Source organism: Myotis myotis, unplaced genomic scaffold (genome assembly GCF_014108235.1).
Source record: "Myotis myotis isolate mMyoMyo1 unplaced genomic scaffold, mMyoMyo1.p scaffold_m19_p_11, whole genome shotgun sequence".
In the NCBI taxonomy this organism is placed as follows: Eukaryota; Metazoa; Chordata; class Mammalia; order Chiroptera; family Vespertilionidae; genus Myotis; species Myotis myotis.
In genome coordinates this window covers 51093547-51165635 of record NW_023416315.1, presented here as the reverse complement: position 1 = coordinate 51165635, position 72089 = coordinate 51093547, and the positions used below count along the sequence as shown (strand labels likewise).

General features: G+C 43.0%; 2 protein-coding genes across 12 annotated transcripts in view; both read right to left on the bottom strand.

Moving 5' to 3' along the window:
• The window catches only part of TCAF2 (TRPM8 channel associated factor 2), a 16452-nt gene extending 10032 nt beyond the window's left edge, over positions 1-6420 (bottom strand). For 2 of the 7 annotated variants that reach the window (XR_004970933.1, XM_036328460.1), the window contains exons 1-2: positions 6042-6420; positions 2849-3484 (exon numbers count right to left, since the gene is read on the bottom strand). Coding sequence is in view for 6 of the 7 variants with exons in the window: in XM_036328460.1 (XP_036184353.1) it covers positions 2849-3471 (623 nt within the window). In the remaining variant the exon portion in view is untranslated. Of the gene's footprint in view, positions 1-468; positions 1130-2848; positions 3485-6041 lie in introns of those variants that run through there. The other 5 variants (XM_036328456.1, XM_036328459.1, XM_036328458.1 and 2 more) reach the window with 4 other exon arrangements.
• Positions 6421-14211: 7791 nt separating this feature from the next.
• Positions 14212-71406, bottom strand: TCAF1 (TRPM8 channel associated factor 1). Of its 5 annotated transcripts, none has more exons than XM_036328454.1 (9): positions 71273-71406; positions 49205-49836; positions 26124-27118; positions 25754-25851; positions 24532-24745; positions 23986-24225; positions 22608-22945; positions 20687-20937; positions 14212-17218 (listed from the first exon to the last, which is right to left on the bottom strand). In XM_036328454.1, exons 2-9 carry the CDS (start codon positions 49822-49824, stop codon positions 17209-17211), a joined length of 2766 nt encoding a protein of 921 aa, XP_036184347.1. In that variant the 5' UTR covers positions 49825-49836; positions 71273-71406; the 3' UTR covers positions 14212-17208. The 5 variants fall into 5 exon arrangements, with proteins under 5 accessions (XP_036184347.1, XP_036184344.1, XP_036184346.1 ...); XM_036328451.1 differs by lacking the exon at positions 71273-71406 and adding an exon at positions 59952-60124; XM_036328453.1 differs by lacking the exon at positions 71273-71406 and adding an exon at positions 57895-58045.
• Between the last annotated feature and the right edge of the window lie 683 nt (positions 71407-72089).

Here is a 72089-nt window from a genome sequence, read left to right as displayed (position 1 = left end):
TAATTCTTTTTTGGAATTACGTCACTACTAGTAGAATCACTACAAACGTTATCACTTTCTACGTCAGAGTCAGTATTCAAAGTGCCAAAATAAAACTCTTCATCGTTACTTTCAGATTCACAGTACACTTCTTTCGGTAACTTTCTTTTTGCCATTTTGGAGTATTATTTTGAAATATCTTAACAAGTGAGAATGCCTAATTACAGTTAAACGTAATTTGTAAAGCTTTATTTGAAATTCTGCGAAGTATCTCCGAAGCTTGTCGATTTCTTCACTCTCAAAAGGCGAGTGACTCGCCATGGTGTTTTGCATGGCAAGTGTGGAACGACCGCGTTTGTTTATATTGAGTTTCAATATCTCCGATTTTTCGGGGTAATGTTTTAGTTCGTGACAAGGTCGCTTAGACACTTAAGAGCTTTCAGAGAAATTATGATCTGATACATGAATAAATAGAGTTAAGATTCGTACGTTTCTATGCTGTGGTGGCTGAGAGCAGACATACGACAGGAACGGTAAAAAAGCTTTGGTGGCTGAGAGTAGACAAACGACTGCAAAGGGTTAAGAAAACACACACCCAACTTGTAGATACTCTAAATGCCAAACAACAGGAAACTGATTAAATTAGTTATGGTTAACCCTAGACCGCATACCATGTAGTAATTAAGATGATAATTAGATAGTGGAAAAATTTTTAATCAGACTAAAAGATACTGTGCACTAAATAAGCCAGATTTGCAAAACAAACAAACAAAACACCAAACACAGAACAAAGCAAAAACAGAAAACAAAACCAGATACAGAAACAAGATTTAAAGCACATTTATCAACACGTCTTCAGTAATCATCTTAACTATTGGGATTATAGGTGATTTGAACTATCTATAAAATTTTGTCTCATAATAAAAAAATTTAAATCAAATGTTTAAACATAGTTTATTCATTTGAGTAGCACAACATTATTAAAAAAAGTAGCTCTTGTACAGTTTCTCCTTAATTTCTTTTCAGCATGAAAATGAGGACTGTATCTTAGTTTTGGCATCTGACTTTCAAACTAACATGGCAAATGCCATACAGGTTCAGGCATCAGTTTTTGTTTTATTTATAAAAATATGTTTTTATTGATTTGAGAGAGAGAGGAAGGGAGAAACACTGATGTGAGAGAGACATTGATTGGCTTCCTCCTGTACACACCCTGACTGGGACCGAACCTACAACCTGGACAAGTTCCCTAACTGGGAATCGAACAGTGACCTTTCTGTGCATAGGACGATGCTCAACCAACAGCTATAGTTTTACCTGTAGCTTTCTCTACTTATACAGATTCTAGACTTATTTTGGAAAGTAATGCCACTGAGCTATAAGACATAGCTTGTATGATGCTTCTATGTCTCTGGATCTATTTTAGTTCATCAGTTTATGTTGTTCATTATATTCCACACTAGAGGCCCAGTGCATGAATTTGTGCATGGGTGGGGTCCAGCCAGCCCCGCTCCAATGGGGGCCCATCAGGGCCAGGCCAGGCAGGGGGAGGGGACAGTGGAGGTTGGCCAGCCAGCCACCCCCATTGGGGTTGGGGGGTGATCAGGGCCGGGGCCAGCTGCCCGCCCCCCCCCCCCCCCCCCCCCACTCCTGCAGTGCGTGTCATAGCGACGGGTCATTCCGGTCACTTGGGGTTTTATATTTATACTAGAGGCCTGGTGCATGGAATTCATGCACTCAGGAAAGGGGGGGGGGCGGTCCCTCAGCCTGGCCTGTGCCCTCTTGCAGTCCAAGAGCCTTGGGGGATGTCCAACTGCTGGCGGGGAGTGGGCCTAAGCCGTCAGTCAGACATCCTTAGCACTGCCGCGGAGGCAGGAGAGGCTCCTGCCACCTCAGCTGTGCTCGCCAGCTGTGAGCCCAGCTTCTGGCTGAGCAGTGCTCCCCCTGTGGGGGTGCACTGACCACCAGGAGGCAACTCCTGTGTTGAGCATCTGCTCCCTGGTAATCAGTGCGTTTCAGAGTGACTGGTCGTTCTGCAGTTCAGTTGACTTGCCTATTAGCCTTTTAATATATAGGATAAATAAAGATATATAGATAGATATATAGATATAGATATGAGTGAGATCATGTGATATTTCCAACCTCAGGGGGGAGGAGTGGGGGGAGCTGGGGGGAAGAGATCAACCAAAGGACTTGTATGCATGCATATAAGCATAACCCATAGACACAGTCAGTGGGGGCAGAGGGTGAGGGCATGTGCCGGGGTGTGGGGTGTGGGGGGTGGACAAGTGAGGAGAAGTCAATGGGGGAAAAATAATGCATATGTAATACTTTAAACAATAAAGAATTTAAAAAAGACACTATCTTCTCCCATTATATCTTATTAAGAAATGTATTGCCAATAAAATTTTAGTATTTTTTTTTAAAAGACTTAGCTTATAGACTTGGCTTCCATTTTTAACTGTTATCCCAGCATCTTCTGAAAAGCACCTCCTGAAATTTCACCTAATGATAGAAAACCTTCAATATGGAGAGCCATCATTAATGAAATTGCTAACCTGAGGGTTAACACTCATGTGCTTATAAAAATGTCTAACTGCTACCATCCAGCTGAGTAGGTGACTGATGGGCCCTGGTTCTGCTGGGCAGGGTAGGATCCTGCTTCCTTCCTTGACCCAACAGCTTGCTGACCCTGTGAAAATTACTTCCCCTCTCAAAGTTGCCATTTGCTCATTGGTTTCTGGGCTTATTAAATAGTGATCATGATCTTTAGGGAATAATGGAGACACTGTGGCAAAGGGAATGGAAAGTTAATCCTCATTTCGATAGGGTCATTGGGAAAGACTCCCTGAAGGGACATATTACTCACCTGACCTGGAGTGGGATCTTGGGCACCTTCTTAGAGACTTTGAATGGGCCTCTGTCCCCATAGGTGTCAGTGAAGTACACTCCAGCCACACTGGTCACCAGGTTCCCAGGGAACCTGGATAGCACCTTGTCACAACCGTGCTGACTGGCCCAGTACCAGGCCTGGCCCCCAATGAGCAAGCCCCCACCACGTTTCACAAACTGGACCAGCTCTGTAGTCAGGGTTTCATTGTAGGCATTGATGCAGTAAACCCCTGAGAGGTCTCCCAGTTCTGGCTGAACCTGTGCCTCAATCCCAGAACCCCGCAGGATGGTAACTAGTGGTTCCAGGGAGGTGTGCACTCCCACGGGAGCCCCAGGAGAGGGACGGAGCCAGTTCACTGCATTGAGAAGAAATGGAGCTAAGCCGGCATCCAGCAGGTAGCCCTCATGGGACACCACCACCAGACGGCCTCGGCCATAGGAGGACGCAGCAATGAGGACCTGGCCCTTCTTATTCACCAACACTGGGAAGGCAGCCTCTCCAATGAGAAGCAGTTCGCACGGGATGGGACCTTCAGGGACATCCCAGCTCGTCACTCCATTTAGAAGGGCCTCGAAAGCCACCATGGGAGTTGTTGCCATGATCACTCAGCTGCTGCAGAGAAAAGCAAAGACAGTGTGATCAGAACAGGTGAAGCAGTGAGTGAACACAAGAAGGAATGAATACATTCGGACAAGAACCATTTCTTGGGTCCCCACTATGTGCCAGCACTGGTGGTGCAGCAAGGAACAAATCAGACAAGGTCCCCACTTTTCTGAACCTAGTATTTTATAAGGGGAAGGACCATAAATAGGTCGACCAACAGATCAATAAAATGCAGCAATTAATAAGTGTTATGATGAAAATAAAACATAGTGATGTGTTGAATGACTGGAAAAGTGCTTTAGACTCGGTGACAGGAAGGCATTTATGAGAAAGTGACATTGAAGCTGAAACCCGACATGTTAGTTGAGGCCTGACAGGGGGCTGCCGGAGAAGAGCAGTCCCACAAAGAGAAGTGACAGGGAGGCCGCAGAGAAACGGGTGGGGAGGAGCAGGACCTGAGTGGAGTGGGGAGGCCTGATCCTGTGGGGCCTGGTAGATCAATGCAACTGGTGACTTGTATTTCATTTCCCTGGGGAAAAACGTTAGGTGACCTTTCAGAAACTGCATTTGTTCTGATAGCTTCTTTGACTAAACGAGTTAGAAATGCCTCCCAATTTATCCTGTCTAACTAGGGAGTTCACCACCTCCATTTGGGTAGCATTCTGTAATTTCTGGAGCTCTTTTAAAATTCGCTGCTCCTAAAAGTAAGCTCATTATCCCCCTCAGAGCAGGTCCTCTAAATAAATGAATGAAGCCTCAGTTTCCCCATTTGTAGAAAAAAATCATACATCTCTTAGAGGATTGTTTTTGAAGATTAAGAGAATGCATGTAACAACGCCTTTTCCTGGGCTGGGTCCACTGAGAAAATGTTTTTGTCCCTTCGCTTCGCTTTGGATCTTCCCTGAGTGACAAGGATCCTGTAGTAGATGCGTAGGTGCTGGTGCCATGTCCCCTCCGCCCACTTCTAATTTCAGTGGCTGCTTGAGATGCATCCTAGAGTCCTCAAAGGGTCCTCGGAGGAACTGAGTTCTGGCTGCCCACAGTGGAAGACACTCAGCGACATGCCTCATCCTTCACTGCCTTTCCCACCTTCCTTGTCTCCTCCTCCCCATGTCCTCACTCTGGGTTCTGAGCTCACTTCCCAAATAAACTACCTGTACTCAAGTTCTTCTGCCAAGCTTTGCTCTGGGGAAGCATCTAAACTAAGACAGATACCAAAGCTCTCTGCTGCATTTGCCGCCTTCCTCCCTTCTGTTTCCACCTCATTCCTTCATGTCATTCCCTTTAGTTTACATTCATATATATCTAGACGGGACCAAGTTCGTTTCTTCCCAGGATGTATTCTTACCTACATCTTTCTCAAGCCTCCTACAGACATCTCTCCCTAATAAGAGCCCTCCACTTTCATCCACTGTCCATATGGCAGAAGTTGAGTGCCTCACTCTGGGTTTTCAGGTCTCCAGGGCCTGGACTTTCCATTTTTTTCTGCACTTCCCTTTCCTGCTATGCTGGTTCTCCACAAGATCTCTAGTTGGCTTGACTTGTACTTCCTGTAAAATTCCAGGGTGGTTTGTTGTTGTTGCTGTTAGTTCTCACCTAAGGATATTTTTTTCCATTAATTTTTAGGAAGGGAGGGAGGGAAGGAGGGAGGAAGGGAGAGGGAGAGGGAGAAGGAGAGAGAGAAACATCAATGTGAGACACATTGACAGGGTACCTCCTGCACATGCCCCTGCAACCGAGTTATGTGCCCTTGACTGGGAATCCAACCCTTCTGTGTGGGCGGAGGCTCTAACCATTGAACACACAGGCCAGGGTTTTTTTGTTTTGTTTTTTTAATCTACCATCTCTTTCTCAGTATTGCTCCTAGGACAATAAATTCACAAAGACAGACATCTCCTGCCTGGTGTGTGTGGGTGCGCGATCCCAGCTTTTGGGTTCAGGAGTGGGAAAGGCAGGAAAGAGTTCTGGTACCTGAGGCCAATATCCTGTTCATTACCTCTGAGATGACAAGTGAAGTCTTTCATTAATCTGGACAGCCTCGTTTTACAGGAAAAACACACAAAACACAGGAGATGAGTAATATACCCTTGGGACGCTGACCCCCAACTCTATAGACCAAAGTGCGCACGCAGATACACCCATCTTTGTCAAATTCTTGACTCACAAGTTCAAAGGGGCGAGAGAAAAGTGTTTTGAGACAAATAGTGAATACCATACGACCGGCGAAACAAAACGAAATAAAAACCTGGCGGGAAGAAGAGACACACCCTGATAAAAGGAAAGTTCCGCGCAAGCGCCTGCCACCCGGGGGCCGCAGTGTGTAGGGTGCTTGGGCACCCAGCCGGAGCTCCGATTGAAAACTCAGGCGCGAAGGCGGAGAGATAAACCAAAGAACTTATGTACTTATATGCGCAGCCCACAGACACGGGCAGTAGGGTAGTGAAAACCTGGAGTGGGTGGGTAGGGGCAGAGAGGAGAAGGGGAAAAGGGAGGGGGATGGGAGATATCTGTAGTACTATCAACAATAAAAAATATATTTAAAAAAAGAAAAAGGAAGAAAACTCACGCTTGAGTCTTCCGGGTCGCGACGCTGGCTCCGGTGCAGGGACTAATGCAGGCGGTCTTGGCTGGTGGCCGGTGGGGCGGGACTAGGTGAGACTGGCGGGACACGCCCTGGAGCCAACCTCCCTCCGTCACACCCCGGCCGCTACACGTGGGGCGACCCAGCGGCAGGGGGGCGTCTGCAGAGTGAGTGGGGGGTCCCTCCGGAAGATGGGGCCCCGACCGAAAGGGGCTCTCCCACATCCCCTGAGTGGTCCCGGAGTGCGAGAGGGCACTCTGCAAAGTTGCAACGCAAGTGTGCAATAAACCAGATTCTGGGCCGACAGTGCCCCAGCAACAACTTAAGTCACTGCAGAAGGTGGAATCGCCTGGCCCTGAGGAATCCGGCTCTGTCCTCTCTGGCCCGCCTTCTCTGGTTCCGGGGTGTGTCACCCGTGAAGTCACCACTGCTGGGCAGCTCCTGCGTTGAGGGTCTGCCCCCTGGTGGTCAGCACCTGCCATGCAACCTGTGCTGGGGCCATTCGCAGAGATCCAGGGAATTCAGCAGAGAGAACTGGGCCTGGGATTATACACAGAAATCATGCCTAGTGATATTGCTGCTGGGAAGGAACTGTGCCAGTTACATCACCACACACATAAGTCCCTGCTTGGCTGCAGAAATTACCGCTAAAGCTAGCGAGTAGCTGCTGCTTGTATTTCACCTAAGGGGTGGGAAGGTGAAAATCAATGTGGGAGAGTAGTACTAGGAGATTTGCGCGAATCTGATTTTACACAGCTTTGCATAACAGATACACCATTTTTAATTCAGTGAAGCTTTATTTTGCTTTGATTTTAGGAAGAGAGAGAGGATACAGGAAGGGTAAGTGTTATGACTGGAGGATGATTATGGAGAAGGGGATTTTAGACCCCTTATTTTCTAAAACTCCCATTGGGGCTACCTTTGGTTTACAGGTAAATTATCACTCTGTTTTTAAAGTTATCAGATGTACCTATTTTTTAAGAAAAGGTTTATGACTGTATCTTCATAAACATCATTTAAAAGCAACAGCAGTTACTCCCACAAACATGTAGTGGACTCTTCAGTCATATTCTCTTCTGTCTGGGGGCTTGTCAAGACCAGTCTCTTCAGCACACCTGTCGGTCATGCTCTTTACAAAACAGATAGCCCCTCCTCCAGGATATTGCTGTCCCGTTCCCTCTCCTTTTTGTGTTTTCATTTTTGTGATTTCTTTCCTAGACTAAAATATAGATTGGTTAAACTCCCTTCCTTGCATCCCTGTGCAGAAGACACCATTTCTTCCCCATGGTTCACCCACTCCTTTGTCAAGAATGAGGCTCAAACCTCAGCTATGCAGCCTCTGCTTCTACCACTTTATTCCTTCCAAGGTCACCAAGGGACTCCTTTCCACACTCCATCCTTACCGCTTGCCTCCAATGCACACTTTGCAGTGGTGACTGATTCACTGTCAGTCTTTTCTCTTAAATTGACATAATGCTATATCATTACTATACTTCTCTTTGGAACTGTACCAAACCATACTTTCAGTATTTTAAAATAGTTATTTTTTCTTTGAGAGTTGGAGCAACCAGGAATGAAGTGCTGATTCTTATTTTAATACATCTTGAACTGCTTCTTGTTATGGACCAAACTGTGTTCATCTCTTCCCCCAAATTTATATTTTGAAGTCCCAGTCCTCAGTACCTTGGCCTGGCCTCGGAATGTAACTGTATTTGGAGAGAAGATCTTTAAAGATGTGATTAAATTAAAATGAGGCCAATGAGGTGGGGCTCTAATCCAATATGGCTGATGTCCCAATAATAAGATGAACACTGCAGTTAGTGTTCATTCTAAAGTTCAAATCTGGTTATGAAAGTTCCTGCATACTTCTGGCTTCCCCCCTGCCTTGGGCTATTGACCTAGATATCCAGCTTCCACATGGATTGACCTTTGCTCAGTTCTTCAGCCTGATTTAACACTGTGGTTTCTCTTTTCTCCCAGGACTCTACCCGCTCCTAAAGTGAAATTTCCTTCTCCTAGAAAATGACTTTTTTCTTATCTTAGCTCAGTCACCACTTCCCTAGAAAAGACTTTCCTAACCTGCAAACTATACCAAAGCCTCTTCCTGACTACACAAATACCTCTCTTCTTAGTTCTCATCTAGCATGTAATTTTATATTTAGTTGTATAGTCCTCTGGTTACTGTTGGCCTCTCTTATAGGATCTCATGCTATGAGTATAGAGTTTGCCTCCGTTTGCCCACCATTAGGTCCTTGTTGCCTGGTTTAATTTCTGGCATGTTGGAGACTCTAGTTTCTTAACAAATATATAAATGTATATTGAATAAATGAATAAGTATATAGTGAATGTTCAAGAAATTTCTATTCTATTAGTGAGTAATTAACTGAGTATTAGAAGGACTAATGGGAACCTGTTTACCATAGGACCAAATGCAATCAGGTTTCAGAAAGAAAGAGCAAGGAGAAACCCACACAAGGGAGACAGTTTGGATAAAACCTATCAGGATTTTGAATACTCAGGATGGAAGCCCAATGTGAGGTGAGGTTAGTTGAGTTCTTAGGTCTCATATCAGGAAACAGTTGACCTTCAGGAAGCCAAATGAGAGAGGATACAGGGGGAGTGGGTCAGAAGTGTGACATGTCGAACGCTGAGCTCAGGATCTCTTCTGTGTGTTTGTGCTCTTAGCTTTTAACCAGTCTCTCATGGAATAGAACCATGACTTCTTGGTTCATAGGTTGATGCTCAACTGCTGAGCTATGCTGCCTGGGCCCACTCTTGTAAAGACTCCTGAGCATATTTTGGTGTTGATCTAATAGAAGAAAGAGCTTTGAGCAAAGGTGATTTTTCCAGGGCCAGAGAGCAAAAGCAAGCCCACCATCAACAAGGTACTTGCCCTTTGGGATCAGGAGTTGGCCAAAAAATGGAAACAAAACAACATAGGATTCAGAATAAAGGCCTGTTTAACACCTGGAAATAAAAGATGGTGACTAGCATGGGTTCTGACTAAAGGGTCGTTGCTCATGTGGAGGTGCAGATCCCAGACCTTTCATCCCACTGGAGGGAAAATAGAAACTACCCCATGAAAGTCAGCCTGTTCTCATTGAGCACATATTCTGGGAGGCATTTCAGGAGATGGCGATGATCCTATGGTCAATAAGTCTAGAGGAGAGCAGGCATGAAAAACAGCCATATCAGATCAATTTCTATAGATGCCAAAATTGGTTGCAAATTAAGTACGAGGGAACAGAAAGGGAGAAGCAATTGTTTCTAATTCAGCTTTCAGAGGAGAACTTACAGAGAAGGCAGCACTAAAACTTCGCTTTGGAAAAATCTATATGACCTTTGTGGGCAGAGAGAGCATTGCAGTATAAGACTGCATCACAGGCACAGTGTGGAGATTTGAAAGTGAAAGGCTTGATTTGAGAAAGACCAATTGTTCATGGTGATTGACACTTGTTAACAGGACTCACGTAGTGCTAGCTCTGAAGAGACCCTGGGCCAGGTGTTGAGGTTGTATGAAGGATTCTGGATTGTGGTCTACAGTCTGGAGAAAGGTGCTTAAGAGATGCCAGGTAGAAAACACTGAGGCCACCTCCTCAACTCTGTTCCCTATTCCACCCTTATTGTCCTTTCTAACCAAACCCCAACTCTGTTCAGATAACCCATCTCTTCCTTACAGCATGCAGGGGAAAGTGAAGCCATTTCCAGTTCCAAGGCTAGATATGAATGGGCTTAAGCCAGGCATGCTAATGCATATCCTTTGCACTGCAATGCCTGCTCTTTCTGGGTTATAATCAATAAATATACATAAGCAATATGATACTTAATTGTCCAGGATATGCAAGAGGCATACACAAATCAGAATTGTTATTGTAAATCAGTCCATTTTTTTTGTCAATTAGAAGAAAATTCCTTCAGGAATTCTCACTAAGCCAAATGCAAGGATTACTTCATAGATATGCTTTCCAATATGGGCCAACATGAAGAATTACTGGCTGCCTTCTTCAATTATTTTTAGTTATATGTTAAAGTTATGTGACCCATATATTCTTTCCTCAAAGGCCCCCAAGAATCTGGAAAGGATTAACCAGACTCTAATTTAGGAATAGAGATGGATGAGTCCATCTGTATGCATTTACTGGCATGAGTCACTGGGGAGGTTGACTAAGTCACTATTTAAGATGATCCAGAACAGGTGTCTACAACTGTTTTAAGAATAAGTACTGTGGTGGCCATGAAAATGGCCTGCTCAGGTCTCCAACTTTGGGGATTGACAGTCCCAGCTGGTGGCTCTGGAATCCTGGACACCAAGGCCAAGGATGATAACCTTTATTCAAATTGTAGCATGGTCCATCTCTAAGGGCAAGTGATTAAGTGTGGCGGGGGTACTAAGGTAGGCCCATTCCAGGGAGACATGGGACTCTTCTGATGGCTGACTTTGGTTCGAGGACTCCCCCTTGGCCTTGACCAAACTTTCTGAGTCCTGCACTGCAGTGTAAGCATTTCCTTCCTTTGCTCTCTCCCATATCACATATCACAGTCTGATGGCTCTCCTAGCATATTTGATCTCATCTTGGCTTCTTACTCCCGGAGGACCGGACTAACACAAGTACTGCTAAAACTATATCTCCCAAATTAAAACACTCAACTGTATTTATTAAAATAGTCTTGTAGTAAGAATAGAGAGCAAAGACATTAATTTGAGAATATTTATGAAAGACTTAGCCACTACATTTCCATTCTCTAATATGTGTATGATAACCTTTATTCAAATTATAGCATGGTCCATCTCTAAGGGCAAGCTCCTGTCTGCCTATTTAAAGCAATGAAGCTGAAGTTTGCTGCTTCTCTTGACAGGTGGGCAGCCCTAATTCAGAGTTATAAAAATTTTCATTCTCCTTTGGTGTATTTGTGAAATTAACCTGGGCCTATATTTTCTTTTGGGGTCATAAGTATGTGAAACATATATTCTAGGAGCCAATAATATTCCAATCACAGAGGATGTCCCAGAAGCTATCACTGCCACTCCAGAGATAGCCATGCTGAAACTCTCTTCCTCCAGTAAGGAATAAGGGAGTGGTTTTCTTATATTCCTAAACTCCTCCCATCACCAGGTTAAACTGAAGTTTAGTTTTGCACTGAAAATTTCAGTTGTCTGAAAGCCAGTGACTTAACCCAAGGCTGAGAGTGGATGTTTTTCCTCTGGCTCTGAAATATCAGACTCACTGGGTAGGCACACAACAGCTCCAGTTTCCTATAATTGCACCTACATCAGTGTGGTTTATATGTCTTCACATATAATCCTATAAGGGTTGCAGGTATCAAGATGCTAAAATGTTAGTGTGTGGGGATTGTGAGTCATGGAAGATCAAATATCTCTATGACAAAATTCCTACAGAGAAAGAATGTGTGAAAAGTTCCTAATTTTACAGCCTAAACATTATTTTTTCCCCCTGAAAATGTAAACAAGTCTTTCCAAATTCATTTATTCTAAAGGCCCTGTGACATTAAGGTCTTCCTTTCAAGGCTTTGGGGAGGGAGGAGAGTAGGGAGGATATGAAAGGAGAAGCCAAGAATAACTGAGTCTAAGTTTCCCACTACTTTACACATCAAAATGTAAGACTAAAACTTTCATTGCTATTCAAATTTATTCAGTTGTTTCCAGATCAATTTTCTCCATATGAATTTGGTTCCAAATTCCACTTGTTACTAGATCCATCAGGCCATTGACAGGGGCCCAGAACTTAGTATATAAAAAATATAGAGTCATGTCTCCATTCAATATCTTTGGCAGAGGCCATAGTAACCATTGAGATGAGCCCCTCTTTCTCCTTAGTCATAGAGAAATTTCACAGAGAAGCTGCAGAATATACTGTGAAGTGTGACTTGACTTGGTAGTTTGAGGACAGATACTCAACAGTTGTGTTTCTTTGAGGTCAACAGCTCCTATCATGATGTTAAGGTCAGAAATCTGTGATCAAGACTTACATCTGAGAAAGTAGCTATATGTCAAGTATAATTTTACCTTTCTTTGTCTGCATGGCTTGTTCCATCATTTCTTTCAAGAATTTGCTCAAATGTCACATTTATCAGAGAGGCTTTCTTGGACCTCACTACATAAAACAGGAAACATATCCATTTTGCAGTCTCCTATCCCACCCTTACTTAGTTTTATATTCCTTCAGTACTTACCATACCTGATATGTTTATTTGTTCATGTTTATGTTCAAACTGGAACCTAAGCACTATGAGGGACCAGACTAACACAAGTTATGAGGGCAGGAGCTCTATTATGTTTATCTCGTATGCCAAGACCCTATAACAGTAACTGGAATTATTGTTGGTGTTTAATAAATGTTTATTCAGTGAATTTTTAAGTGACCACACAGATAGCAAAAACAAAAGGAGAAACTATGTGAAAAACAAAACAAAAAATAGCTGGAGTTGCTTCTCCCATCTCTGTTTATCTTGATGGAGGGAGAGGAAGGAGTTTAAGGTCTTTTTCCAGATTTTAGCTCCTGTTTAAAGCACAGACACTTCACAGAAAACAGGAATAGGCATAGATATAGGCTGATTTATATACTTAGGTCTTGGACTACAGGTTGTGTTGAAGGGGGAGCGTCTTCTCTCAATATCTGTGGGGCCTCTGGACTTGTTTTTATATTGAACATTTGATCATTTTGCCTTCCCCACTCCTACCCTTTCAGCATAATTTTGGCAATCTGTGAAAATGAGTTTTATGTCAAAATTTAGGTAGTTTATGTGCAGAAATTTTTAGTACATATGTATACATATTTTTAAAATAATTATATGGGTTCCTATATAATACAGATGAACAACAGTAACTTTTTAATGGCCCTCAGGTGCACATATTTGTATTAACATAACACTTGGCTCCTGTTACCAGTTGTCAATGCATGGCTCATTTTAATTTACTCATTCATTTATTCTATTTATTCCTCATGTATAATAAACAACTATGAAATCCACCATCTGACATGAGACTAGGACATTGGTAATAACTCAAACTGCCCAAGCTTTCCTATGAACGAAATGCTTCTTGTTTATAGCATTTAAATGCACAAGAATCCAAATGCATAAGTAGCATTTCTATAGCTCTCTTGAATTAGATATGGAATTGTTTGTGTGTACATGTAGTTAGATTTATGAAAAGTTGAGGCTCACCTTCACCCTTCTCTACCACACTTGGAAGACTGACTCCAATGAGTCAGTCAAAGAAAGAAATCGGTTTCAAGGTGGAAGTCAAATAGGGTCCAAAAGCTTTAAAGGAGTAAAGCACATAGGCATGAAGTGAAAGAAGGATGTCAACAAAAATAGTCAACATCTAAAGTCATATCTGGTTAGCTACTGTTAAATACATATATTAGGTGAGGTTGTGACCCCTGGTAGGGACATTGCTTTAAAGATGAAATATATCAGAGATTAATCTTACGAGGAATTCTAATAAATGCAATTGTTGAAGATTGGCTGTAGGGTTAATACTCATTAGAGAGCTCTAGTTGGCCTTGGGAGTTAGACAATAAACTAATGGAGAAGAAACAGCCAAGGAATAGCAGGACACAAGAAACTTGGGAGCCTGAAGATTTCCACTAGATAGTTGACTGTTTCTCCCAAATACAGAGGAAAAATAGCTGAAAATAGATTACGTTCAGGCAAAGAACAAACCAAGGAGACTGACGGATAGAAATCTCTGACACCAGTTGATCTCATATGAGATTAAAACTTAATAAAACTGTCCAATGAATCAGAGTGCAGGATAGCCTACAGCTCCATATGGTATTGAAATGGTATTGGAATAGGGACAAATATTATGTGCCTTCTTGGGAAAGGACACTAGTTGGCAATCTTCACACAATACTCTATTGTGCATTCATTCACTCAACAAATACTGAAAACCTGCTAGACAGTAAACTTAATCACCAGACTCACAGTGATACAGGGGCAGGTTTTGTTTTCATAGAACACCTGCAGAAACAAGGTGAAGTATGTTAGAACAGTTGAAGGATATTAAGTGTGGCTACAACTAGATAGTAATGGGGAGCTTTGATGAGCCAGGACACATGAAAGAATCAACACACCTGAGGGCCTTATAAGCCATGTTAAGGGTTTTGGTTGGACTATAGCTTAGTCGATATGAAGCCACTGAAGGATTTTTATTTGACTTTATTAACAAATTTTCAAAGTAATACATGCACAAGGTAAAAAATTAAATGGTACAGAGGACTTGAAATGAAAAACACAGTACCCCACTCCACCCTTTTTAACCCTAGTCCCGTTCCCTAGAGGCAATGCATTTAACAATTTCTATTTTTAGATATTCTAACTTCCTAACATTAAATAATGTTTGAACAATAATTTCTTGGTTTATTAACTTTAGACAATCTTTAATAATACACCATTACAAAAGATAAGGATTTAACTTACACTATCCTCACTTTTCCTTTGCTTATCTTTTCCCAAATTTTTGATAGTTATCATTTTAATGCTTCTATTGAATTTATAGCTTTGAACAACATACCAATCCTCCAGCTCTTGTTCCATTAACTGTAGATTCTTTTTCCATCCCCACTTTAAATATATGAGTAGCCCTACTCTTTCTTCCATCTCTTTTCCCACAGCCAATTTTCAACCTTTTTCTGCTCTCTTTAACTTGTCAGGGTTAATTTCAATTTCATTTCTGAATAAAAAATTAAGTCTTTCATGTTTTGCCTATAGGCTGATCAGAACACTAAGTACCAATAAATAGCATTTATATTATTTTGGCTATATAAATACTGTTTACTGAGAGCCACATAGAAGCTAGGACATTTTCTTCCATACACATCCAATGTCATGCCTGTGCCATTTGAAAGGAAATAGACTTACCGCCAATGTCAAATCGAGTCTCTTCTTATATTCCATGAGTATTTTTATTGTTGTTGTTTTAGAAATGGGCTTAAATTTCTTGATATATTTTTGTTTTGTTTTCTTTTTGGTTGACTAAAGAATGTATGTACTCAATACTCTCAAACATTGTAACTTCTCGGTGATACTATCCTTGGCACAAAATGAATATTCTTCCCAGAGAGCCTGAGACTGTGTACTCTCATCTGAACTGGGTTTGTGTGCTGGATAACTAACTGTCACTCTAGAGTGAGACATCCTGTTGGATAACAGTCACTCTAAATCAGGACTGGGGAACATCCAGCCCTTGGCCCAAGAAATCATTTGGTCTTGCCCTGCCAAGGCATTAGGGATGAGTTAATTAAATGTTTGACCAAATATAACAAGCTAATTTTTAGGTTGATAATTTTGTATGGCCTAAAAATGATGTTATAAATATCCAAATGGCCCTTGGCAGAAAAATGGTTCTCTACCCCTACTCCAGAGTGAGACATCCTGTTGGATAACTGTCACTCTAGAGCAGCTGTGGGCAAACTACGGCCCGCGGGCCGGATGCGGCCCGTTTGAAATGAATAAAACTATTGAAAAAAAAAGACCGTACCCTTTTATGTAATGATGTTTACTTTGAATTTATATTAGTTCACACAAACACTCCATCCATGCTTTTGTTCCGGCCCTCCGGTCCAGTTTAAGAACCCATTGTGGCCCTCGAGTCAAAAAGTTTGCCCACCCCTGCTCTAGAGTGATACATCCTGCCTGGGTGAGGTCCACTGTTTCCTAGATTCTGTTTCTTCCTCTTTCTTGGTTCTCATCCTCATTTTGCTGGAGAACTTCCTCAAGATATTTCTTCAGTAAGGGTGCAGTGAAGGTAGACTTGCTGAAAACTTGCATGTCAGAAAATATATTTTGACTTGACTCAACAGCTTGGCTTGCTATGGAATTCTGGGTACATAATTTTTCATAAGGTGTGTGAAGACATTGTTCCATTGGCTTCTAGTTTTTAGTGTTGCTGACGAAAAATCTGCTGCCCAGTCTGTTTCTCATTCCTGTTTGGCTAAGCTAATTATGATGACCCAATTTTATTTTCCCTCTGGGCAGTTTTAATGTCTTCCCTCTATCCTTAATATTCCAAAATTTCACATAATTGTGTCTCAATGTAGGTTTTATTGGAGCCCCCTGAATCTGGAGACTTAGTTCTTTCTGTTCTTCAATTATTTTTTTTCTTTGCCTATATTTTCTGTTTTCTTTTTAAAAAACACTAATGGTTAGATATTGTCTAGATCTTTCCTTTCTTTATAGTTTCTGCTGTTTATTTTTGATCTATATCTAGGGAGATTCCATCAACTTTATTTCAAGCTTGTCTATGGGGTATTTTTTGACAATATTTCACTTGTAAAGGGCTCTCCTTATTCTCAGTTTTTCCTTTCTCTGTAGCATCCTGTTTTCATCTTACAAATATACCTCAGATCTTTCTGAAGATATAACTAGATTTTAAAGTTACTTTTTCCATTTTGACTTTGTTTCCTCCAGAATTGGGTGCAGTTTTCCAATCTCCTAATTCTAATTGGTAATTTTTTCTTACATACGTCTCCCTTGGCCCTCCCTCCCACTCCCCCGCCTCCCCCCCCTCCTCCCCAATGCTCAATGTCTGGTAATTCCTAGCTGACCAGTTGTATTTAAGCATTAATATAACTGTTGACTTTTATAGGAGTTGATATGGGTTTCCTCTGTCATTGTATGGTTTGGTCTGTTTTTCCAGTAAGCTTCTTCTATGACTACAAACGCTTGGTTACTTGAGTATGGGGCGTTTCAACTGTCAGTAAAGAATTAGCTGATAGGCTAAGGGATCACTTATTTACATAAAAAGAAATTTCATTCTGAAGCACCAACTCCTACCTCTCTCAGGTAATTTATTCAATTTCTTTATATAAACAACAACAACAACAATAATAGCAACAACAGAGTTCTCACTGGTACCAATAGTTGACTGCCTGAATTCTATGCACAAGGAATAGGGTAGAATGCGATGGGGTTCAATTTTACAACTGGTATAATTCTTTAGTAGATAGACTTTTTAGGTGCCCAAGCCTCTCTGTGGTTATGTTATTCAGATCAGCTTATATTCTCTCTGAAAGGTACCTTCACTCTTTCATTCTTTTTTCATACTTCATCCACTTTCTGTCCAGAAATGTGTTGAGGTCTTCTTCATTCATAACCAAATGCCTTCCAGTTTTCTTTTACTTCAATTTCAATGGGGCCTGTAGAGGGAGGAGAGATAAATTTGTATGTTCAGTTCATCATCTTAAATTCAAAGTAGCCCTGGAAGCTTTTAAGTAAGGAGGTGGTATGGATAGTTTTACATTTTTAAGACATCCCCAGGGCTGTACTGATAAAAATGGATTAAAGAGGGCAAGAATAGATATAAGTATTATTCTAAATAACTCAGGATCTAATTTCCTTTCTGAGAACATGCAATATCTGGGACTTTGGGGAGTCAGGCACTTCATCAAAATAACCCATTATTCAAAATCCAATAAGCTAGTAGATGCTTTCATGGTGCCCTAGAGGGAAGGACTGAAACCTGAATAACCTGAAACCTAAAAAGAGTTGGATGACACTAAAGGGATCATCCTAGCTCTGTCTATTGGGAAACACTTCAGGAGCCTACCTCAGATTCTTCTTTTGAACTGGAATTTGGGATAAACAAAGGTATTTTTTGTTCTGATAAAATTAGATGAGGAGCAAGTACAAGCAGCCAAAGTGCTGGCAAGTAGAGACATAAAGATATCTCTCTTTGCTGGTTGGTTTCTTCATTTACTCATTTATTTTGTTATTCAAAGCACTGTAGTTACTAACACCCACTGTAATCAGAATGCCCAGGTTCAAATCCCAGCTCTATCACTTGTTGGCAGTGTAGCCTTAGGCACTTCAATTGCCCTCCATAAAATTCAGTTTGCTCATTCCTAAAAAAGGAGCAGTAAATTTCCATCTTATAAGATCACTGTGAGGATTTAATGAAACTATATATATAAAGGAACCAGTCCAATCACTGGCATGTACTTGACATCCCACTAATTGATAGCAATTATTATTATTTTTTTTTGTAATCCTCACCTGAGGATATTTCTTCCATTGACTTTTTTTAGAGAGCGAGTGGAAGGGAAGGAGACACAGAGAGGGAGAGAGAGGGAAAGAGAGAGAGAGAGAGAGAGAGAGAGAGAGAGAGAGAGAGAGAGAGAGAGAGAGAGAGAGAGAGAGAGAGAGAGAGAGAGAGAGAGAGAGAGAGAGAGAGGAGAGAGAGAGAGAGAGAGAGAGAGAGAGAGAGAGAGAGAGAGAGAAACATTGATATGAGAGAGACACATCGATTGATTGTCTCCTGTGTGTGTCCCAACTGGGGCCAGGAATCGAGCCTGCAACTGAAGTACGTGCCCTTGACCAGGAATTGAATATTTGACCCATTGGTCTGCAGACCAATGCTCTAACCACTGAACAACTGGCCAGGGGTTGATAGCAATTATTTTAAAGGTTGAATGGCCCTAACTGGTTTGGCTCAGTGGATAGAGCATCGGCTTGTGGACTCAAGGGTCCCAGGTTCGATTCCGGTCAAGGGCATGTACCTTGGTTGCAGGCACATCCCCAGTAGGGAGTGTGCAAGAGGCAGCTGATCGATGTTTCTCTCTCATCAATGTTCCTAGCTCTCTATCCCTCTCCCTTCCTCTCTGTAAAAAAATCAATAAAATATATATTTTAAAGGTTGAATGGACATTCAACATCTATGTTTAAAGCACCCAGATGAAAGATATTCATGAAATAAGGGAAAATACTTCTATGATTGAGAAATGACATAATAAAAAATCCAGCCTTAGCCGGTTTGGCTCAGTGGATAGGGCGTCGGCCTGTGGACTGAAGGGTCCCTGGTTCAATTCCAGTCAAGGGCACAAGCCTGAGTTGCAGCTCGATCCCCAGCAGGGGGCGTGCAGGAGGCAGCCGATCAATGATTCTCTCTCATCATTGATGTTTTTCTCTCTCTCTCCCTCCCCCTTCCCCTCTGAAATCAATAAAAATACATTTTAAAAAATCCAAAGAGAAACATCTAGGTCAAATCTTATTATTTATGCACCCACCCAGTTTTCAGTAAAGCAAACAAAATGGTGTATTACAATAACTAAATAAAAAGAAGTGAGCTAAAAGAAAGCTGGCTGGATGTATACAACATTAATCCTACATCCTTGACTCTAGTTGAAGCTAATAAGAAATGGGAGTTTCTGAATATGATTAGAAGAACATTTAAGAAAATCTTTTAATCAAGTGAAATTCAGTTGGTTATATCTAGTTCTTTTATTCCAAAGTAAATATTTCTATATTGTGTGAACTTTATCTGCCCAACTAGTAAGTAACTCTTGACAATGATAGAAATCTGTGTCACTATGGAAATATAAACACCAACACTGAGCCAGTTGCCCATTGTTTGCTAAAGACAAGCATCCTACTGGAATTTTCCTGAGTTTTCAAGTGACTTGAAAACTCTTTATTTAATCAGAGATGGAATTCTACCTGAACAATGGAACTGAGAGCCCAAAACCCTAAGTAGCTTGTAAAACCCTGTGAATTTAGAGCCCTTCCTTTAGATCATAAAGCAACTACCAGACTCCTTTTAGAGGTTGGTGTAGGAAGTGTAGGAGGGCATAGGATTAATTACACTGCTTTTGTAAAAGCCATCTAAAAGTGAAGTCTAGTTCTCCAATGATAGTGAGTTAATTTGATAATAATAATGGCAGTTGACATCTTCTTTGTACCTACTAACGGCCAGCTAACTGTTCTAATCACTTTCAGAGGCACTAAAATTTAATCCTCACAATAATCCTATGAAATCAATCCCATTTTAGAGATGAAGAAATTGGGTGACAGAGACATTAAGGAACTTGCCCAGAGTCATATAACTAACAGGTGAAAGAACCAGGATCTGGAGGCAGGGGAGTCAACTGTGAGAGTTGATGATCTTAACCTCTAGGCTATAGGAAGTAGTCAGCTCACTACTCTGTGAAACAGCATAAAATAAAGCAATCCCTTGGACAGTATGCACTGTATTCACAAACCTCTTCAGAATTACTGAGTCTCTATGACAACCCGCGGGGTAGGAATTTTTACCCTCATCGTATACACAAAGAAATAAGAATACCAAAATAAAACAACTTTCCTAAGAGCTAACCCTAGCTATGGGTTCTATTTCACCAGATTACTTTTCAAGTTCTTTGAAAACTACCCAATACACAAAATATATGAGTCCTCAGGGAGCTATGGAAATCATGATAAATTTGTATTTCAGTTGGGTTCTATGGTCAGGGTTTTTGGAATAACTCATTAAAAATAAAATCCAGTGAGTCCTCAGGATGTCAGGATGAGAACTACTCTCTATGGGCCATGGGCCATGATGGTGAACCAAGGGCTAGCATAGAAAGCTCTCAGAACTGGCCCAATTAGGGTTAGGAGTGAATCTGATAGCAGAGAGCTGAGGAACAAGACTCATAAACAGAAGACCTTGCCCCTGAGAAATTCTGATTCCACTTTCTTACTGTGTTTTTAACCCACTTTCAAGAGACAGAACTAGGGCAGTGAGCCCAGAGGACAAGGCTAGAGCCCTAAGAGACAGAGGCTGAGGAGTGAATTCTTGTCTCTGTCTACCTCCCCACACCTCTCTATCTGCCACCTTGCTGGGCACTCCTTACATCTGTGTGAGGAGGTACAATTTCATAATATTTTCCTTCCATTCAGGCAGATAGGCCAGGCTGGTAGCCACTTCCTTCTGGATTGGCCAGGCCCAGGCCTCAAAGAAGGGAGCCAGATTCTTCTGCACTTGGTGGGAGAACATCTTCACCCACAGATTCATCTTGTCAACATTGTCGGTGGGCAAGTTGGTCTGGTTACGATACTCAGTGAAGAGACGAATGAAGGGCTCCCAACCAAAGGCTTCCTGGAGCTGAAAAGAGAAGGATGAGGCAGGATGAGACAGGTAGTCTACAACAAGAAGACCTAAAAAACACTCTGATAAATGAATTTACTGCATTGAACCCCTTCAACACTAATTGCATGGCTATGACGGACCATCTTTCTTGCTTTATCTGCTGGCTTCATGCCCTCTTTCATATTTGAATCTTAAGAAGGGCCTCTCGCTCAGCTGGTGTGGCTCAGTGGTTGAGTGTCGACCCAAGCACCAGAAGGTGGTCAGTTCGATGCCTGATCACGGCACATGCCCTGGTTGCGGGCTTGATCCCCAGTAGGAGGCATACAGGAAGCAAATAATACATTTCTCTCTCTCTCTCCCTTCCTCTCTCTGAAATCAATTTTTAAAAAAGGGGTCTCTCAGCTAGCACAGTGCTCAGCACAAAGCAGACACTCAATAAATGATTGCGTGTTGTGCTTGTGGGGCTGAGGCAGTTAAATCTATCATTATTCATATATCTCACTAGATTATGTAATATCTCACTAGGATATTACACAAATGGGCTGGCATGAAAAAAAATCCTTATATCTTTCATAGTTGCAAAGTTAAACCCAATATTTAGGGAACTCCTATCCTGTCATAATCCTCATTAATCATAGTCTTTGTTAATTTACAAGGCAACTAAAATGGCCTTGGGCGGGGGGGGAGGGGAGGAGTGAGTCTGGTAGAAGCAGAATACTATATATATTCTAGGTAGCTAGAGTTAAGAGTATCATTTTAGAAAGGCATCCATCCTGAGACCATTGGAAACAGCCCATGTTAGGCTGGGTTATAGAGCTGTAGCATGAAAAGAGATGTTAGCAGTTCCCTAGAACAACCTCAACTTTATGTCACAGATGTGGAACTTCTGTCCCTGGGGTGAAGTGGCCCTAATGACAAGTTTAAGTAGAGTCCCCCAGGCATTTTCACTGTCATTCTCAAGGCCATGGGAATAAACACAGAGGAACTGGAGCAGGTGGAAAAACCAGACTAGATAGTGTGACTGGTCTGGGATTGAGTTCCAGAATCCAAGGTGATGAAACTCTCCACAATGAACTGGGAACTAATCCAGGGACTCAGGGGCAGAACTGGGGTGTTTGAATGATAATTCAAGGCAAAAGCAACCTCCATGTTCAGGCCAGGGAGAAATCTTAGATCGCCTATAAGGTGGAAACAGGCACAGCCAAGTCATATTGAGAAGAGGGTATACTCATCTGAGGAAAAAAAATATGTCCTATCCCATATTTGTTTTGTGTGTGGGGAGGCTTTTTGGTTTTAGATAGCTGTTAAATAGTCAATGGTGTCAATCTCAGTTATGTCTGGTCTAAAGCCTGTGATAGTAACTGTATTTATAGCAATACACATGCCTCTACCGTGTTTTCACCTCTCTCAGTGCTTCCTATCTATTCTCATGCATTTCTTCAAGTTCATAGGGTGAGGGTGGGGATGAGGCAGTTAACTCTACGTAGGATCATGCAAAATGATATACTGAGAGGCATCATCTAATAGGACTGTCACAATTCGGCTTTCTTAGGGTCTCCTGAGGCCTAGCATGGAGACAGGTGTAGTGGGAGGTCTTCTGGGTTACAAGAACATCACCTAACAATGATGCTCTGGTATCCCCAGAATAAAGGGTTCCCATCACCCTTCCTTTTTGCCTAGCATACCTGTAAGTATGTTTCCAGGGCTGTCCACGCATTCCAGTTTTTCAGATTGGGACCCTTGCTCAGGTAGATTCTGACTCTTTTCTCCCGAACTGGGGGCCACAGGGCAATATTGGCACGGCCTCGAGGAATGCCCAAGACCGTTTCGTGAACATAAACACACCACAGGTTGCAGGTGGCCTCAGTGGTGTGTGGTGGGAATTCCCACTCCTGCCGCTGCTGGTTGCGGCCGAGCTCATGGACAGGGCCCCATAGCCCCTTGGTTCTGATGAGTTTCTCATTGATGAGCTCCTGCACTGACTCCAGGTGGCACATGATGGGGTACCCCGCATGCATCCAGCCTGAAAATAGAGGAGGGAGGTGGAGGGTTAGAGTGCTCCCCACATATCTTACAAAGTTCTTCTCTGTTTTGTATCTCCCAAAATACTTAGTAACCCCAATGACTTCCAGAACCCCGTACTGCTCAGAAGGTCAGTCCAAATCCAGGGCTTTCCTCCTTATCCTTTCACTCTGTAATGATCCCTCATCCTCACTCTGAACTGAGAGCATGTGCTTATGGGAGGTGATGCAGGTCCCAAATCACTGTTCATGTTACTACTCAAGATGTCTATGTTTATGAGAGTGCCCTGTCCATGGGAACCTATGTCATTATACTCTTTTCTCAAAATTAAGAATTCATTGAGGGTGTTCCCTTCTTGTCATTTAGATGTGGAGTTGCCCACGTTAATATTACTTTATAGTGATCGTAAGCCAAAAAAAAACCTAGATTCTAGAGCAGCCGTGGGCAAACTACGGCCCGCGGGTCAGATCCGGCCCGTTTGAAATGAATAAAACTAAAAAAAAAAAAAAAAGACCGTACCCTTTTATGTAATGATGTTTACTTTGAATTTATATTAGTTCACACAAACACTCCATCCATGCTTTTGTTCCGGCCCTCTGGTCCAGTTTAAGAACCCATTGTGGCCCTCGAGTCAAAAAGTTTGCCCACCCCTGGCCTAGAGCAATGTCCATGCATATTTAATTTCTATAGACCCCCCTATAGAAATAAAATTTCTATAGGTCCAAATTTTTTAGGCCTCCTGGCTCACTGGTAAAACACCATCAAAATATCACTTTAAACATCTTCCTCAATGTCTATTGAGGGTACACACAATATATTAATTATCCATTCCATAATTGTTGGACATTTAGGTAGTTTCCAAATTTTGTGAAAGTCACTGAGTCTATTTTTTTTTAAATAAACCTTTTTCCTTTTCATTTAAATAACGATGATTACATCTTATTTGTCTTGCTAGAAAAGCATGTTTTCCCTGCTGGCTGCCCAATGCATGGCCTTTGGGAGGAAGAAGTCCCACAGGGTTGCTTGGAACAGGGCACCCACCTACTGAAATCTGCACATCGGCAACAATCCTCTGAGGCAGACGCAAGGGGAAGGGCTCAGCCCCCAGCCGTGCCACAGCCTGCATCACCTCATCCCAGAGGCGAAGCACCGGCTCAGGATTATCCAGTGTGCGAAGGTTGGCAGTTGGCACTGTCAGGATGATGTTGTCTGTAGCCAGCTCTCCCCAGGGACCTGGATTCTCCTGGAGACACCTCTTCCACTCCTCCAGGGATGTCTCCCCTGAGAAGAGAGGCCATGGGGTTAAAATGCCCTTTTCCGAATCCCTTAGGTTAAAACACCTAACTTGAACCCCAGGAGGAGAACACCAAGGCCATGAACAACCATGTCCCCATCTCCATCCTTCTTCTATGGCATCCCCATGGATGTGGGTTGGTCTATCTCCTTGGCCCCAAAGATGAATCTAAGGAGGCTTACCTTCCTTCTTTCCTCCAATCTGAATCTTTCTCTTCCTGCACCAAACAGTCCCAGTGTCCTCCTCACCCCCAACTCTCCTGCCCCAGGGTTCACTCCATAGTGCACACTCACCCAATTTGTAGAATGGAGCATGCACAGCCCCTTTCACAGTGATGGGCACAGAACCCAGCTTGCTGCTCTGAGGCACGATGATGTAGAGGAGGCCGCCCCAGAGGCAGGTGATTGATTTTGTGGGCTTGTCCAAGCAGCACCGGTTGATTACCAGTGGGCCTCGGAACAGCTTGCTGGCCCTGGTCAGGTCATCTGTGTGGCAGCCAATCTGTATCTGGAGCAGAGATACCCCCCACAGAGTCACCTGAAGTGCATTCGGTGGAAGAGGATAATGCCCATGAGGTGGGGACAGGAAGGGCACCAGGCTATATGACCCCATGTCTGTGAACTGTGTGTGCTAAACCTATGGAATTGCATCATTCTTTAGGTGGTATGGACTGAATGGTGTGAAAATATCCTCCCAGGGGAGTCAAACAGCTCTACTAAGGTGATGTTAAGATGCTGATGTGAGGGCACTAGGTGTTCCATGATGGGGACTCTGGTGTTGGCAATGGGATGGAAGGGATCCAGCCTTTTGCTGACTCCAGAGGAGGCCCAGTGGCATCTAGTGTGACAGGCTGATGTGGTAGAGGATTGACTCAGTTCCGATCTATAAGACTCCCCTTCCTGAGCCAGTGGAGTGACCCTTGTTTTTGGTGGAGTCCTAGAATTGTTTTCCTGGGTTTATGCTAATCAAACGCTAGGATAAATGCAGGCACAGAATAAGTCCTGTCACAGAGACCCTCAAGGGAGACAGAGCAGCACTGCAACTTAATATGTGACTAGGGTATGTATATGTGCAAGTGACAGAGCTGAGGGGGGCAGGGATAGCAAGGAACAGTCTTTGGCATCCCAGGAAGAAGCTGGAGTCAGAAAGGACTTGTGCTACAGTGGGAGAGACATATGAGATGGAAGTGAACTAAGGTTTACTGAATACAACTGTGTGCTAGGGCGCCTTCCACATGGCACCTTTCCTATTCCCTACTCTATGATATCAGTGAAACGCACAAAACTTCAGGGTGAGGAGGTGATTAGGTTTGAGTCCTGGCTCTGAAATATATCAGATCTGTACATTTCAATCAATCACTTAACTGTTCTGCATGTTAGTTGCCTCATCCTTAAAATGGGGGTAAAAGTACATGCCCCATATTGCCAGTAGAGTTTTTATGAGGATCAAGATGCCAACTATGAAAGCAAGAACATTTGGGCTCCATGTTTTCTGGGGAGGTGGGTGTGGCCTTACCTTCAGGTCAGCAGAGGCAGCAGCTTCAGGCAGGGAGACCTCTATAATTTGCCTTCCAGGTATGTACAGCCCAGTGCTCATCCAGCAATATCGGGTGCCTGTCAAAAGCATGGAAGGACTTTACTCCCCCTCCATAATTCCATCTCCATCCAGCATCTCCACAGGCCCTTCATGAGTTCTGTACATCTTTCCCGTCCACGCTGCCCTGACTCAACTCTTGCAAACATTACATAATGCCCCAATCCCTATCTCCTTAAAAGTACATGGCAAAGGGTGGAGGTGGCCTTCTGGAAGTGATCAGGTCCCTGAAGTGAGCTAAGTCATCATGTATCAGTCCCCCAACCCTGAGCTCCCACCCCTACTTCCATACCTGGATTGTTGCAGTTGACCTGAACGGTGATAGGAGATTCAGAGGGGCGCAGATAGGAGCTGCTGTACATGTCTTCAATTTCTGGGACTAACAGTGAGAGGTCACTCCCAGAGTGGGCCAGACCTGTGGCCAGGGAGAGCATAGCACCCCTGCAGCAGTCATTGATGACTGGGTTCTCTCGGGTCGCCACTGGGAGCCGGTATCGACTCAGCAGCTTCCTGAGGAGCCGATGCACAGACATATAGGCAGGGATCTCTTCTGCAGGGATCTGCAGGAAAGCTGCGCCATCCGGCCCCAGCTTTGCCAACCACCCCTTTTCCACATTCCCTCTCTTCCTCCCCATTATAACCTGGAACTCAGCCAGAGTGGAGCGGAAGTGATAGGTCCTTATCCCCGCTTTTGGAGTACGAAAGGGCCCTGGATTGAGGCTTTGGCTTGTGATACTGATGCCAAGGGGGTTGAGCAGGAGGTTCCCTGGGAACCGAGCCAGAGGCGACACTCCAGGGTTCTTGAAGGCCCACCACCAGGCTTGGGCTGCAACAAACAGGCCCCCGCCCTCAGCTACAAATTCCTGCAGCTCCTTGACTCCCACATCACTCGTGGGCTCAAAACAATAGACACTCGCATCACTGGTCAGATTGGGCTCAATGCTGGTGTCTATGCCCCCCACTGCAAGCAGACCACTCATTGTCCTTAGTTCCGTCTGCACCACGATCTTGCCTCGGCGGCCTGCGTCCAGCCAACGCACAGCATTGAGCAGAAAGGGGCCCAGTTTACCCACGGTGAATAGTACCTTGTGGCCCATCACTACCACCCGGCCCCGGCCATAGCGGGCAGCCGCTATAACACAACCGTGGTAGGAATCTAACCCCAGGGGAAAGGCTAAAGCTCCATGCACTAGCAGCTGGGATGGGAAACAATCCGAGTTGCTGATGTCCAGCTCAGAAATGCCGTGCAGAAGCTCCTCTCTGTCCTCGGAAAGATCGTCTTCACAACTGCAAAAGAGACACATGTTCTCTTAAAGGAGAGGCTCTACAGATAGCTCTAGAACAGCACCTGGCATATAGCAAGAGTCAGCTTTACTAATATTATCATCCTTAGCTCTTCCAGAGAGCGGGAGAACCTAGTGAACAGATCTGACCTCACTGGGTATGGAGACTCCTTTGAGGGAAGACAGAGGGACTCAGCAATAATTCTGCTCTGCTTAATCTCTGTGTATAAATTCTCCAAAGGAAATCTCGAAGAAAGCCTTGCTGTGTTTACCCAACACTATATGTGAAATATTCTGGATTTAAGTGTTAAAAGTGCCCTTTAAGCATTACATAAAGAACTGGCCTGGCTGGTGTGGCTCAGTGGTCGTGTCAACCTATGAACTAGGAGGTCAGGGTTCTATTCCTGGTCAGGGCACATGTCCGTGTTTCAGGTTCCATCCCCAGTGGGTGATGTGCAGGAGGCAGCCGATCAATAATTCTCTCTCATTATTGATGTTTCTATCTCTCTTTCCCTTTCCCTTTCCCTTCCTTTTTGAAGTCAATAAAAATATATTAAACAACAACAACAACAGAACTGAATGGCAAATCATCTTTTCATCCTTATAAGGAGTCTTGTTTATAAATTTCATGCTATTAGTTTCCTGGAAAAAACTTCAATGGACATTTGAGTTCATGGTGCTGTTAGAATCACTATTATCTCAAAACTAGAGGCCCAGTGCATGAAATTCATGCATGGTTAGGGTCCCTAGGCCTGGCTGGCGATCAGTGCCAATTGGGGCCTTCCTTCCCTGGCTGCTAACTGGGGCCTTCCTTCATTCCACGCCACTCCCTGGTGATCAGCACATGCCATAGTGAGGGATTAAACTCCCGGTCTCCCGGTCAAACTCCTGAGGGGACACTTTGCATATTAGCCTTTTATATATATATAGATGTGGGCCAGGGGAGCTGACTGGACTCAATTCTAGTGAGACCCTCTTGTTACCTGAACCCAAGAGGACTGACTGTTACTCCAGCTCTTCACCCCATTCATTGCCAGCCCACAGGACTGCTGCATATCCATGCTATATGTTTTTTCAGAGCACCATCTGTTCCTGCCCAAAATGGAGATGGAGCCTGTGGGATTATTAGGGAATATGGGGGCAGAGTGACCTCTATAAGCTGAGATCCCAGAGCTGAGATCCCAGTGGTATAGATCCCTATACCATTTGTGATAGGTAAGGCTATGGCAACTGTATGGTCAGAAGGATGCTGCAAGGAAACACTGAAAAACAATGAATTTTAGCTTCTGCATTTAAGTCTAGATCAATTTTTAATTATTTATTATGTATGGAGTGGGATACATTTCGAGATTTATTTTATCCCCCATAAGGGTTTCAGAACCATCTGTTGAAAAGATTTTTAGCACCTTGCCAAAAAATAATTGAGCATAAAACTGTGGGTCTATTTTTTAACTGTCTAGTCCAGTGGTTCTCAACTTCCTAATGCCGCAACCCTTTAATACAGTTCCTCATGTTGTGGTGACCCCCAACCATAAAATTATTTTCGTTGCTACTTCATAACTGTAATTTTGCTACTGTTATGAATCGTAATGTAAATATCTGATATGCAGGATGTATTTTCATTGTTACAAATTAAACATAATTAAAGCATAGTGATTAATCACAAAAACAATATGTAATTATATATGTGTTTTTCGATGGTCTTAGGTGACCCCTGTGAAAGGGTCGTTCGACCCCCAAAGGGGTCGCGACCCACAGGTTGAGAACCGCTGATCTAGTCTGTTTCATTTATCTGTATTTCTATCCTTATGCCAAAACCACCATAGTTTAAAATATTGAGTGTTCTGATACATTAACATGGTGTATTTTTCCATTTCTTTAGGTTTTATTAAATTTGTCTCAATATGTTTTGTAGTTTTCAACATACAGGTCCAGTAGCATATTTTGTTAAATTTATCCATTAGCGTTTCATGATTTTGGGTCCTGTTTTAATTGATACTGTATTTTTAATTTCAATAACTTTTTTTGGCTGCTAGTATATAAAATATAATTAATTTTTGAATGTTGAACTTGTATTCTGCAACTTTGCTTAATTATTATAGTAGCTTTTTTTGTAGATTGAACGTTTTTTTTACATAGATGATCATGCTTTCTGCAAATAAACATGGGTTTACTTCTTAATTTTTAATCTCTATGCCTTCTTCTACTTGCCTTATTGCATTGGCTAGGCCCTTTTGTACAATGTTGACTAAAACCAGTGGGAGCAGATATTCTTCCTTGCCTTGTTCTCAATCTTAGGGTATTTTACCATTCAGTACATTCTTGGGTTTGGTTTTTCAGAGATGACTCCTGCCACATTAGGGTCCCTTTTTATTTTGAGTTTGCTGACATTTTATCATGATTGGGTATTAAAGTTTGTCAAGTGCTTTGTGTGTGTGTGTGCATGTCTTTAATTATATGGTTTTCTTATTTGTTTTGTTAATATGGTGAATTGATTTGATGTTTGAATGTAAAAGCAGCCACACATTCCTAAGATGAGCCCTACTTCATCATGTTGTATTATCCTTTCTCTATATCACTATATTCTATTTACAGTATTTTTTAAAAGAATTTTTGCATCTTGTTCATGAGGGATATTGTTCTGTAGTGTACTTTTCTTGAGTTTGGTCCCAGAGAAATGCTGGTTTAATAAATCAAGTTCCAAAAATTTTCCTTCTCTCCTGTTTTCTAGAAGAGTTCATGTAGGATTAATATTACTTGTTCTTTGAATGTTTAATACAATTCATCAGTGACACTATCTGGGTCTGGAGGCTTTTTAAAATTGGGTTTTTGTTTTTTTTTGCATTGTCGTTGATTTTAAGTAAAGCTTTTATTTTAAAACAATAAATATAAAAGTTGACAATATAGTAGAGTTCCTATTTTCCCCTCACCCAGTTTCCCTAATGTTAACATGTTATATAATCACTAGAGTCCCGCTGCACGAAATTTGTGCAAGGTGCTCAGCTCTGCTGTGGCGGCTCCCTGGGCCCCCTGCCAAGGCAGCTGCCTCTGCCTCAGCCCCCACCACCGTGGCTTTGTCTGGAAGGTCGTCCGGAAGGATGTCCAGTCTAATTAGCATATTATGCTTTTATTATTATAGATAGTACATTTATCAAAACTAGGAAGTTAACATTGGCAAAATACTGTTACCTAAAGTCTAGACTTTATACAAATTTTACCAGTTTTGCCACTAATGTTTTCTAGTATCCAATCCAGACTACCACATTGCATTTAGTATCGAAACATTTTTAATTACAGTTCAACTCAATTAACATCTATTTTCTGTTTCTTCTTTTGTCAATTTTAGTAGTTTTTGTCTATTAGGAAATTTTCCATTTCATCCAAGTTGTCAAATTTATTGGCATAAAGTTGTTATAATATTTCCTTATTATCCTTTTAATGTCTGTATTAATGTCCTTTATTCCATCCCTAGAATTTATAATTTGTGTTATCTCTGTTATTGGCATAAACATATACTTAGAAATTTATCATACTTTTTTTTCCTACCAACCAGCTTTTCGTTTTATTGTTTCCTCTATTGTTTTTCTATTTCCTATTTCATTTATTTTTGCTCTTATTTTGATTATCTTCTTAATCTTTCCATATATTTTGGGTTTAATTTGATTTTCCTTTTTATTTTTTTAGCTTTTTGGTGTGGAAACTTAGGCCACTGAGTTTAATTTTTCACTTTTCTAATAAAAGCATTTAAATTTCTCTCTAAGCACTGCTTTAACTGCATTCCACAAATTCTGGCATGCTGTATTTTCATTTTTATTCAGTTCAAAATATTCTATAATATCCTTTGTAATTTCTTCTTTGACTTACAGAGTATTTGTGTTTTTTAACTTATAAATATTTAGGTATTACATATATGTTTATGCTATTGATTTCTAATTTAATACCATTGTGATCAGGACATACTATTCATGATTTAAATCCTTTTAATCTTGTTGAGACATTTTTATGGCATATCATATGGTCTTGCTTCCTGAATATTTCACGTGCACTTAAAAAGGATATACATTCTGCTGTTGTAACCTTGTTCACAGTTTACATATTCAAAAATTAAAATTGAATCAACAAATATGGGGGAAAACTCACGTTAAACAAAAATAGGATCAAATGAAAAAACAATTCAAATAATTTTTGAACAGAGTATTTTCTGTGCTCTGTGTAGAATATTCTGAGGACAACAACAACAACTAACTCCAAAAATCCCTGAACTTAGTGAGTTTGCTGCTGGTAAAAATAGGGGAATAGTAAGTTATTTTGTGTGCAGTACAGGACTGAGCAAATGAGTACATAATGAAGTTGCTGGAAACCAGTATTCTCACTATGATAGAGGAAGATAACAAACATGGAGTGGGTGGAGGAGAAGAATAATTCTGTGGTTTTGGATTAAAATTGGGGGTATCAGTATAGATTCAGGATTAAAACCTATATATTTCTTGGCTCTGTTTTTTTAGGGGTCCGGAAATGATGACAGCACAATGGCAATGAGCACACCTAGATGAGCTTGGTTTCTAAATACTATTGACCACTAAAAGGATCAGGATTCCTTGAAGCAACAGCTGAATCTAGGTTTTGGACAGGAAGAGGACCAGGTAAACGTGCAACATCTTGTGTCAATAATTAAGTATTAAAAACTGATGGGGTGTGTCAGAGGACTCAGGACTCATCTCTTTTTTAAAAATATATATTATTGATTTTTTTACAGAGAGGAAGGAAGAGGAATAGAGAGTTAGAAACATCGATGAGAGAGAAACATCGATCAGCTGCCTCCTGCACAGGCGTTAGGCCTGGGCAGGGGCAGAGCGGGAGATCGTGGGGAGCTGGGAGTCCCCTGCCCAGGCCTGACACCTCTGCCGGAGGCCTCAGGCCTGGTCAAGGGGCCGATCCAGTGATTGGTGATCGGAGGGTGATGAGGGTCAACTCCTCTGGCCGAGGCACGAATCTTCATGCACTGGGCCCCTAGTTTTAAATAAAGAGCTGGGGGAAAAATTAAAGATGACTTGGAAAGCACAGAAAAACTGTAATTTCCCAATAGTGAAAAGAGAAAAAGAAATTCAACCAATAGAGAAAAAATTAAAAACAAAAAAGTATAACAGAAAGCACTGAGCAAGATGATAGCAACTAGAACAAACATCAATTTTCTCAATTATATAAATGAATTTTCCCCTTGTAAGTGACAAAAGCTCTGATTGTGTTACACAATCAAACTGATACTAAAAAGTAAATATTTTTTAAAAGGATCAACAACAAAAAAGATAGGAATAGTAAATATAATGTTAAACAAAATAGAGTTCAATGTGAAAAATATTAGTTGCAAGAAAGAAGAATATTTTATACTGACAAAAATGTTCAAACCATAACGAAATTCATGTTCCTAGAACCCAAAATATAGCTTTGAAATATATAAAGGCCAAATTCAGTTCCAAAATCACAGTGGGGGTATGAAGTAATTGTTATAGAACTCACTTAGATCAAATACAAACAATCCTATTAGTATATGTGCTGTCAAAGAAAGCACAAAAATAGGAATAATCCAAATAATCCAAGGGATAAGTACAGAGATATATACAAAATACACTGAGATATTTACAGAATGCTTTCAGAAAACAACACTGTTACTGACATTTTGTTAGGTCAGAAAAATGCTATTTAAAAATGTGTTAACAATATTGTGGTTATTTAAAAATTAGTCTTGCCCTGGCCTGTGTGCACAGTGGTTACAGTGTTAGCTTGTGCACCAAAGGGTCGTGGGTTTGATTCCAGGTCAGGGGAATGTACCTGGGTTGCAGGTTCAATCCCTGGCCCCAATCAGGGTGTGTGCAGGAGACAACCAATCGATGTGTCTCTCTCACATCAATGTTTCTCTCTCTCTTTCCCTCCTCCATCCTTCCTTTTCACTCTCTCTAAAAATAAATAAATAAATAAATAAATCTATGAAACATCTGTAATATTTTCCATAATAAAGATACATTTTTTAAAAAAATATATTTTATTGATTTTTTACAGAGAGGAAGGGAGAGAGAGAGAGAGTCAGAAACATCGATGAGAGAGAAACATCGATCAGCCACCTCCTGCACATCCCCTACTGGGGATGTGCCCGCAACCCAGGTACATGCCCTTGACTGGAATCGAACTTGGGACCTTTTAGTCCGCAGGCCAACGCTCTATCCACTGAGCCAAACCGGTTTTGGCAATAAAGATACATTAAAAAAAAAGAAAGAAAAGAGGCAATGAAAGCTCTCATCCACTGCAGAGCTTGCCGGGTACATTGAAAAATAAAAAGGATTATTACAGATGGCCAAACCTTGACTTGAGGCTTTTTACTTTAAGTGTGAAGAAATAGAACACATCCTAGGCAAGTAGACAATAGATCCAAGACCTTGTATTTGATGAAATTTATTTTGAACATAAGTTTCGTTTATAGCTTTATCTATGGTTCTATGTGAATATCAATAAATCCATCTTAATTTATTTTATTAATAAAACCAAATTCAGATAACAAATCAATGGAAAAATATCCTCAGGTCAGTATTAACAAAAAAATTAGTCTTTATCTTTTAGAGATACACTATTTTATGGATAAAATGATGCAGTGATTGGGACTTTCATCAAAAAGCCTGGAAGGGAGAGAGTGAGTGGGGTATGAGTGGATACCAGTCAGCCAGGAGTTGATCATTGTGGACCCTGGGGATGAGTACATGTGTGTTCATTAGTCTATTTCTGTTGCTATATATGTATGAAGATTTAAAAAATAAGGTGTTTCTAAAAGGAAACTTGTTGAGTATTTAAAATGAATAGGTGTATAACAAGTCTATGGGTTTTAGTGAAAAAAAAAATTCATTGTATCATTGCTGATAAGGGGAAAAAATGAGAAAATAACCTTAATGTGTACTAATGCTAAATGACTTATGGAAAAATCCAACTGTGAAATGCTATACAGAAATTACAAAGCATAATGCACATATTTATACAGGCATATGGAAAAAATGTTATATATTAAGTGGGAATCAAAGTGCAGATCTCTCTTTCTCTGTCTCTCTTTCTACCCCACTAGGTCTTCCGCCCCAACCCCAGTACATACACAGCAATGTGGGAAAGAGCCAGAAAAGACACAGTCCAAGCTGTGATCATTTCTAGGAGAAAAATAGAATTAGCAAGAGGCAGAGGGATAGGTGGAGGACGAAGATCTTCCACTTTTTACTTATATACTTCTGGATTATTTCATTATTTCCCACCAAGAAGCATATATTTTGAAACTGAAGGAAGGAGAATGTTCATAAAAAGGAAAAGAAAGCTGAATTGAGATTTAGTAATTTCTCTTCTATGGTGCAATATCATCCCACTTGCATTTACTCTAAAAAAAAACTTCTACTTTATTTTGTGAGAAACAGTTAGTACAATTTTATTATACACTAGAGGCCCGATGCATGAAATTCAGGGGTCCCTCAGCCTGGCCTGCGCTCTCTTGCAGTCTGGGAGCCCTTGGGAGGGCTCTTGGTGAGAGGCTCCCACCACCACTGCTGCATTCGCCAGCTGTGAGCCCAGCTTCTGTCTGAGTGGCATTCCCCCTGTGGGAGCACACTGACCATGAGGGGGAAGCTCCTGCGTTGAGCATCTGCTCCTTGGTGGTCAGTGCACATCATAGCGACCAGTCATTCCACTGTATGGTTGATTTGCATATTAGCCTTTTATGCCTGAGGGATGGGGCCAAAACTAGCTCTTCAACATCCCCCGAAGGGTCCCAGATTGAGAGAGGGCACAGTTCAGGCCGAGGGACCCCACTGGTGCATGATCAGGGCCAGAGAGGGACATGGGAGGTTGGCCAGCCAGGGAGGGACTGCGGGAGGGCTCCAGGGCATGTCTTGCCATCTTGATCAGTCCCGATGGCTGGACCCCAGCAGCAAGCTAACCTACTGGTCAGAGTGTCTACCCCCTGGTGGTCAGTGCACGTCATAGCAAGGGGTTGAGCAGTCCTTAGCATATCTTTAGCACATCATGCTTTGATTGGTTGAACAGAGGACTGGATGATCAGACCCTTAGCATATTAGCCTTTTAATATATAGAACTAGGGGCCCGGTGCACAAAATTCGTGCACTGGGTGTGGGGGTGGGGGGAGTGTCCCTCAGCCCAGCCTGCCCCCTCTCACATACTGGGAGCCCTCAGGCGTTGACCCCCATCACCCTCCAATTGCAGGATCGGCCCCTTGTCCAGGCCTGACGCCTCTGACAGAGGTGTCAGGCTTGGACAGGGGACCCCCATATCCCCCAGATCACTGGCTCTGACCCCCGCCCAGGCCTGAGGCCTCTGGCCCAGGAATCATGCCTGGGCAGGGGACCCCCATCTCCCTCTGATCGCTTGCTCCACCCCCGCCCAAGCCTGACGCCTCTGACCCAGGCTTCAGGCCTGGGCAAGGGAACCATCATATCCCCATCATATCCCTCCAATCCCCGGCTCCGCCCCCCACCCAGGCCTGATGCCTCGGCCAGAGGAGTTGACCCTCATCACCCTCTGATCACCAATCACCGGATCGGCCCCTTGACCAGGCCTGAGGCCTCCGGCAGAGGTGTCAGGCCTGGGCAGGGGACTCCCAGCTCCCCACGATCTCCCGCTCTGCCCCTGCCCAGGCCTAACGCCTCGGCCAGAGGCGTTAGGCCTGGGCAGGGGCGGGGCCTGCAACCGCGGGGAGCTGGGGATCCCCTGCCCAGGCCTGACACCTCTGCCGGAGGCCTCAGGCCTGGTCAAGGGGCCGATCCGGTGATTGGTGATCGGAGGGTGATGAGGGTCAACTCCTCTGGCCGAGGCATCAGGCCTGGGCAGAGGACCCCCAGCTCCCCGCGGTTTCAGGCTCCGCCCCTGCCCAGGCCTAACGCCTCTGGCCTAGGCGTCCGGCCTGGGCAGCGGGGACCCGCAGTGGCAGCGGGGGGCGCCGAGGTCGCGCGGGCTCTGCCCCTGCCCCTGCAGGACGCCTCTGGCTGAGGCGTCCGGCTCGGGCAGCGGGGACCCGCAGCTGCAGCGGCCCCGCGATCGTGGCCTCCGCTTTAGGCCCAGGCAAGGGACCCCTAGCTCCCGGGACTGCCAGCTTCGACCGTGCCCAGCTCCCATCACTGGCTCCACCCCTACTTCCTGCTATCACTGGCCAGGGCGGCAAAGGCGCCTGATTCTCCTATCATGGCTGGGGGGCAGGGCAAAGGCGGCCCCAGGGCCGCCTTTGCCCTGCCCCCCAGCTCTTAGGTCCCCCCTGGGTTTCCGATCACTGTCAGTGGCAGGGGGCTTCTTCCTGCTTTCCCTTCTGCCTCCCTGCATTGTGCCTACGTATGCAAATTAGCCGCCATCTTTGTTGGCAGTTAACTGCCATCTTAGTTGGCAGTTAATTTGCATATAGCTCTGATTAGCCAATGAAAAGGGTAGCGCCGTACGCCAATTACCATTTTTCTCTTTTATTAGTGTAGATGGCTAAGGATGTAGTAAGAAACACAGAGTGTGAGTTAGGAAAGTATAACCTTTATCATGCCTGGCCATGATCTTGACATAAAATCTACAATCAGCATTCTGTATCTATCTATATATATATATAAGCCTAAGTGACCCTTGACCATTCAACCGTCCGACCAGTAGTATGACATGCAATGACCACCAGGAGGCAGACGTTCCAACTGGTAGCTATGATGCACACTGATCACCAGGGGGCAGATGCTCAATGCAGGAGCTGCAGAGCTGCGGTGACTTGGCAGCTGCAGTTCTCGGGTGACACAACTGGAACCAGAGAGGACGGGGCCCAATTTAAGGGTGTGTCACTTGAGAACCGCCCTCTCGCAATCTGGGACCCCTCGGGGGATGTTGAAGAGTCAGTTTTGGCCCGATCCCTGCAGGCCAGGTTGAGGGACCCCACCTATGCATGAATCCACGCACCGGGCCTCTAGTATACCTAACATATAACTAACTAGCAATGACCTCCAAAGATTTGTGGATCCTTGTTATAAATAAGCTTATTAATATCTGCTCAGATATTGTTGCTTTCCAAACTACGTGGGGAGTCATATTCATGTTACCTTCAGTAATCTAGCAGTTTTCTTGTTTTACTTGAGCTCATTTTAAGTAGATACTAAATTTTAAAAATTCCGAAATCTTAATGATCTGGAATTTAAAAAGATGCTTTTGTATATAACATCTCTTCATCTTTCAAAATGAAGGTGATATATGGCATCTATTTATAATGTTTGTCAATTAGGTTTAACAGGGGTTTTTACAAGCTAAAGTACTTGGAGCATTTGGACAGTTTAGAGCATGAACATTTGTACACCCGTCTTTGCTCTGCATTTTTGATTGACTTTGAGTACAGAGGCATCACTGAAGACTGAAACCAGTCTCAACGGAGTAAAAGCTAAAACGGGGACAAAAACCCTCCACTCCAGAGGTGGGGAATCTTTTTTCTGCCAAGGGCCATTTGGATATTTATAACATCATTCTTGGGCCATACAAAATTATAAACTTAAAAATAACCTGCTGTATTTGATCAAACATTTAATTAACTCACCCTAAAGCCTGGGCAGGGCCAGACCAAATGATTTTGTAGACCTTATATGGCCCTTGGGTTGGACGTTCTCCATCCCTGCTCTACTCCAACACTTTCCACTTAAAGGGAAAAAGAGAGTTGGAAGATGCCAAGGTCACACTGTGCAGTGACTATCAGTAAACCCTGGTTCTATGTTCTACTGACACATGGTATCACAGACTTCTTCCTACAACATTTACTTGGTTTTTGCCATATCTTATGACTCAGGTTATTGAAGATGTTTCTGGCTCCTAATTCTGAGATTGTTGGAAATAATTTTCTTGAAAGAAGAAATAATGCCTAGGATATAGAATATACTCAATGAATGCTGGTTAAATGAATGTACAATTGAACAAACAGAGTTAGAACTCTTTAATAAAAGACTGAGATTTGGGTTAAAATGAGACAAGGACTTTTTTTATTGTTTAAAGTATTACAAATAGTAGTACATATGTCTCCTTTTTTCCCCCATTGCCCTTCCCCTGGCCTCCCCTACCCCCCAGCACATGCCCTCACCACCCCCCCCACCCCCCGCCCCCAGTGTCTTGTGTCCATTGGTTATGCTTATATGCCTGCATACAAGTCCTTCAGTTGATCTCTTACCACCCCCCACCCCCAACACTCCCCAGCCTTTCCGCTGAGACAAGGGCTTTTTTATCCAAAAGACAGAGTAGACTAAATATTTTGGTTGATTTTCCTGAAATCTTCCCAAGATTGGTTATCTAATGATATGTTTAACTGCATTAAATATTTTATCGGTGTCTAGTATCTATTTTGTTAAAAAATAAAAGGGGTAAAATGTGGCAATCGTTCATGATGGTGCTGTCTCAGTTTGGTGGAGAAAGTAGGTAAAAATATCAATTAAAATCTCAATACCTAATACAACTGGGACAACACACATGATTTTGGGCAAAAGAGCATAATGATGGATGCTGGTAATTTTCAATGGTTGACAGTGATATTAGTGATATTCATGACATCATATGCTTATATACCATAGCATGGAGATGGGATGTCAAAATAAGTAAAATGCTTTAGGTACTCTAAGCATGTTTCTTAATTCATTCAATTCTCACAACCACCCTGAAAGGTAGTCATATTCATCCTACTTGACAGATGAGGCTTAGAGAGGTTAGCTCAGGCCCAAGGTTTTAGAGAAAGCCCCAGACAGACTTTCTGAAGTCTGTGCTTTTCCCAGGATATATGAAATATCTTCAAAGCATTTTAGAAGTAAAAGTACTAGAATCCTGAGCTCTATAATGGGGCTGCAACTAGTTCATGACAACAACCCAGTGTTTGTGCACATGAATACCTAAGAGAAAGAAGATGGGACTAGTTTTGTACATAAAGCACTAGTTCTGCACCCAGAGAAAGTGCTCAGGAAACTAACTAGATTGAGGCAGCTTTGGACGTGGAGGCTAGTGTTCTAATTGCAGATCATGATGCTTTCTAAACAGGAAGATAGGGCAGTGACTACGAGGCTTATGTCCTGGCATCTGTGCTATTCTCACTAGGCTAAAAGTAGACCACATGGTTTTATTACTTATAGTTTTTTTTTTTTTTATCATAAAAGTAGGAGCTTCTTCTGTTAAAAATTGGTTCATCTCAATAAGACCTGTGGACTCTAATTTTAGAAGGTTGAGAGAATCCCAAGTTCTTGTTTAGAATTTAACTGAGTAAGAAATGTGCAAGTAATGAGATTAAAGGTTAAAGGTTAATGTGCACTCATATGTTCAAATGAGGGTTTAAAAATAAATAACAGGACACTTTGGCAGAGTAACTAAATCCACAGGGGCTTTTAATCATAACCTCACTCAGCCTGTGATGGAAATAATCTTTCTTCTTGAATTCTGAGAGAAGCATCTTGCTGTCTTGTGTTATCTAATATTTCTAAAATGCTTTGAAGATATTTTGTATAGTCCCTGTCACAACAGGAGTGGAGAAAGATCCAAGTGCTCAACAGTAGACAATGATTAAATAGGGCACATATACAACTCTAAAGATTATATAGAATGAAAAATTGTTATGAGCAGAATTCAAAACAGCATGCATACCAAGATGACAACAATGTATAATTATGAATGAAAGGGGAAAATAATATGCAAAGATGAAAAGAGTTCTATTGTGTGTTTAAAATGTAATATTTTTTAAAAAATATATCTTTATTGATTTCAGAGCAGAAGGGAGAGGGAGAAAGAAATAGAAACATCAATGATGAGAGAAAATAATTAATTGGCTGCTTCCTTCACGCCCCATACTGAGGATCAATCCCTCAACCTGGGCATATGACCTTGACCGGAATCAAACCTGGGACCCTTCAGTCCTTAGGCTGACACTCTATCAACTGAGCCAAAACAGCTAGGGCAATCCAGCAACATTTACTAGTAAAAAGGAGTTTAAAAGAGTATCCCATGAAGAAGAATCATAATTCAAAAATATTGAAAATATCATATATATACACACATACAAATATATCCTACACATATACATCATACATTATATATAATGCCATACACACACACATATATATCATATCCTATCTAATAAAAGAGAAACATGGTAATTGGCGTACGACCGCTACCCTTCCCATTGGCTAATCAGGGCAATATGCAAATTAACTGTCAGCCAAGATGGCGGCTGACAGCCAGGCAGCTTGAAACTAACATGAGGCTTGCTTGCTTCAGTGACGGAGGACTCCAATGTTCCCGTCTGCCGCTGCAGGCCTCTGAGCTACAAGCAACTATGTAACAAACATAGAAGCTAAACAAAACCCCAGAAACCTGCCGGGCTTCAGCCAGCAGGATCGCAACATTGTAAGCAAAGGCCAGAAACCTACTTTCAGCAGCAGAGGCCTAAGAGCTGGAGACAAGCCTCAAGCTAAAGCTGGCCCAGAATAAAAAAAAAAAAAAGAAAAAAAGGAGCGGTTGGGAGCTTCAGTCACCCCCAGCCTGAAAACAGCCCTCAGTTCCTCACCCAGACTGGCCAGGCACCCCAGTGGGGACCCCCACCCTGAAGGGTGTGTGACCAGCTGCAAACAGCCATCATTCCCTCACCCAGGCTGGCCAGGCACCCCAGTGGGGACCCCCACCCTGATCCAGGACACCCTTCAGGGCAAACCAGCCAGCACCCACCCATGCACCAGGCCTCTACCCTATATAGTAAAAGGGTAATATGCCTCCCAACACCGGGATCAGCGTGACAGGGGGCAGCGCCCCAACCCCCTGATCGGCCCTGCTCTGTGTGTGACAGGGTGCGGCGCCCTCCCCCCCCTCCCCCACAAGCCCTGCTCTGTGTGTGATGGGGTAGAGCCATAACCTCCCCATCGGCCCTGCCCTGAGTGTGAGAGTGGCGGCACCCCAACCCCCTGATTGGCCCTGCTCTGTGGGTGATAGAGGGTGGCGCCCCAACCCCCTGATGGGCCTGCTCTGTGTGTGACAGGGGGCTGCGCCCCAACCCCCTGATGGGCCCTGCTCTGTGCGTGACAGGGTACAGAGCCCCAACCCCCCTGATGGGCCCTGCTCTGTGAGTGACAGGGGGAAATGCTCCAACCCCCTGATTGGCCCTGCTCTGTGCATGACAGGGGGTGGCGCCACAACCTCCCCATCGACCCTGCCTTGAGTGTGACAGGGGATGGTGCCCCAACCCCCCAATCGGCCCTACCCTGAGCGTGACTGAGAGTGGAATCACAACCTCCCGATCGCCCTGCTCTGTGTATGACAGGGGGCGGCGCCCCAACTCCCCAATTGGCCCTGCTCTGAGCCCGACCAGGGGCTGCACCTAGGGATTGGGCCTGCCCTCTGCCACCTGGGAGCAGGCCTAAGCCAGGAGGTCGTTATCTCCCGAGGGGTCCCAGACTGCGAGAGGGCACAGGCCGGGCTGAGAGGCCCCCCCTCCCCCCCGAGTGCACAAATTTTTGTGCACCGGGCCTCTAGTCTATATATATAAAAGCCTAAGCTACCATTACGACCGAATGACTGGACGACCAGCAGGTAGCTATGATGCACACTGACCCAGACCTTGCTGTTGGGGCCGTGACAGCCCGAATTTGGTTCACCTGCACCCCAGACCCAGACAGGAGGGAGGAGGAAGCCAAATTCCTTGTGGAATCAGCTGTTGGTTAGCTTGTTGCTGGGGCCAACCTCCCATGGCCCCTTCCCCCGGCAGGCCGGCCCCCCAATCAGCCCCGATCGCCGGCCAGGCTGAGGGACCCCATCCATGCACGAATTCGTACACTGGGCCTCTAATATTATATATGTAACATCACACACACATACACACATATATGTATGTATATGAGAGATATTAGAAAGGAATGGGAAAATAATTAGCAAATAGAGATTTTGTTTTATATTTTCTGTTTAGGTAATAAAAAGTGTTTGTGTGTTATATAGATGTGGAAGATCTTTAATGTGACTTCTAAACTACTTTTCTTGTCTTTTAATGTTCTTACATGTGAAGCAAGGTAATGAAATATATGCCTTATTAATAAAATTTGGAAAATAAAAGGGACCCCACTGGTGCACAAATCTGTGCACTGGGCCTCTAGTATGCATATAAGATCTTTGGTTAATCTCTTCCCGCCCTCCCCCCTTCCCTCTGAGATTCATCAGTCTGTTCCATGCTTCCATGCCTGTGCATGAGCGTCTGCCCCCTGGTGGTCAGTGTGTATCATAGTTAATGGTCGAATGGTCGCTTAGGCTTTTATATATATATTAGTGGCCCGATGCACGAAGAATCGTGCAAGAATGGGCCTTCCTTCTCCTGGTTGCCGGCACTACCTTTGCTCTGGCCAGAGCTGCCTTTCCGCCTTTCCACGGTGTCCAGAGGCCCGGAGCAGCTGGGGCAGTGTGGAATGCCTGCATCGTTGCCATGGCATCCCACCCCACCCCCGGCCACTTGGCGCCTGCATATGCAAATTAACCCACGATCTTTGTTGGGTTAATTTGCATACTCACTCCTGATTGGCTGATGGGCATCATGAAGGTACGGTCAATTTGCATCTTTCTCTTTTATGAGTGTGTGTGTGTGTGTGTGTGTGTGTATTTATTTATTTATTTTAGAGGCCCGGTGCACGACATTCGTGCACTGGGGGCTGTGGGGGTCCCTCAGCCTGACCTGCACCCTCTCCAATCTGGGAGCACTCAGGGGAGCCCTCTCCAATCCGAGAGTTTCTGTCTGTCTTTGCAATCATATGAGCAAATTGTCTGAGACCCCAACTCAGTTTGGTTTGTTGCTCACAGAATAATAGAGGCATTTGTTTTTCTTTGCTTCATTGGTAGAGATTTCCTGGAAGTTTTAGGATATCTTCCCTTTAATTTTTCCTAGACACTCTGATTTTACTTATGACTCTCACCTTTGCTTTCCCTCCATCCTCCACTGCAACAGTAACTTGCTCCAGGCTCACTTCGCTCTAGTGTCTAGGAGATCCGTCTGCCACCAGAACTACGATTCCCAGAATTCCTGGTGCTCCCCATGATCTTGGTTTTCCATTCCTGCTCTGTCTCCATCCCATGGTCTCCCACTCTGCCAAGTCCTCCAAGCCGCCAGCTCTCCCTCTCTGCTCTCCGTCTGGCAGCTTGGGGAGCCAAGTTCCCCAGGCCGCTCCACTCTCCACCAGCTCTCCCACTCTGCTCCGTGCCTGGTGCCTGTGTATGCAAATTAATATGCCATCTTTGTTGGGTTAATCTGCATACTCACTCCTGATTGGCTGGTGAGTGTAGCGGAGGGATGGTTAATTTACATGTTTCTCTATTATTATATAGGACTAGAGGCCTGGTGCACAAAAATTTGTGCACTCGGGGCAGGGGGGGGGGGTCCCTCAGCCCAGCCTGTGCCTATTCACAGTCCAGGACCCCTTGGGGGATGTCCACCTGTTGACTTAGGCCCACTCCCTGGGGGATCAGGCCTAAGCTTACAGTCAGACATCCTTCTAGCAGCCAGGGAGCCCTTGGGGATGTCCGACTAAAGGCTTAGGCCCCCAAGGGATCAGGTCTAAACCGTTAGTTGGACATTCTTAGTGCTGCCACAGAGGTGGGAGAGGCTCCTGGCACCACCACTGCGCTGGCCAGCCCTGAGCCAGCTTCTGGCTGAGTGGCACTCCCCATATGGAAGTGCACTGACCACCAGGGGGCAGCTCCTGCATTGAGCATCTGCCCCCTGGTGGCCAGTGCGCATCATAGCAACCGGTCACTCTGCCGTTCAGTCAATGTGCATATTAGCCTTTTATTATTATTATATAGGATGTCCCTATTTCCCCCCTTTTGCCCCCTCTACTCAGCTCTTGCCCCCCACTTCTCTCTGGCCATCACCATACTGTTGTCTGTGTCCATGGGTTGTGCATATATTTTCTTTGGCTAATCCCTTCTTTAAATTCACTTCTTTAAATTTGTATTTTCAGATAAGTGCTTATAACTGCACTATTATATATTTTCTATTATATCATTTAGAATTAAGATATTTTTTAATTGAACCCTTGTAAATTTTAGCGCAATTTAATAAATTATGCTAGAAGCAATTAGGAGATTTTTCATGTAATGCAGATACATTTCAATTAATATTTTATTAATTTTTAAATTTTTTAATATTTTAATTTGAAATAATATCATACATCTAAAAAAACTATAAAATACTACAGCATATTATATGTACCCTTCACCCAGTTTCTTAGGTGTTAATAATTTAAACATAACCATTATACAACTAACAGAATTTGGAATATATTTTTCTTATAATCTCTTTAATGTTACTTAATCCATTTACTTTGTTTTTGTTAATCTTCACCCAAGGATATTTTTCCATTGAATTTTAGAGAGAGTGAAGGGAAAGGGAAAGACACATTGATTGGATGCCTCCTGCACATGCTTTGATAGGGACTGGGGATCAAGCCAGCAACTGAGGTACATGCCCTTGACTGGAATTGAACCTGGGACCCTTCAGTCCACGGGCTAATGCTCTATCCACTGAGCAAAACAGGCTGCAGCTTAATTCATTTACTTTTAATTTATATGTGTCTTTATATTTAAAGTGGGTTTTGTTTTTGATTCACCCTCATAATCTGTCCTTTAATTGGTGCATTTATGCCACTGACTTTCAGAGTGCTTACTGATAGAGTTACTACCATATCAGGCGGCTTCTGGGTCTTCTGGGTCCCGCCCTGCCTTGCCTTTTTTTCTTCTTTTTTCTATGACATTTCAATTTATTTAAAAGAAGCCAATATACAGGATATAAAGGGTATGATATTTACAACAATACAGTAAATAGGTTGGTTTCCCGGTAGGATCAGTAGTCTTTTAGTGAGTATTAACCCCTGTTCCCCTTGATGCTCGACCCAGCTGGCAGACAAACAGCAACAGTGGGGTGGGATGGGACTGCAGGATAGAAAGTCTCCCTGAAGGGATTAAAAATCACGTAGATGCTAAAATGTCCACGAAGGGGTCTTGGGGGTGAAGGGTGCCTCTGCCTCATTCCTTTGAGGGCTTGGAAGCAGGAATGCTGAAGGATTTGCCCCAAACTAACACACAGCCCACCCTGAGCCTGTAAATCTTTCACCCATGGAATATTCCCTTCCTGAGAGAATCAGCCCTAATCCCTCAGCCAGTGCCTGGAGGAGCTGCCCAGGCCATGGGCACAGCCAGGACTGTGGACATTCATGGCATTTCCACTCCCACTCCAGCTGCCTAACAACTCTGCCCTGCTCCCCTCGCCCACCTCCCCCGTCACCCCATCAGGACACAGTGCACAGGAGGGGACACTGGTTTTCCCATGCCCATTGGGAACTGGCTGTTTCTGTTTTCTGGAGTAAAAAGGTTCCCGTGGGTCGGGTAAGGTCTCTGCTTGGCAAGTTCTGTAACAGAGCCACTGACCACACCCACCTCCTCTGGGCATGGAGCAGCTCGGGCCCTGGGAGCTCATCTCTCTGGCAGAACTGAAGGGAAGACCCTGTGTACCCTTTGGTCCCTCACCCTTCACGTGCCCAGAACCATCAGTGTCACACTTCCTAATTCCTATCACTGTATTTCATTAGTTCCATAGTGTTTTACTAATCATGAATCTAAACAGATTGGTTCAAATAGAGATCGTTCTATTTTTAAAGTAGCTGGGGCTTCTGGGGGAAGGCCTTGCCTTGCAGCCTGGACCCGCTGATGAGCGGATCCTGGGCCCCAAGGCAAGACTCGCTGCAGGGGCTTCTGGGGGAGGGCCTTGCCTTGCAGCCTGGACCTGCTGATGGGCCATTCCCGGGCCCCAAGGCAAGACCTGCTGCTGGGGGCGGGCCTTGCCTTGCAGCCCGGACCCGCTGATTTGTGGTTCCCAGGGCGCAAGGCAAGACTGGCTGCTGGGAGCGGGCCTTGCCTTGCAGCACCGACCCGCTGATGGGCAGTTCCCAGGCCGCAAGACAAGACCGGCTGCTGAGGCTTCTGGGGGCGGGTCTTGCTTTGCAGCCTGGACCGCTGATGGGCAGTTCCCAGGCCTCAAGGCAAGACCGGCTGTTGAGGCTTCTGGTGGCAGTCCCCACTGGGGTGAGGGGCTGAGGGCTGTTTTTAGGTTGCCCGCACCCCCTTTAGGGTGGGGGTCCCCACTGGGGTGCCTGGCCAGCCTGGATGAGGGGCTGATGGCTGTTTTTAGGCTGCCCGCACCCCCTTTATGGTGGGGGTCCCCACTGGGGTGCCCGGCCAGTCTGGATGAGGGGCTGAGGGCCGTTTTTAGGCTGGCGGGTGACTGAAGCTCCCAACCTCTCCTTTTTTTCTTTTTTTTAAATTTATTCTGGGATTTATTTACCTTCTATAGCTGTCACGGGAGCTGAGAGCCGGCTTTAGCTCTGAGGCCGGCTCCAGCTTGAGGCCTCGGCTGCTGAAAGCAGGGTATCTGGGCTTTGTTTAGCTTCTATAATTGAAACTCTGTTGCTATCACTGGCGCTCTAAGCTCTGAGCCCGCTGACTACTGAAAGCAGCTATCTGGAGCTTGTTTAGCTTCTATAATTGCAACATTGTTGCATCCGGAGCTCAGAGCTGGGCTGCCGCAGGCCGGGAACATTGGCTTCCTCCGTCACTGGAGCAAGCAAGCCTCCTGTTCACTTCAGCTGCCTGGCTGCTGGCCGCCATCTTGATTGGCAGTTAATTTGCATATCCTGCTGGTTAGCCAATGGGAAGCATTCGGGGGTATGGTCAATTTGCATCTTTCTCTTTTATTAGTGTAGAAGATAGATCTGAGAGATCTACCCATTAGTGATATTTTGGCCTTTTTCTTACGTAATATTTTCTAAACATAGCTATATTTTTTTGAGCAAAATTAGGAACATACTGAACAACAGCTTAGTATCCTACTTTATTTCATTTAATAGTGTTCCCCAAAAGATTTTCCCCATGTCCTTAAATATTCTTGGAAACATATATTTCTAGTGGTTGGTTAATAATTTTGTAATTTATTTAGCCATTCTACTCTTCCCTATTACAAATAATGCTAAATTGCATATCCTTATACATGAATCTGATTACATCCTGATTATTTATTTTTCAAAGTTCTATTAAAAGAACCTATATTTAAAGGTTTATTGCAGTTTAATTTACATAAAGTAAAATTATTTCAACTTAGGTGTACAATTAATGAGTTTTGAAAAATGCATATAGTTTTTTCCCCACAACACCAGGTGGGAGAAAGATAGCTCAATGCTTATATTTCAGCATTGGGCACTTGAGAGCTAATATTAAGAAAATTGTGGGGGAAAGGAGAGAGGATTGTTTTCTCATCTTCCCTACTAATATCAACTATGCATTTAATCATTATTTCATCTCTCTCTCTCTCTCTCTCTCTCTCTCTCTCTCTCTCTCACACACACACACACACACACACACACACACACACACACTGTACCTTTTATTTTCTTCTGCTTACTTCATTTCAGACAGTTCACTCAGGAAAATAACTATTGTCATCCTCAATTCATACACAAGTCAGAAAATTACCTATCTACCATATGAGTAATGCTATGATATACCTACCTGTATAACCAGAGTCAAAAGGTGTGATGTAATGTTACCTAATAAATAACCAATATAATGACCCATAATTTCCACAATAGATTCTATATATTTTCCTAATTAAGTCAGATTTTTTTCTCAAGTGTTAGTCTTCAAGTTGATTTTACCCATGAACGAACACACATGTGCATATACACACACATACACAGACAGACAACCCAACCAGCCCCAAATTAGAATCACTGATGATGAGAGATGATTTAGGCACAGCCAAAGAAAAAAGAGGCATGGTTTTGGTAGAAAAATACATCTTTTTAAGGCAACTAAGGGGGATTAAACTGGTAAGAAATAGAACTATGGTCAAGTCTTACCTTCCTCTTCCTTAGGATCAAGATCATTGGTAAGCTGAAGTTTGATTGATTTGATCAGTCACTATTTCTCTGAATAACTGTGTCTCTCCTCATTGAACATGTGAGAACGGAGCTGGGGGTGTTCTAGGAGTTCTATGCCAGGACACTCATTCCCTGTCTCTCTACTAACCCTGGTGTGCCCTCCTCACCCAATCCTATCTTACTCTGTTCCTATCAGTCAGAAATACCACTGCTGAGAGTTTTAATGTACAATATAGGGCGTGGTCTGGTACACCTTTTTTACTCCTGGGACTTCCAGCTTCTAATCTCTTTCAATCATCCGTCCAATACAAGTTTATCGACCACCAACCAACCTACTCTGTTCAGCACTGTCAGAGGGATGGGAGCACAATGTGAACAGAACAGGTTGGGCAGTGCCCTCAAAGACTTTCAGTGTAGCTGCCTCTACATCACGTACCTCCTTCATTCTCCACCATCAGGTCTTTTGTCCCCAGAGATAAAATCCTCTCCGAACTCCTAGATATAGCATATATCACTGGTGCCATCTTTTCTGCTATCTCAGTTTCTCACTGCTATCCTAATCCTATCTTGCCAGACATTTAAAAACCTTTGCCACAGCTCTATAGGCCAGCGGTTGTCAACCTTTTAGACCCCATGGACCACCAGTGGTCCACGGACCACCGGTTGGTGACCGCTGCTCCAAAGGTTTCCTTAAACCAGCGGTCGCCAATCTTTTGGACCTTATGGACCACCGGTTGGCGACCACTGCTCTAGGCTGTTTTATGGGGTCCCTCTTGTCCATTTTCTTTTCTTCACATTTCAGTTTCATGCAACCTTCTTCTATGACCCTTTCTGAATCTGTCATGCCAATTCTAGGATTCAGCAATATATTTTATTAAGCTAGATGCTGAGGGACATAATGGCCACTAAGAAATTTCTCCCCTCAAAGAGATAAGTGGTCTGGTCTGAGGAGGCAGCTGCATTGGAGACCCTGCCCCTACTGTGACTAAGGATATTTTAAAATCTGGTTGACTTATGGTGAATCCACCAAATTCTCTTCTGATAGTCTAGAAATAACCTGAACACAAAAATGTGTCTGTTTTTTAACCTGGGACCAATCCCCACTGAGGTAATGTACTCACCTAACTAAGACTGGAGTCTTGGGCATCTTCTTAGACACTTTACAGAAACTTGTGTCTCCTTTGTTGTCAGTGAAGTATATGCCTGCCACGCTGGTCACGAGGTTCCCAGGGAAAGTGAACAGAACCCTTTCATCGTCGCCTTGGTTGGCCCAATCCCAGGCTTGGCCTCCAATGAGCAAACCTCCTCCATGTTTCATAAACTTGACCAACTTTTCAGTCATGGTTTCATTGTAGGCGTCAACACAGTAAACCCCCAGGGAGTCTTTCACTTCCGGTTCAAGCTTTGCCTCCACCCCAGAGCCCTCGAGGATTTTGGCCAGAGGTGCCAGGGATGGGTGTACACCTACGGGGGCCCCAGGGGAAGAACAAAGCCACCCCACTGCATTGAGGAGAAAGGTAGTGAGCTGGGCTTCTACCAAGTAGTCTTCATGGGATACCACCACCAGGCGGCCTCGGCCATAGGAGGATGCAGCAATGAGGACCTGGCCCATGTCATTCAGCATCACTGGGAAGGAAGCCTCTCCAATAAGAAGAAGTTCACATGGGACGGCATCTTCAGGGACATCCCAGCTTGTCACTCCATTCATAAGGGCTTCAAAGGCAGCTGAAGGGGTCGCCATGGTTATGGGCTTCTGCAGAGAGAAAGCAAAGATTCAGCTTGGTGAAGAACAGATAAGCAAACAAACAAATCAGGTCATTACTCTGCTAGCTGGGGCAATTCTTCCATCACCCAGATGAGACTGACATCGTGAAATGACTCAGGCACTCACCAGGGGTGGCAGTGTCTCCAATCTAGAAGACCCCATAGCACTCTGTCCTCTTAAACTCTTGGGGTCAAACTAAAAGGGCTCAATGCTTTTTCATCACCAAAGGAAACAAACAGAAGTGAAGACTGTGTCCCAAAAGAGATACAGTATGTTTAGGTATTAAGCCCAGAACCTGTGAATGTGACCTTGTTTGGAAATAGGGTCTTTGCAGACATGAGCAAGTTAAGATGAGGTCATACTGGATTTGAGGGGACTCTAATCTAATGACTGGTGTCCCCATAAGAAGAGGAAAATTGGACAGAGACACATAGACAGGGGAGAATGCTATGAGAAGAGGACACAGGGACTGGAATGAAACATTTACTAGCCAAGGGATGCCAAAGATTGCTGGCAAACACCAGGAACTAGAAAGAGGCATGGGATGGATTCTTCTTCAGAACTTCCAGAAAGAACAACTTTGCCAACACCTGGACTGAAAACTCATAAGCCTCCAGAACTATGAGAGAATATCGTTCTGTTGTTTAAGCCACCTAGTTTTTGGTAATTTGTTCCAGCAGTCCCCAGAAACTAATACAGTGATGCAGCATGTTTCCCGCCCCTTTCCCACCACTGGGCTCCCACACTGATCTTATTAATCCCAGCTGGGGGAACCCAGAATTTCAGTCTGAAAAGTCTGGGTCCTCAGAGACAGTGCTTTGGCCATAGTCACAACCTGGCTAAGAGGAAAGCAGAAGTCCTCTGTGGCTAGAGTCCAGGTCCCAGATAAGCAGAAGGCAACAAGTTATGAAATTATGGCAGATGCTTACTTGCACCTGTCCAGGTGGAGGAAGGTGTGTATGTCTGTGGATATGTACTCACAAAAATCCTTGGCTTCTACACATGAGCACCCCACTAAGGATACTCTACAGTCTTACTCCACTGTATGCACTTTATTGAAACAGTTCCCCAAGTACAGATGTGTTTCCACACTGTGAACATCCAGGGCTTGTCATCCTCACTGATCACTCTACTCAGTGGCCCTGGGCAGTACTGTTCTCTTGGTCCCTGAGGCTCTCACCACCTCTAACCTTATGACCCAAGCCCACATTATCTGCCACCTCTAGAACCATTTACTTCTTTTACCTCTTCTGAAAAGGTAGGTATTCCTTATGATTTTATCTTTGGCAATTACCATTTTTCTATATCCTTTGTCAGAGAACAGACTCATTCTCAAGGGATTACAAGTTCAGCTCTGGAGTTAGGCTGTGTGGGTCTGAATCTCAGCTTTGCTGTTACTAACTGTGAAATCAGACAACTCATCTCATATTTAGTTTCCTAAATCTTTAAGTAGGGATAATAGGATCTATCACATAAGGTTGTCCTAAAGATTAAAGGAAATTGCATAGGTTAAGTGTCTTTTAATTATTTATTATATTTATGAATATTCAATTATTATATATGTACTAGAGGCCCGGTGCACAAAAATTTGTGCACTCGGGGGGAAGGAGGGGTCCCTCAGCCCGGCCTGTGCCCTCTAGCAGTCTGGGACCCCTCGGGAGATAACGACCTGCTGGCTTAGGCCTCCTCCCAGGTGGCAGAGGGCAGGCCCAATCCCTAGGTGCAGCCCCTGGTCGGGCTCAGAGCAGGGCTGATTGGGGGGCTGGGGCACCACCCCCTGTCACACTCAAGGCAGGGTCGATGGGGAGGTTGCGGCGCGACCCCCTGTCACGCACAGAGCAGGGCCAATCTGGGGGTTGGGGCACTGCCCCCTGTCACACACAGAGCAGGGCCCATCAGGGGGGTTGGGGCTTCGTACCCTGTCATGCACAGAGTAGGGCCCATCAGGGGGTTGGGGAGCTCCCTCCTGTCACGCACAGAGCAGGGCCCATCAGGGGGTTGAGGAGCTCCCCCCTGTCACTCACAGAGTAGGTCCGATAGGGGAGTTGGGGCACCGTCCCCTGTCACACACAGAGCAGGGCAGATCAGTGGGTTGGGGCGCCACCCTCTATCACCCACAGAGCAGGGCCGATCAGGGGGTTGGGGCGCCGCCACTCTCACACTCAGGGCAGGGCTGATGGGGAGGTTATGGCTCTACCCCGTCACACACAGAGCAGGGCCTGGGGGGGCGGGGGGGTTGGGGCGCCGCACCCTGTCACACACAGAGCCGCAGGGCGATCAGGGTGTTTGGGCGCTGCCCCCTGTCATGCTGATCCCGGTGCCGGGAGGCCTCTCAGCTCCGCTGATCCCGGTGCTGGGAGGCATATTACCCTTTTACTATATAGGATAGAGGCCTGGTGCATGGGTGGGGCTGGCTGGTTTGCCCTGAAGGGTGTCCTGGATCAGGGTGGGGGTCCCCACTGGGGTGCCTGGCCAGCCTGGGTGAGGGAATGATGGCTGTTTGCAGCTGGTCACACACCCTTCAGGGTGGGGGTCCCCACTGGGGTGCCTGGCCAGTCTGGGTGAGGGGCTGAGGGCTGTTTTCAGGCTGGGGGTGACTGAACTCCCAAACGCTCCTTTTTTCCTTTTTTTTTTTTTTATTCTGGGCCAGCTTTAGCTTGAGGCTTGGCTCCAGCTCTTAGGCCTCTGCTCCTGAAAGTAGGTTTCTGGCCTTTGCATACAATGTTGCGAATCTGCTGGCTGAAGTCCGGCGGTATTTGTTACAATGTTTGAAACTGCAGGCTCAGAGGCCAGGAGCCGCAGGCGGGGAACGTTCGTTTCCTCCGTCACTGAGGCAAGTAAGCCTCATGTTAGTTTCAAGCTGCCTGGCTGCCGGCCACCATCTTGGCTGACAGTTAATTTGCATATCTCGCTGATTAGCCAATGAAAAGGGTAGCGGTCGTACGCCAATTACCATGTTTCTCTTTTATTAGTGTAGATATGCGCATATAGAAATACACGCACATATCTATGTATACTAGCTTATAATTATTTGGTTAAATGTAAACTAAATATGTGCATAATAGAAAATTCTTATAAAGTAAACAAAAAAACTAACCTAATATTAGATTTTACAAACACTGAATTAAGCATTTATTGATTCTGATTTTTATAGTTTTCATAATTTTGGAGCCAATACTAATACTAATTAGTGCTCTATTGAGTTCTCAAGTATTTCTATGAACCCTTGAAAAAGCCCCTGGCACAGGTACCATGCCCTGGTCCTAATGTAACTGGTGAAGAACAGATAAACAAACTCAAGGCCTCCGTGCAAGAGCCACTCTCTGATTGGCATCAGTCTTTAAAAGTAAAGAAGTCTTACATTTATTCTTTTCCCTCCAAACTAGCTTCTCTTTGGTAATTTCCCAAGCTTGATGTCCCTAGTTGTTAAAGAGGATAACCTCTAGACCAGAAAACTACCTAGAAGATACAGTCAGCAAACATTTCGTTAATAAGAGCTTGTCTCTTCCCTGCTCCTCCTGGTGTTCACAAATAACCAGGACAGCAAGCCACAGAGTCACAGTTGTATCCCTTCTGCCCCTGCTCCATATCCTGTCAATGTCCTCATTCACAATTCCCAATCATGCTGCCACTAACCTAGTTCAGGTCCTCAGTAACTCACTCCTTCACTAAACTGATCCAGTTTCTCTGTCACCAGTTACCTGTTGTTACCTCTATTCTTCTAAAGCTACCATTATGTCTCAGAAGAGAATCCCTTAGACCTCATCTTGGCCCACAGGGGAAAATCTGAGCAGTACTGGGGTGTGAAGCTTCCAGGGCTGGCTGCTCCTTACTTTTCCAGTTGTATCTCCTGCCACAATCTCTCTACAGCTTCCAGAACACAGGGCATCCCTGGACATGCCCTGCTTTCACTTTTGTAGGGAGCGGCTCTAGGGTCAAGCCTTGGGCTGACCTGTGGCAGGGCCACAAACAAGTCCCAGCCTGGAGGGCAGAGCTCCTCTAGCATAATTAAGCCTGACCTTGTTACCCTCCCTAATTCCTTCCTAAGTAGCTAATGGGCTGTGGGAGGTGCAGCAAGTGTTGCCAAAACAAGAACATTTGTATACATGTTAATCTACCCTTGTTTTAATCAGACTATAAAATAAAGCAGGCTGGGTCTTTCTGTGTCCTCATCCAGGCATGGGAGATCCACCGAGCCCCAGCTGTATTCTCTTGTCTGTCTTTTCTTCAGTCCTTCACCACCCCTCCTCAGGTTCACCATTGGCCGTGCTGGCGCGGCACACACTTTAGATTCTCTTCCCATTCTGTCTCATCCTGCTCCCTCTCCCATGTCTTTCTACCTGTTGAAATCCTATCCTCCTAAGAGAAGATATTCACGGAAGAGGGAATTTATATGGCCAGTCAGTCTATGAAAATATACTCAATCTCACTGGTCAGGCAAAGGAAAATATAATGTATGTTGCCCATATTGTCAAAAAAGGAGGTGGTGAAGACAGAAAAGAAAGTGAAGAAGACAAAGGCAGCTAATAATGTCTAATGTCCAAAAGGCTTTGGGGACGTCACATCTGCTGAAAGGGCTGAAAAACTGACAACCATCTAACAGTGGCAATCAGTTTCAAAGGTGTACCTATCCTTACACCAGTGAGCCCTCTTCTACTAACCTTTCTTAGATATAAGAGTAGCTCTATTAAAGTGTATATACAAGGATGCTTGTCTTCACAAAAAACTGACCTAAAAATTGAGATAGATAAGTGACAAGGAATGTTTCTTGGAACTAGTTTTGACTCCTGTGGGTACAGACAGGATCTCTAACCCAAAACCACATTTTTATCCACATATCCTGCCCCTATAGCCCACTGTGCTGCAACATACGACCCTGGGGCATAGCCCCCACCAGCCACCCATACACTTTCCATGAAGAGCAACTCTTAGACCTCTTCTCTCTGGGACTATGTTGCTGCTGGTATTGCTATTTTTGTCTCTCTGATTGTCCTCTGAGCTAGTTCCCAGAAGAAATATCTGTGAAGTGACAAGGGATAGGCAGGTGGCTTGGAGATCTGAAAAGTAGGGGACTAGGGAAAAGAGGAGGGTTTTTCCTGACAGGTCTCCTCCTCCTACCGTTCTGGGCTGGACTGCTGACCCAAGGTGAGTGGGGTATGCCTGGGCTCCCTTTCTCTCTGCCAGTTTCCCCGTGTGTGAGGCTGTGGGGTCCACCCTGGTCTGACACCAATGCTGTGTACATGGCAAGACAACGTTTGAGAGGGAGAATACTTGAGACAAGTATGATAATATGCATGCTAGAGTATTGTATAGCTCTTACAAAGAATGAGTTACATCTATTTTGTACCTACCTAGAAGAATGTCCTAGGTATATTTTAAGTGAAATTTTCAAATCATCATAATATAGAGGACACAAACCCATTTTGGTATGGATGCAGATAATAATAGTAGTAGAACTAATAATTTTTGTAGGTAGTAGTAATGACAAGACAGTGCTAACCAGGTTCCCAGCATTCTTATAAGTGCTTTACATAAATTGTTTAATCCTGATGAGGTATGTGTTGTCACTTTCCCTATTTATATATGGGCAAAACCACAAAGAAAACAAAAAACCTGCCCTACAGAGAATCTGTTACTTGCTTAAGTAACACAGGTGGTGGTGGAACCAGCCTTCAAAACACAGGAAATCTAGTTCTGAGGTCCACATTTTTAAGTACCAGCAACAGATAAGCCTGTTAAGTCCCTGTTTCTTATATAGGTAGAAAGTCTATGAAGCTACATTTCAACATACTAACATTAGGAAGGGGAGAGGCAAACAGTATTCTTTCCCTTTATACAAGTCTGCATCCTTTCAATTGTTTTCTGTATTACTGTTACAATTAAAAATAGCACAGGTAATATAAAATCAATGAACCAAGTAAATACACTCTGATTTACTATATAAATTAGATTGACCAACTGATCCTATCTTACTTATCCCAAATGTCTTCTCTTCCCAACAAGTTGTCCATTTGCCCACCAATAAATTTGATTTTTCTCTGTGGGGGTTCTTTGAGCTTTGCAGTTGGTTCTATTCCCTCTTTAACCAGCTATGGGTAACGCCGACACTTGACTTTTGAACCAAATGTCTGTGTCGCTGTTTACCCTCCAAGCTCAGATGGACACAGCCTGGAGAAACCCCTTTTACTTCTCCCCTGAAGTTCTTCATCGTTGCTTCTACTTCCATGGATCCTGCATTCTCTCTTTCAGGCCTACCAACTTCCTGCAACCCAAGGCACCTCTAAAACAGACAGTACCCCAGGCACAACTTATAACTCAGGGAGAGAGCTTCACAGATCCCCTACCCCTGCCACAAAGTGATCCCATGGTACTTAAATAGGATTTCCCTTAAGCAAGTGCATAAATATAGAGAGGAAGGAGGGCAGTGGCCCTGTCTTGCTTATTGTACCATATCCTACATTATAATTTCATTTCAAATCCCAAAAGTAGGGCAAGTGTCTGAGGTCAGGTTCTTTGGATTTCCTAGGATAATGAATAGTCTGTAGATGGGATTGAATGAATGATGGATATAAGGTGTGGGTGTAAGGGTCAACCTAGAATGATTTCTTTAGCAAACAGCTACCCTGGCCTTGAAAAATGATGCATGTCAGAAACATCCAATTTGATAGATCTCTTCTTCATGCCGTTTTCTTCCATGAAACCTTTTTTCTTTTTCCTTATATGTTTTAAAATGTCCCTGAATTTTTCTTAAGCCAGAATTAGTGTGGGTGCAACCTCTTTTGTATTCTGTCTGAGATATTCCCAGCTCAATCTTAATGATTTTCACTTAAAAATGGTTTAATTCATGTATTTAAAAGAATATGTAATGCATGTGGAAGGATATGGATGGTAAAATAATAATAAAATAATTTTAAAATTTAACAGACTCTCATATACCACTACTCAGCTTAAAAAACAGACCATTCCTATTATCTCTGAAGGTCTGCCTGTAGCTTGCTGGAATCACTCCCTCCCCCATTCTCATAAAAGCCATTCAAAACTTTGCTTTTTCTATTCCCTTGTTTTGATCTTACTACACTCCCTTCTGGAGTCCCGAGTTCCCCTGGGGCTCTTTCTTACTCGTATTTGCTCACTTATCTCATTGCCAGAATCCCAGCTGAACAGCAAAATGGAGGATCACTAGCCCAGGCGGGAGAAGGCCTGTTTTGTGTTTTAAAAATTCTGGTGCTGCCTCCTCTTAGCTGTCGATCAGTCTGTCTCAGAGGGTGTTCTACCAAATGCACAGTGCTGGACAGGGGCGGTCTACAGTCCCAGGGCTGTCACTACTAAGCTCTGGTGTGTGATCCCTCTCCTCCACTTCCTCTGCAGGCCCTCACCCAGGCCAGACTTTCCTTCCCAGGCGCAGAGCCAGTCCACAAAGAGCAAGTCGGTGACGTCAGAGGAGTGGAGGGGGCCTTAGGTAGGGGAGGAGTGGCGCAGAGAGGAAAAGCTGGGGTTGGCAGGGAATTCTGCAGGCTCGCTGGCGCTGAGGTTTGGGAGGGACCAGTGGCCCCTCTTCCACAGATTCCAGGCTCCAGGGGACCTGTGCTAGTGGATGAGAGATCTTGGTGCCAGGCAAGGTGTTGGTAAAGATCAAAGGGCAGTCGGGCAGAAGTGATGCTCTGTCACCAGCCACCTGTGTGACTCGGAGCCAGCCCAGCCTCCTCCCTGGGCCACGGTATTCTCATCCCCTAAAGCTTCGAATTAGATGCTTTTCCTCCAGCTCAGGCTTGTGCATAAATCAACGACACAAAGCAGGTAAACAAACATCATACATACATCAGGGCCCGGAGGAGCACTGCGGCAGGCGCGACGCAGAGCCCGTGAGCAGAGAACAATCGCGAACAGGACTGCGACACAAACAGCGAGACATCTGTCCCCGGTTTGGGCTCACGCAGGTCCACCAGCAGCCTCCTCGGCCTCCCGCACCGTCCGCCCCCAGACCCAGGCCCATCCGCCACTACCGGCCCTCCTCGGGCCTGCGGGCATTCGAAGAGGGCCACTCACCTGGTCGCCCTGCAATTTACAACCGGGCGGCTGGGGAGGGTGGGGTGGGGTGGGGGGGAGCAGCGCTGGATGCAGAGGGGCGCGCGCGGTGCGGGGGGAAGGGTCTTCTCTGCCGGGAGCGCCGGGGCGAGGTGGGCAGAGCTCGGAGGAGATGGAGCGGGAGCAGAGGAGGGGTTCCCGAGCAGTCTCCTCCTCCCCACTTCCTCCAGGGCGGGATCGAGCCCGAGGGGCGGCGCCTGGCAGGGGACAGCTCTTCTTTGTGTCCCGGTCCTGTCAGCTGGACACTACGGCGGCGGCCCCCATTCGGGTGGCAGTGGGACCGGCCGTTTTATTCAAGACATAAACTTCTCTCACTATTCACTGATACCGAAAAGCTGAACAAACTATAGGACACATTCTATGGAATATTATTCAATTCTTATGAAGAGCTCAGATTTCCTTTCAGTGGGAGGAATGTACTTGAAGTATTGCCAAGGGAAAAATAAAAACTGTAGAAATTATTTAGTATGCTTTCATTTTTAAATAAAAACAGCCCTGTGCATATTTGTATCATGGTGGGAGAAGGGAAGGATACATCTCTATGTGGTAATACTGTTTAACCAGAGGAACTGGGAAAGGCAGCTTTTATATAGCACTACATTGTTTGCATTGTTATATGTTACTTTTGTAAATCAAAAATAATATATTTCAAACAACAGGTAGCTAAAATTTATTCATCAGTGTACATTTCAAACCCTATTTCTTTCTTGTAAGTCCTGGTAATGATCCGTTGACAGATGTCCTCCCTTCTATAAATTGCAAGTTCCTACTTAGTGTGGTGACTTCACCTGGCTCAGGTGCTACTTCTAGCCTGTGAAGTCAGGGTAGTATAGTGGTTAGAAGCCCAGACTTTCACCAGATGGCCAGGATTCAGACCCCAGGGCTGCATTTTATGGGCTGAGTGACTTTGAGCAATTTACTTAATTCCTTTATGCCTCAGTGTTATTACCTGTAAAATGGGGAGGATGAAATGAGTACCTATATTACAGATTTATTGTAAGGTTTGAATTAGGTGAGTGGATTTGTAAATTTCTTCAATCACTATCTGGCAGATAGTGAGACTGTATGATCTTCAGATCATCCTAAGAATCAATATTTCATGTCTCAGGAAAATGCATATCTTTTTAATTCTGATGAAGGTTTTGGTTCCAATTGAAGTCATATTCCCTTTCCCCATCTCCCTTCAACCTCTTTTCCCCAAATTGACTCATATAAACATTAATCAACAGGGGAATGTGGGTAGGTGAGCTCCGTGGCAGGGTTTACACAGAGAAAATACCAGAAAGAGAAATCAAGAGAGCCCGAATTCAGGATCCTGGTCTGTGTGGGATCACATGATTGACAGTGAGCAGGTCCTTGATATTCTCCAGGGCTGAGGGTTCTCAGATAAACAAGGCGGGCTGGCCACTTGCTTGCTAAGTCCCTTTCAGGTCTGAAATGCTACGACTAATAGCACCAAAAGGTAGAACCCCAAAATACTGAGTTTTAGAAAAAAATAAAAATAAAAAACGCGTATATACATGGGAAGGATAGCACCTGACTTACCTCTGAGGAAGGGGACATGAGATTTGGTGGGGGAAAAAGATCTTACTTGTCAGGTTTTGTTTCTCAGAAAGGAACACACACACACACACACACACACACACACACACACACACACACACACACACAGCTGAAGCAAAGGTGATAAAATGTCAGTCTCTGATACAGGGATATATCAGACTCCTGATAGTTAGGGTCCTGTAGAATACAGCACGCAATAATTAAGAACCATCGCAGTAGAAAAACGCAGAAACTGACACGGAGAAAACGCAGGTAATCTTTGGAAAACATCTGCTTCCTTAGGCCCAGCGGTCTCAGGCCCCAAACCCGACCACCTCCGCGGCCCGCCAGGCTCCCCTTCCCCAGTGCTCCCCCGGCCCCGGCCCTCCCCTCCCTCTTCCACCCGGGACCACTGGGCTCGGTCAGTGCGCCCGGGCCTGCTCCGGTTCCAGAAACCATTACTGAACAAGACTCACCGGTTGTCCAGAAATTTCCACACCGGCTACTTAGGAGGGGGAAGGGACTCCTCTGCAGAGATGTGACGAGGAGAGGGGACAGACAGCCTGAGGATTAGAATATTGGTGGCGGCGGCGTTGGGAGCCTGGTCGGGGAGGTGGTCTGTGGTGCAGAGCGGGGCGAGGAGGGGGCCTTCCTGGGAGCTGATTGGCAGCCCTGGCGGTGGGGGCGGAGCCTGGTCGCCCCCACCTCTCCCGACTGCAGTGGCCCCGCTTTGTGTCAGTGGCTGCATCAAGATGCAGCCCCAAATCTAGGACGGAGACACTGGCGCCTGCACCAGGAGTGTGGGAGGGTTAACCGTTGAAAAATAAACCCGTGAGACTATTTACTAACAAGGGAGTGGGTAATAAATTATGATAAATCTTTATATAAAACAATACACAGCTATTTGCAAGGATCAGTCATATCTCTATATATTTGCCAGATGTTGGGCTATATTTATTCTCATTTTAAATAAACATTTAACGTGTTAATAAAATGAAGAGTTTGCATTTGTGTACAAAAACTTTAAAAATATTTTATATACATATATAAATATAGAAATTATATGAAAACCCTACATCAAACTATTAGAATCAGTATGTCAGACAGGAAAGAGTAGCTTACTTATAAGTATTTTTCTTCATATACTTCATTAAAGTCTTAGTATTAGTATGTATTATTTTGTGAGAAAAATAGATAAATTTAATCAACTAAAAATAGGTAAAATATTCTTGCTCACACAGCTGGTAGTGTCCACTCTATAAATATGATTTCTCTCTTTGTGTGGGCTTCTTGACCTTTGTTCCTAGTCCTGACTCATTTTAATCAAGTAAGAGTGGAACCCAGCACTTGACTTGTGAGCCAGGACCAGGCTTTATGCCTGACCAGGTCCTGCCTTGAACCAGCGTCCCCTCATCTAGCTTTGTGAGCTCAAGTTTAGATCCTGGGGGAAAACCATTTGTCCCTTTCTATGGTTGGCCCCAAAGCCCTGAAAGATTTGTGTGGTCTCTGGACATTCTCCTGCTTCCTCACCCCTCACCAATCATCTCTCTGGCCTCTGTTCTCAGAGTTCCTAACTGACCCTATGAAGAGATCATTAAAAAGCTTTCTCCCGACCACAAAACAGTGACTAGGCTGGACCTTGCACGGGAATGTGGATTCAGTGGTAAAGGGGATAGAGAACCACATCCTGTAATTACTTGAGGATTTCATTACAATCCTCAAACTAGAGTAAGCATAAGCCAAGAACTGTGTTTTTTCCTTCTTTTGATTCTCCACTTCATGTAGCCATGAACGGGTGCTTTGTAATGTCCTCTTGATGGATTGATGGTCAAAATAGATGGATGTGCTTAGGAAGGCAATCCTAGGATCACTCCTCAAAAAACAAACAAACAAACAAACAAAAAACAGCCTGGACGGTGTGGCTCAGTGGTTGAGCGTTGACCTATGAACCAGGAGGTCATGGTTCCACTCCCAGTTAGGGCACATGCCCAGGATGCAGGTTCGATTCCCAGGAGGGGGCGAGCAGAAGGTAGCCGATCAATGATTCTCTCTCGTCATTGATGTTCCTATCTTTCTCCCTTTCCCTCTCCCTTCTTCTTTGAAATCAATAAAAATATATTTAAAGAAAGAAAAAAAATATAGCAACTTGATGTAGGAAACTTATTAAATTACAAATTTCCTGTATTGAAAGTTTTTTCCTCTTCTTTGTGCTCCTTTAATTTTCTCCCTTAAACCTTTTCTTTCTATATCTCCCCAAATTTCAGTGGGTTCTTTCCTCTCTTTCTCTGTTTCAGACTTAACATTAGTAACTCAATTTTAAATCCTCTCTCACTCCCTATTTATAATTGCTCTAGAGTTTCTGTTTTTTTTCCAGTTTCTGCCCTGAGTAATAGAGACTACCATGAAATCTTTAAAGTACTGAAATGATTTTTAAAATATTAAGTTGTATAAATACTCAGCAATATAAGAATGAATGAACACTTTATTAAAAATCATACTACAAAATATTATGTGGTTCTTAAAAAGGATGAGCTTGAGGAATGCTTTCAATCTATTTTCAGTGAAAAACTATGATTATATTTGTTTAATTGATTTTTTTTTTGAGAGAGAGAGGGAGAGGAAGAGAGAAAAATGGATGTGAGAATGAAACATCAGTCCACTCCCTTTACTGGGGATCGAGCCTGCTACCCCTGGCACATGCCCTAATGGGGAATCAAACTGGCAACCTTTTGGTACACGGGACAATGCCCAACCAATTGAGCCACACAGTCCAGGGATGATTCTGTTTTTTTGTTTATGTCTACCTAACAGGAAAAATAAGGACATATTTAGTGACTTCAGGAAGTGGGGAAGGTAGACCAGTAATTTTTTTCTTTAGACATTTCATATTTTAAAAATGTTACAAAAATCATTTTGAAAACAAACATGGCCATTCACTCTTATTTATATACCCAATAGAATTTATATACACACATGCCACCAAAAGACATGTTCAACGCCCCACCAGCCATATAGTCTAAAACCAGAAGCTACCCAAGTGCTACCCTTCCTACTTTCTCACGGATAGGGCACCCTGGCACTGTCTTCTATCATAAGATTCTTAAAATTTTATTTTCAGACCAACAAATACTGAAGTGTTATTATAAAAGGTCTGCTTTGAAGAAATTCTAAAGGATGTAGCTCAAGAAGAAATAAAATAATCTTTGATAATCTGAGATGTGAGATAAAACAGTGAGAGACTTCCAATGCTGGCACTGAGAGAATACCTTGTTTGGAAAAACCATCCTGCTGAAAATAGCAATAAAAGTTGAATAAAATATAGGAAACAATGGAAGATTCTGAAGAGCCAACAAAACAAGTAGGATTTGAAAAGTTCTGATCTTGAGGGAAGGAAAATAAGACATGAGCTCCACATTCACTATGGCTTTTTCCTTTGGGGCATTTCCTAGTTCACAATGCAGGGTAACTGAGGCCAACTGGAAAGTGTCAATCTGACTGGCTTCAGATTACCAAACCACTGGAACTCAAAGCACAAAACTTTACAGAAGAAGAAATCTCAGAGAGGTGAATCTAAAAATCTATGTATAAATTCCTCTTAAGTCACTGGCTGTCTCCAAAGCTAGGCATGCACAGGGAGGCCCTCCCCCATCCTCTTACTCCCCACCCTCCACTCCAATTGCAGAAAATAGTGGCTAAAATGCTAAAACAATTGAACAGTCATTTCAGCAGTTGCACTGTTCTGGGAATAAAGCAGTGGAGGTCAGCTTCCACCGAAGTAAATGATTCTTATCAACACACTCTACTTTCAGTTGAGATATGAGAAATTCCACAGTGTATGAATAAGAATGACACCTTAGGAATAAGGACTATGCTCTTGGATAAAGGAAAAAACTTAAGTGGACCAGTTTAAGAAAGTGTAAAACTAGCCCTTGATAGTGTGAAATTAATCTGCTGGTACTTTATCTTGCCCCTACCTCTGAAAAATATTTTGTTTGAAAAAATAACATCAACCGGAACTTTATAATTTTTATTCATGACATACTGCATACAACTGAAAATTTAGAGGCAGACTAAAAATTAGGATCAATTGCCAAGAACTCAGGAAAACAACAGATAATAAAAACAGACTCACAGGTGATTCAGACACTTGAGTTCTTAGACAGGAACTGACTTTCTATTAACTGTGAATAATATGTTCACATATAGCAGAAAAAAGGCTGGAGAGCTTCAGTATAGATTTAAAATTCAGAAAAGAGTAAAATGGAAACTTTAAAAATAAAAAAATAATAATTGAAATCAGGAATTCTATAGTTGGCTTTAATAGCATATTAGATATAAATGACCAGAGAATTGGTGAACAGTAACAAAGTTTAATAAAATTTATCCAAAAATAACACAGGAAGAAAGGACTATGCACAAAGAGATGGAATGATATAGAAAGGGCATAATAAAATTATGATATATGGTAAACAGTTATGAATTGTGGGTAATTAAAGTCCCAGAAGGGATAAAAAAAAAACACATCAAAACTCAAATGGAAAAACTACATTCTCTAAGTAGAATAAATACAAAGAAAACTATACCTACATCATAGTCAAACTGCTAAAAACCAAATTCAGAGAGGAAATTGAAAATTAGTCAGATATAAAGGATACCTTCAAATGAACAATAATACAGTTGGCTTTTCAAAAGAAATAATGGAACTGAAACACAGTGAATTGTTTAAAAAAGAAAGATAAAATCTGACAACCTAAAATTCTATGCACAGCAAAAATAAAGGTACAATAAAGACAATTTAGGTAGACAGAAGCTGAAAGAATTTGTTGGCAATAAAGTATAAGAACTACAAAAAGGAGATCCTTGGGATTAAGGAAATTTACCCCAGATAGGAGCCAAAAACTATATGAAAGAATAGAGAATACTGGAAAGAGTAAATACATGGGCAAATGTGTTAAAATTGCTGTTTAAATAAATATAATAGCTTATGAGATATAAAATCATACAAAAATAAAATAAATAGATAATAATAACAGCACAGCTGCAAGATGAGTGTTAATAAAGATAAACTATTTTTATTTATTTTATTTTTTTTTAAATTAAATCTTTATTGTTCAGATTATTACATTTGTTCCTCTTTTTTCCCCCAATAACTCCCCTCCTCCCAGTTCCTGCCCCACCCTCCGCCCTCACTCCCCACCCACTGTCCTCATCCATAGGTGCACGAATTTTGTCCAGTCTCTTCCCGCATCTCCCACACCCCTTTCCCCCCCAAGAATAGTCAGTCCATTCCCTTTCTATGTCCCTGATTCTATTATGATCACCAGATTATTTGTTCACTTGATTCTTAGATTCTCTTGTTGATAGATGCATGTTTGTTGTTCATAATTTGTATCTTTACCTTTTTCTTCTTATTCCTCTTCTTAAAGGATACCTTTCAGCATTTCATCTAATACTGGTTTGGTGGTGATGAACTCCTTTAGCTTTTCCTTATCTGTGAAGCTCTTTATCTGACCTTCAGTTCTGAATGATAGCTTTGCTGGATAAAGTAATCTTGGTTGTAGGTTCTTGGTATTCATCACTTTGAATATTTCTTGCCATTCCCTTCTGGCCTGCAAAGTTTCTGTTGAGAAATCAGCTGACAGTCATATGGGTATTCCCTTGTAGGTAACTGAGTTTCTTTCTCTTGCTGCTTTTAGGATTTTCTCTTTGTCTTTTGCTCTTGGCATTTTAATTATGATGTGTCTTGGTGTGGTCCTCTTTGGATTCCTTTTGTTTGGGGTTCTCTGTGCTTCCTGAACCTGTAAGTCTATTTCTTTCACCAGGTGGGGGAAGTTTTCTGTCATTATTTCTTCAAATAGGTTTTCAATATCTTGCTCTCTCTCATCTTCTGGCACCCCTATAATTCTGATGTTGGTACGCTTGAAGCTGTCCCAGAGGCTCCTTACACTATCTTCGTATTTTCGGATTCTTTTTTCATTTTGCTTTTCCAGTTGGGTGTTTTTTGCTTCTTCACATTTCAAATCTTTGACTTGATTCTTGCACTCCTCTGGTCTGCTGTTGGGTGTCCGTACAATATTCTTTATTTCAGTCAGTGTATGCTTAATTTCTAGTTGGTTCTTTATCACAATATCGAGGGTCTCATTAGATTTCTTGAGGATCTCACTACATTTATTGGCGGTCTCACCAGTCTTTTCGAGGGCCTTACTAAGTTTATCGGCAGCTTCTAGACAGTTCTTGAGAGACCTTAAAAGTGTGGTTTTGAGCTCTGTATCTTCCATTTCTGACATTTGCGTCCTGTTTCTTTGTCTCCGCATGTTTTTATCTTTTCTTGGTGCACCCCCTAGTGGTCTTTGTGCGCAGTCTTGTTGTAGTTAAGCCTTGATTGTTGTCGGTCAGCAATACCGGGGGTGATTTCTATTTTTAAAGTTATTCCATTGTTTGAGCCTTACCCTTACCCTGACAAAGGACATTACAAGAAAAAAATTATAGGCCAACATCCCTGATGAACATAGAAGTAAAAATCCTCCACAAATATTACCAAACTGAATTCAACAGTACACTAAAAGAACCATAGATCATGATCAAGTGGGCTTTATTCCAGAAATGCAAGGAAGGTTCAACATCTGCAAATCAACAAATGTGCATACTACATCAACAGAATGAAGAATAAAATCATATAGTAATCATCTCAGTAGATGCAGAAAAAGAATTTAATATAATACAACATCCATTTATGACAAAAACTCTCAACAAATTGGATATACAAGAAATGTACCTCAATATAATAAAGGCCATATATTACAAGCCCACAGTTAACATACTCAAAGGTGAAAAGCTGAAAGCTTTTCCTTAAAGATCAGGGACAAAACAAGAAGTCCCACTCTTACTACTACTTTTCAACATTGTAATGGAAGTTTTACCCTGAGAAATTAGGTAAGAAAAAGAAATAAAAAGCCTCCCTATGGAAAGGAAGAAGTTAAATCATCTCTGTTTGCAGATGACATGATCTTGGATATTGAAAACCCTAAAGACTCTACCAAAAAACCTGTAAGAACTAATGAGAAAATTCAATATGGTTGCAGAATACAAAATTAATATAAAAAATCAGTTGGATTTCCATACACCAAAAACAACATATTTAAAAAGAAAATTAAGAAAATAATCCTATTTATAATGGCATAGTTAGAAACTAATTTAACTAAGGAGGTAAAAGATGTACACTGAAAACTGTAAAAAATGATGAAAGAAACTGAAGACACAAATAAATAAAGAATATTCTATGTTCATAGATTGTTTGAATTAATAATTTTAAATTTCTATACTACCCAAAGCTATCTGCAGATCAATGCAAACCCTATCAAAACTCTAATAGCACTGTCCCCAGAAATTACAAAAAAATCCTAAAATTCATGTGGAAGCACAAAAGTGCTCAAATAGCCTAGGAAAACTTAAGTAAGAAGAATAATTGAGGCATCACAGTGCCTTATTTCAATACTACAAAGCTATAGTAATCAAACCAGTATGGTACTTGTATAAAAAGAGTTTTATAGACCAGTGGAACAGAAGAGAGCCCCTAACTAAACCCTCACATTCATATTCAGCTGATCTTTAACAAAGGTGCAAAGAGCACACATCGGGGAAAGGATAGTTTCTTCAATAAACGGTGTTGGAATAACTAAATACCCATATGAAGAAAAATGAAATTGGACTCTTACCTCACCATATGAAAATTAACTCAAATTCATTAAAGACTTAAACATTTGACCTGAAACTGTAAACCTACTTGAAGAAAACATAGGGAAAAATTTATTGACATTGATCTGGGCAATAAAGTTCTGGACATGATTCAGTTATAAAATAATCATATTGAATGCAATATTGAAAGTTGATATGGTGAAATCTTTATTATCTTTCGCATAAAACAAGATGCCTGTCCTTGCTTTTGTTCAACATTATACTGGATGTACTAGCCAATGCACTAAGACAATAAAAGAAAAAAAAATTAAAGTTATAAAGATTGGAAAGGAAGAAATAAACTATCATTACTTTTAGATGATATGACCACTTGTGTAGCAAATCTTAAAGACTCTATAGGTAATTTTAGAATTATTAATGAATGGAGTTTAACATATAATCTCTATATATAGAAGGCTGTCTGTCCAACTGGTAGCTATGACATGCACTGACCACCAGGGGGCAGACTTTCAACACAGGAGCTGGCGCCTACAAACCAACACTCAGCTTCCCCCAAGTGGGACACAGGCCCTGCCACCACCCCAACGTGACACCCCACCAAATCACAGCCAACACAGCCCAGCCCAACCTGGAAATAGTCACTGTGGGTGCCAGGTAATGACATCACGTAGCAATGCCTGGCTTCCTCTCCCTAGTGACTAGCCTCCTTGGAGTTTCTTCAGCCCAAGAACCTGACTTGCTTTATAGCCAGGTGCAAACATTTTACAATTTAACCAAATGTTTTGAAGTGTTTTCACGTGCCTCATCTCATTTGATCCTCACAGAAGTCCTAGAGTAGGTAGCTAGGAGACTTGGTAGTATCCTATTTTTTTTTCATTAGCCAGAAAATGGAGATTTAGAAAGTTTAGAAACTTGACCCGACTGAAGAGAAGTAAGAAATGGTGGAACTTGAAAATGACTTCAGGTTTTCTCACTGTGCAGAATATAGTCAAACACTGCTACAGCTAAATATTTTACCCTTTGTTCTCCCTGCATGATCTACAATAATCATCTGCTTCATGTTGATATTTACTGCTGTGTTGTTGACAATTACCTGAAAGAGAAGTTGGGGTGCTTCACTGGGCTGGAAAAAGTTTAGCTTCATCAGAAAGCAGGTCTAATTAAGCAAGTTTATTCTATATATATAAAAAGCTAAGTTGACTAGCACATGTGCGATACATATAAAGCTCTCACTGGCACCAATCTCACGTGAGTGTTTCGATCTGTCATTGTTGATCATAAATTTGCTTGATACTTCTATTATAGAGAAAGGGTGAATAGCAATATTAAAATATTTCTCCCAATTAATTTCCTTTCAGTGTGCACGAATCTGTGCACGGGACACTAGTCAATATATAAAAGCAATTAGATTTCTACACACCAGCAATAATAAGGTACAAAATATAATTTTTATAAACTAAATCATTTACAATAGCAATAAAAATAATGTATGTGTAAATAAGTTTAACAAAAACGAGAAAAAGGAAAGCAATGAGAAAAATATTACAAAGCCTTAAAAAACATTAAAGGTGAGCTAAATAAATAGCAGTATATACCAAGCTCATAGGAGGAAAGATTCAACATCTTAAAGAGGCCATTTCTCCTCAAATTGTTATATAGAATTAATTCAATACCAATCCAAATTTTAGCAGGTTTGTTTGTTTGCTTGTTTCTTGTTTTGTTAATTAAATATTTATATGGAGGATCAACGATCCAAGAATTGCTAAAACATCAGAAAGAGGTGGGAGAATCTTTCAAGAATTATAAAACTATAGTTGTTAAAACTAATTTTAGTGTTGGTGCAGTTAAACAAATAGATAATGAAAGAGAATAAGGAGCTTAAAATAAATTTATGCATATATGAAAAACTCGATTCATGCTGATCACTCACTGGTGATGGGACAATTGATTACCCATATGGAATAGAAAATATAACAATCAATTTCCAGGCGGAATAAGACTAATTGCCAAATGCAAAACTATAAAACTATAAAATATAGTAAAATTAATTTACTACCTTGAGAAATTATTTTTCTCAAGAAAAAATATAAAAGAAAGTACTGGTCACTTAAACTAAAAATTCAAAACTTAGTTCATTGAGAGAGACAGACATACAGAGAAAGAAAAGCTAAGCACCAAATTGAAAGCAGATATTTCCAGCATATATTGCTTACAAAGGATTAATTAGCATTCAGTTTATATAAAGAAAGCATTCCAGTGCTTGCTTGGGCAGCACATATATTAAAAGAAAATATTCCAATGACTCAATAAGAAGAAGACAAACAACCCAATATGAAAATGAGAAAACACACACACAAAGCCCAGAATTATCAGAGAGAAAGCACTACAGCTTATCAACATATGTAAGGGAAGATGGTCAACTTCGTTACTTATCAGAGATATGCTAATGGCAATCACAAGGGGATGCTCTTTCACTCCTGCCAGGCTGGCGAAAAATGAAATTTCATAATACCAAGTTATGACAACAGGAGTTGTCATAATACCAAGTTAGAACAACAGGAACTCTCATCTATTGCTGAAAGGAGTGCAGACTGGCTCAACATTTAAAAACAGCTTGGAAATAACCTAATAATGTTGAACACAAATCTTATAACTCAGTAATTCAATGCCTTGGTGTATACTCCAGGGAAACTCTTGCCCATGTGACCCAGAAGTCATGTAAGAGAATGTTAGAAGACATTACTTGTTAATATGCCCTGTAGTAGGCAGCCTTTAATATGGCCCCCAGTAAACCTTGCTCTGAGTATTCATGCTCCTGTATATAACCCTCTCCCCTTGAGTGTGAACTGAAACTAGTGATTCACTTCTAATGAACAGATAGCAAACTGATGGGATGTCACTTTTGAGATTAGGTTACAGAAGAATCTGGCTTTCATGTTCTCTCTCTGCCTTTACTGTGGGGGAGGAGGCGAAGCAAGTTCCATATTGCAAAGAATTGATGTGTAAAATAAGGGTTACTTGAACACAAGTACCATGATACCTGATAGTGATCTTTTGGTCAAGGCATTTTGGTTGAGAAGGCTAGGGATAGTGCCAGGTTTCATCATGATACTCAGAACAGTATGCAATTTAAAATTGTTTATTTCTGGAATTTTCTATTTAATAGATCATGGTTTTCTATTCAGATTGTGGTTTGACCACAGGTAATTGAAACCACACAATGGAAGATAGGGACTACAGTATTGAAATGGAATCAATTGACAAGTAAATAGTTTGGAGTATAAAAGGATGGATGGTCAGCTAGACAGATATTCTGTCTTTTATGTCTAGTTAAATCTGCATTTCTTCCAATAGTTTCCATGACTGTCCCATTGGTAAATCATTTTCTCCTTACTTAAGGACTTCTCCCTCCATTGCAGGTTGAATCAACTCAGAGGCCAGCTCAACGGCTGTTTATCTGGTAACTGTATAATTCAGCACTTACCTGAAGGCCAAATGCATTCCAGACTAAATATTCCATAAGATTCCCTGCACCCACTCTCACCGCCATCCCTCTGTACCTTGCACCTCCCTCCCCCACTACTACACTCTGGGGCCCCACGTACAGTTCTCGGATAGGTGAGGACTTTAACCTTGGGGAGGGGGTGGGGGAGGATTATGAAGAGGCAGGCTATACTCTAATAATTCAAGAACAAGCCACAGGAGGAGACATCGCCTCAATCCATGGTTCTTTTTAGCTCAAATCACAATGGCTCCTGTGGAGCACAAGAAAAAAAATCACAAGAAAATAGTGGGTCAACGCCTCCAGATGAGCAAGGGTGAATAACGGTGTGGCAAGAAGGAAATAGAGGCCGAGCTACAGGGAGACATCAGAGAAGGATCCCAGAGATAACAGCGAGGAATCCTGCGTGGAACACCTCTGCCACCCTCCCATCTGGGACATGCAGAGGCCCCACTAACTCCCCTGACCCTCACAAGCGCACAGATAGCCTCCCAGGGCTTTCCCATCTCTTCTCCCGCCCACTACCGGCGCTCGGGCTGGCTGGCCTGTGACAGCTCCAGGCCTCTCATGGTCCATAATTTACCTCTGACCCCCACTCACCGGTTGTCCCGCTGAACCCTGCAGCGCGGGTAGGGGGTAGAGAAGACTGGCTAAAAGAGGGCAGCGGCAGTTCCCAAGGAAAAGAGCTTCTCAGCAGAGAGAAGGATTGAGCTGCGGACAAGGCCTGGGAGGTGGGATGTCTGGGGGAAGGGGGCGAGGAGGGGGGTCGTTCTGGGAACTGATTGGCGGCCTCGAGGGTGGGGGCGGAGCCTGGCCGGATACCTTCGGACTGCAGAGGGCCGGCTTTGTGTTAATTTCAGCTCGAAGATGGGGCCCCAAATCCAGGGTGGAGACACTGGCGCCAGGCCCAGAGTGCAGCAAGACAAATAAATCCGTGAGACTATTTATGAACAAGTGAGTGGTTGCTAAATAATACTACTACTACTAATAATAATACTACATTTATGTAATACACAATTATTGCCAAGGACAAATTAAAAATCTGCCAGTTCTAGATAGATTTTTAATGAAAAGAATCAAATTGTATTAAAGTGGAGCATATGATAATAGTCTTAATAAAAAGATCATTCATTGCTTATATAAGGGCAAGGCTAAGAGTGAAGAATTGACTATTGATACTTCATAACCACTGAATTGTTTTAAAGATATCATATGTATTGTTTTATGAATTAAATAAAATAGGAAGGAGTTAAAATTTATACTAACCAATAAATAGGTGACAGATTGGACAGGAGGGAGAGAAAAGGTATGGCTGTTAAAAGCTTGGACTCTGAAGCCACTGTGGCATCCTTTACTTACCAGCTGGGTAGGGCATGTGTTTCTTATGATTGGTAACAAATGATCACAAACTTAGTGG

What these genes read in the sequence shown, in the direction of transcription:
- TCAF1 (XM_036328454.1), bottom strand. Translation starts at nt 49,824, where the DNA reads ATGGCGACCCCTTCAGCTGCCTTTGAAGCCCTTATGAATGGAGTGACA. An exon ending in GGTCAACTGCAACAATCCAG is followed by an intron (nt 25,852 to 26,123) that starts GTATGGAAGTAG and finishes TGCTTTTGACAG; the next exon opens with GCACCCGATATTGCTGGATG. An exon ending in TGCTCCATTCTACAAATTGG is followed by an intron (nt 24,226 to 24,531) that starts GTGAGTGTGCAC and finishes CTCTCTTCTCAG; the next exon opens with GGGAGACATCCCTGGAGGAG.